Source organism: Schistocerca cancellata, unplaced genomic scaffold (assembly GCF_023864275.1).
Source record: "Schistocerca cancellata isolate TAMUIC-IGC-003103 unplaced genomic scaffold, iqSchCanc2.1 HiC_scaffold_1147, whole genome shotgun sequence".
NCBI classification, from domain to species: Eukaryota; Metazoa; Arthropoda; class Insecta; order Orthoptera; family Acrididae; genus Schistocerca; species Schistocerca cancellata.
Window position 1 is genome coordinate 6,401,650 of NW_026047146.1, and position 72,089 is coordinate 6,473,738.

The following is a 72,089-nucleotide window of genomic DNA, read 5'->3' on the forward strand; positions in this document are numbered from 1 at the left end:
TTTGGGATACGGATATCTCCTTTCCGATGCACTATTCCTTCTTTGCTGCATCTCTCGCTGCCTCAAATTGACGAATTAACATAGAATTTGCGTCGCTATGAAATACTATGGGTTATAGGAATTCTCCTTCTAAATCGAGGAACGTTTCTATGGAAACGACAGGATTTTCTTTTGCGATACGAGTATCTCCTTTCCGATGCACTACTCCTACTTTACTGCATCTCTCGCCCCCTCACATTGACGAATTAACACAGTAATTGTGTCGCTTTGAAATACTATGGGTTATAGGAATTCTCCTTCTAAATCGAGGAACGTTTCTATGGAAACGACAGGATTTTCTTTTGGGATACGAGTATCTCCTTACCGATTTATTATTCCTTCTTTATATCATCTCTCACTCTCTCACATTGACGAATTAACACAGAAATGGTGTCGCTATGAAATACTATGGGTTATAGGAATTCTCCTTCTAAATCGAGTTATGTTTCTATGGAAACGACAGGATTTTCTTTTGCGATACGAGTATCTCCTTTCCGATGCACTATTCCTACTTTACTGCATGTTTCGCTGCCTCACATTGACGAATTAACACAGAAATTGCGTCGCTATGAAATACTATAGGTTATAGGAATTCTCCTTCTAAATCAAGGAACGTTTCTATGGAAACGACAGGATTTTCTTTTCCGATACGAGTATCTCCTTTCCGATGCACTATTCCTTCTTTACAGCATCTCTCGCTACCTCGTATTGACGAATTAACACAGAAATTCGTCGCTATGAAATACTAGGGGTTATAGGAATTCTCCTTCTAAACCAAGGAACGTTTCTATGGAAACGACAGCATATTCTTTTGGGATACGAGTATCTCCTTTCCGATGCACTATTCCTTCTTTACTGCATCTCTCGCTCCCCCTCATTCACGAATGAACACAGAAATTGCGTCGCTATGAAATACTATGGGTTATAGGAATTCTCCTTCTAAATCAAGAAACGTTTCTATGGAAACGACAGGATATTCTTTTGGGATACGAGTATCTCCTTTCCGATTCACTATTCCTTCTTTACTGCATCTCTCGCTCCCTCATATTGACGAATTAACACAGAAATTGCGTCGCTATGAAATACTAGGGGTTATAGGAATTCTCCTTCTAAACCAAGGAACGTTTCTATGGAAACGACAGGATTTTCTTTTCCGATACGAGTATCTCCTTTCCGATGCACTATTCCTTCTTTACAGCATCTCTCGCTACCTCATATTGACGAATTAACACAGAAATTCGTCGCTATGAAATACTAGGGGTTATAGGAATTCTCCTTCTAAACCAGGGAACGTTTCTATGGAAACGACAGGATATTCTTTTGGGATACGAGTATCTCCTTTCCGATGCACTATTCCTTCTTTACTGCATCTCTCGCTCCCCCTCATTCACGAATGAACACAGAAATTGCGTCGCTATGAAATACTATGGGTTATAGGAATTCTCCTTCTAAATCAAGAAACGTTTCTCCTTTCCGATTCACTATTCCTTCTTTACTGCATCTCTCGCTCCCTCATATTGACGAATTAACGCAGAAATTGCGTCGCTATGAAATACTATGTGTTATAGGAATTCTCCTTCTAAATCGAGGTACGTTTCTATGAAAACGACAGGATTTTCTTTTGCGATACGAGTATCTCCTTTCCGATACACTATTCCTTCTTTACTGCATCACAAGCTCCCTCACATTGACGAATTAACACAGATATTGCGTCGCTATGAAATACTATGGGTTATAGGAATTCTCCTTCTAAATCGAGGAACGTTTCTATGGAAACGACAGGATTTTTTTTTTGCGATGCGAGTATTTCCTTTCCGATGCCCTACTACTTCTTTACTGCATCTCTCGCTCCCTCGCATTGACGAATTAACACAGAAATTGTGTCGCTTTGAAATACTATGGGTTATAGGAATTCTCCTTCTAAATCGAGGTACGTTTCTATGGAAACGACAGGATTTTCTTTTCCGATACGAGTATCTCCTTTCCGATGCACAATTCCTTCTTTACTGTATCTCTCGCTCCGTCACATTGACGAATTAACACAGAAATTGCGTCGCTTTGAAATACTATGCGTTATAGGAATTCACCTTCTAAATCGAGGAACGTTTCTATGGAAACGACAGGATTTTCTTTTGGGATACGAGTATCTCATTTCTGATGCACTATTCCTTCTTTACTGCATCTCTCGCTCCCTCACATTGACGAATTAACACAGAAATTGCGTCGCTATGAAATACTATGGGTTATAGGAATTCTCCTTCTAAATCGAGGAACGTTTCTATGTAAACGACAGGATTTTCTTTTGCGATGCGAGTATCTCCTTACCGATTTATTATTCCTTCTTTATATCATCTCTCACTCTCTCACATTGACGAATGAACACAGAAATGGTGTCGCTATGAAATACTATGGGTTATAGGAATTCTCCTTCTAAATCGAGGAACGTTTCTATGGAAACGACAGGATTTTCTTTTGGAATACGGATATCTCCTTTCCGATGCACTATTCCTTCTTTGCTGCATCTCTCGCTGCCTCACATTGACGAATTAACATAGAAATTGCGTCGCTATGAAATACTATGGGTTATAGGAATTCTCCTTCTAAATCGAGGAACGTTTCTATGGAAACGACAGGATTTTCTTTTGCGATACGAGTATCTAATTTCCGATGCACTATTCCTTCTTTACTGCATCTCTCGTTCCCTCACATTGACGAATTAACACAGAAATTGCGTCGCTATGAAATACTATGGGTTATAGGAATGCTCCTTCTAAATCGAGGAACGTTTCTATGTAAACGACAGGATTTTCTTTTGCGATGCGAGTATCTCCTTTCCGATGCACTACTCCTACTTTACTGCATCTCTCGCTCCCTCACATTGACGAATTAACACAGTAATTGCGTCGCTATGAAATACTATGGGTTATAGGAATTCTCCTTCTAAATCGAGGAACGTTTCTATGTAAACGACAGGATTTTCTTTTGCGATGCGAGTATCTCCTTTCCGATGCACTACTCCTACTTTACTGCATCTCTCGCTCCCTCACATTGACGAATTAACACAGTAATTGTGTCGCTTTGAAATACTATGGGTTATAGGAATTCTCCTTCTAAATCGAGGAACGTTTCTATGGAAACGACAGGATTTTCTTTTGGGATACGAGTATCTCATTTCCGATGCACTATTGCTTCTTTATTGCATCTCTCGCTCCCTCACATTCACCAATTAACACAGAAATGGCGTCGCTATGAAATACTATGGGTTATAGGAATTCTCCTTCTAAATCGAGTTATGTTTCTATGGAAACGACACAATTTTCTTTTGGGGTATAAGTATCTCCTTTCCGATGCACTATTCCTTCTTTACTGCATCTCTCGGTCCCTCACATTGACAAAGTAACAGAGAAATTGTGTCGCTATGATTTACTATGGGTTCATTGACGTCTCCTTCTAAATCGAGTAACGTTTCTATGGAAACGAAAGGATTTTCTTTTGGGATACGAGTATCTCCTTTCCGATGCACTATTCCTACTTTACTGCATCTTTCGCTGCCTCACATTGACGAATTAACACAGAAATTGCGTCGCTATGAAATACTATAGGTTATAGAAATTCTCCTTCTAAATCGAGGAACGTTTCTATGGAAACGACAGGATTTTCTTTTCCGATACGAGTATCTCCTTTCCGATGCACTATTCCTTCTTTACAGCATCTCTCGCTCCCTCACATTGACGAATTAACGCAGAAATTGCGTCGCTGTGAAATACTATGTGTTCTATGTCTTCTCCTTCAAAATCGAGGAACGTTTCTATGGAGATGAAAGGATTTTCTTTTGGGATACGAGTATTTCCTTTCCGATGCACTACTCCCACTTTACTGCATCTTTCGCTGCCTCACATTGACGAATTAACACAGAAATTGCGTCGCTATGAAATACTATGGGTTATAGGAATTCTCCTTCTAAATCGAGGAACGTTTATATGGAAACGACAGGATTTTCTTATGGGATACGAGTATCTCCTTTCCGATGCACTATTCCTTCTTTACTGCATCTCTCGCTCCCCCTCATTCACGAATGAACACAGAAATTGCGTCGCTATGAAATACAATGGGCTATAGGAATTCTCCTTCTAAATCAAGAAACGTTTCTATGGAAACGACAGGATATTCTTTTGGGATACGAGTATCTCCTTTCCGATGCACCATTCCTTCTTTACTGCATCTCTCGCTCCCTCATATTGACGAATTAACACAGAAATTGTGTCGCTATGAAATACTATGTGTTATAGGAATACTCCTTCTAAATCGAGGAACGTTTCTATGGAAACGACAGGATTTTCTTTTGCGATACGAGTATCTCCTTTCCGATGCACTATTCCTTCTTTACTGCATCTCTCGCTCCCTCACATTGACGAATTAACACAGATATTGCGTCGCTTTAAAATACTATGGGTTATAGGACTTCTCCATCTAAATCGAGGAACGTTTCTATGGAAACGACAGGATTTTCTTTTGCGATGCGAGTATTTCCTTTCCGATGCCCTACTACTTCATTACTGCATCTCTCGCTCCCTCACATTGACGAATTAACACAGAAATTGTGTCGCTTTGAAATACTCTGGATTATAGGAATTCTCCTTCTAAATCGAGGAACGTTTCTATGGAAACGACAGGATTTTCTTTTCCGATACGAGTGTCTCCTTTCCGATGCACTATTCCTTCTTTACTGCATCTTTCGCTGCCTCACATTGACGAATTAACACAGAAATTGCGTCGCTATGAAATACTATGGTTTATAGGAATTCTCCTTCTAAATCGAGGAACGTTTCTATGGAAACGACAGGATTTTCATTTCCGATACGAGTATCTCCTTTCCGATGCACAATTCCTTCTTTACTGAAACTCTCGCTCCGTCACATTGACGAATTAACACAGAAATTGCGTCGCTTTGAAATACTATGCGTTATAGGAATTCACCTTCTAAATCGAGGAACGTTTCTATGTAAACGACAGGATTTTCTTATGCGATGCGAGTATCTCCTTTCCGATGCACTACTCCTACTTTACTGCATCTCTCGCTCCCTCGCATTGACGAATTAACACAGAAATTGTGTCGCTTTGAATTACTATGGGTTATAGGAATTCTCCTTCTAAATCGAGGAACTTTTCTATGGAAACGACAGGATTTTCTTTTGGAATACGGATATCTCCTTTCCGATGCACTATTCCCTCTTTGCTGCATCTCTCACTCCATCACATTGACGAATTAACACAGATATGGCGTCGCTATGAAATACTATGGGTTATAGGAAATCTCCTTCTAAATAGAGGAATGTTTCTCTGGAAACGACGGGATTTTCTTTTGGGATACGAGTATCTCCTTACCGATTTATTTTTCCTTCTTTATATCATCTCTCACTCTCTCACATTGACGAATTAACACAGAAATGGTGTCGCTATGAAATACTATGGGTTATAGGAATTCTCCTTCTAAATCGAGGAACGTTTCTATGGAAACGACAGGGTTTTCTTTTGGGATACGGATATCTCCTTTCCGATGCACTATTCCTTCTTTGCTGCATCTCTCGCTGCCTCAAATTGACGAATTAACATAGAATTTGCGTCGCTATGAAATACTATGGGTTATAGGAATTCTCCTTCTAAATCGAGGAACGTTTCTATGGAAACGACAGGATTTTCTTTTGCGATACGAGTATCTCCTTTCCGATGCACTACTCCTACTTTACTGCATCTCTCGCCCCCTCACATTGACGAATTAACACAGTAATTGTGTCGCTTTGAAATACTATGGGTTATAGGAATTCTCCTTCTAAATCGAGGAACGTTTCTATGGAAACGACAGGATTTTCTTTTGGGATACGAGTATCTCCTTACCGATTTATTATTCCTTCTTTATATCATCTCTCACTCTCTCACATTGACGAATTAACACAGAAATGGTGTCGCTATGAAATACTATGGGTTATAGGAATTCTCCTTCTAAATCGAGTTATGTTTCTATGGAAACGACAGGATTTTCTTTTGCGATACGAGTATCTCCTTTCCGATGCACTATTCCTACTTTACTGCATGTTTCGCTGCCTCACATTGACGAATTAACACAGAAATTGCGTCGCTATGAAATACTATAGGTTATAGGAATTCTCCTTCTAAATCAAGGAACGTTTCTATGGAAACGACAGGATTTTCTTTTCCGATACGAGTATCTCCTTTCCGATGCACTATTCCTTCTTTACAGCATCTCTCGCTACCTCGTATTGACGAATTAACACAGAAATTCGTCGCTATGAAATACTAGGGGTTATAGGAATTCTCCTTCTAAACCAAGGAACGTTTCTATGGAAACGACAGCATATTCTTTTGGGATACGAGTATCTCCTTTCCGATGCACTATTCCTTCTTTACTGCATCTCTCGCTCCCCCTCATTCACGAATGAACACAGAAATTGCGTCGCTATGAAATACTATGGGTTATAGGAATTCTCCTTCTAAATCAAGAAACGTTTCTATGGAAACGACAGGATATTCTTTTGGGATACGAGTATCTCCTTTCCGATTCACTATTCCTTCTTTACTGCATCTCTCGCTCCCTCATATTGACGAATTAACACAGAAATTGCGTCGCTATGAAATACTAGGGGTTATAGGAATTCTCCTTCTAAACCAAGGAACGTTTCTATGGAAACGACAGGATTTTCTTTTCCGATACGAGTATCTCCTTTCCGATGCACTATTCCTTCTTTACAGCATCTCTCGCTACCTCATATTGACGAATTAACACAGAAATTCGTCGCTATGAAATACTAGGGGTTATAGGAATTCTCCTTCTAAACCAGGGAACGTTTCTATGGAAACGACAGGATATTCTTTTGGGATACGAGTATCTCCTTTCCGATGCACTATTCCTTCTTTACTGCATCTCTCGCTCCCCCTCATTCACGAATGAACACAGAAATTGCGTCGCTATGAAATACTATGGGTTATAGGAATTCTCCTTCTAAATCAAGAAACGTTTCTCCTTTCCGATTCACTATTCCTTCTTTACTGCATCTCTCGCTCCCTCATATTGACGAATTAACGCAGAAATTGCGTCGCTATGAAATACTATGTGTTATAGGAATTCTCCTTCTAAATCGAGGTACGTTTCTATGAAAACGACAGGATTTTCTTTTGCGATACGAGTATCTCCTTTCCGATACACTATTCCTTCTTTACTGCATCACAAGCTCCCTCACATTGACGAATTAACACAGATATTGCGTCGCTATGAAATACTATGGGTTATAGGAATTCTCCTTCTAAATCGAGGAACGTTTCTATGGAAACGACAGGATTTTTTTTTGCGATGCGAGTATTTCCTTTCCGATGCCCTACTACTTCTTTACTGCATCTCTCGCTCCCTCACATTGACGAATTAACACAGAAATTGTGTCGCTTTGAAATACTCTGGGTTATAGGAATTCTCCTTCTAAATCGAGGAACGTTTCTATGGAAACGACAGGATTTTCTTTTCCGATACGAGTATCTCCTTTCCGATGCACTATTCCTTCTGTACTGCATCATTCGCTGCCTCACATTGACGAATTAACACAGAAATTGCGTCGCTATGAAATACTATGGGTTATAGGAATTCTCCTTCTAAATCGAGGTACGTTTCTATGGAAACGACAGGATTTTCTTTTCCGATACGAGTATCTCCTTTCCGATGCACAATTCCTTCTTTACTGTATCTCTCGCTCCGTCACATTGACGAATTAACACAGAAATTGCGTCGCTTTGAAATACTATGCGTTATAGGAATTCACCTTCTAAATCGAGGAACGTTTCTATGGAAACGACAGGATTTTCTTTTGGGATACGAGTATCTCATTTCTGATGCACTATTCCTTCTTTACTGCATCTCTCGCTCCCTCACATTGACGAATTAACACAGAAATTGCGTCGCTATGAAATACTATGGGTTATAGGAATTCTCCTTCTAAATCGAGGAACGTTTCTATGTAAACGACAGGATTTTCTTTTGCGATGCGAGTATCTCCTTACCGATTTATTATTCCTTCTTTATATCATCTCTCACTCTCTCACATTGACGAATGAACAAAGAAATGGTGTCGCTATGAAATACTATGGGTTATAGGAATTCTCCTTCTAAATCGAGTAACGTTTCTATGGAAACGACAGGATTTTCTTTTGGGATACGGATATCTCCTTTCCGATGCACTATTCCTTCTTCGCTGCATCTCTCACTGCCTCACATTGACAAATTAACATAGAAATTGCGTCGCTATGAAATACTATGGGTTATAGGAATTCTCCTTCTAAATCGAGGAACGTTTCTATGGAAACGACAGGATTTTCTTTTGCGATACGAGTATCTAATTTGCGATGCACTATTCCTTCTTTACTGCATCTCTCGCTCCCTCACATTGACGAATTAACACAGAAATTGCGCCGCTATGAAATACTATGGGTTATAGGAATTCTCCATCTAAATCGAGGAACGTTTCTATGGAAACGACAGGATTTTCTTTTGGGATACGAGTATCTCCTTTCCGATGCACTATTCCTTTTTTACTGCATCTTTCACTGCCTCATATTGACGAATTAACACAGAAATTCGTCGCTATGAAATACTAGGGGTTATAGGAATTCTCCTTCCAAACCAAGGAACGTTTCTATGGAAACGACAGGATTTTCTTTTCCGATACGAGTATCTCCTTTCCGATGCACTATTCCTTCTTTACAGCATCTCTCGCTACCTCATATTGACGAATTAACACAGAAATTCGTCGCTATGAAATACTAGGGGTTATAGGAATTCTCCTTCTAAACCAAGGAACGTTTCTATGGAAACGACAGGATATTCTTTTGGGATACGAGTATCTCCTTTCCGATGCACTATTCCTTCTTTACTGCATCTCTCGCTCCCCCTCATTCACGAATGAACACAGAAATTGCGTCGCTATGAAATACTATGGGTTATAGGAATTCTCCTTCTAAATCAAGAAACGTTTCTCCTTTCCGATTCACTATTCCTTCTTTACTGCATCTCTCGCTCCCTCATATTGACGAATTAACGCAGAAATTGCGTCGCTATGAAATACTATGTGTTATAGGAATTCTCCTTCTAAATCGAGGTACGTTTCTATGAAAACGACAGGATTTTCTTTTGCGATACGAGTATCTCCTTTCCGATACACTATTCCTTCTTTGCTGCATCACTCGCTCCCTCACATTGACGAATTAACACAGATATTGCGTCGCTATGAAATACTATGGGTTATAGGAATTCTCCTTCTAAATCGAGGAACGTTTCTATGGAAACGACAGGATTTTTTTTTGCGATGCGAGTATTTCCTTTCCGATGCCCTACTACTTCTTTACTGCATCTCTCGCTCCCTCACATTGACGAATTAACACAGAAATTGTGTCGCTTTGAAATACTCTGGGTTATAGGAATTCTCCTTCTAAATCGAGGAACGTTTCTATGGAAACGACAGGATTTTCTTTTGGGATACGGATATCTCCTTTCCGATGCACTATTCCTTCTTTGCTGCATCTCTCACTCCCTCACATTGACGAATTAACACAGAAATGGCGTCGCTATGAAATACCATGGGTTATAGGAAATCTCCTTCTAAATAGAGGAATGTTTCTCTGGAAATGACAGGATTTTCTTTTGGGATACGAGTATCTCCTTACCGATTTATTATTCCTTCTTTATATCATCTCTCACTCTCTCACATTGACGAATGAACACAGAAATGGTGTCGCTATGAAATACTATGGGTTATAGGAATTCTCCTTCTAAATCGAGGAACGTTTCTATGAAAACGACAGGATTTTCTTTTGGGATACGGATATCTCCTTTCCGATGCACTATTCCTTCTTTGCTGCATCTCTCACTGCCTCACATTGACAAATTAACATAGAAATTGCGTCGCTATGAAATACTATGGGTTATAGGAATTCTCCTTCTAAATCGAGGAACGTTTCTATGGAAACGACAGGATTTTCTTTTGCGATACGAGTATCTAATTTGCGATGCACTATTCCTTCTTTACTGCATCTCTCGCTCCCTCACATTGACGAATTAACACAGAAATTGCGCCGCTATGAAATACTATGGGTTATAGGAATTCTCCTTCTAAATCGAGGTACGTTTCTATGGAAACGACAGGATTTTCTTTTCCGATACGAGTATCTCCTTTCCGATGCACAATTCCTTCTTTACTGTATCTCTCGCTCCGTCACATTGACGAATTAACACAGAAATTGCGTCGCTTTGAAATACTATGCGTTATAGGAATTCACCTTCTAAATCGAGGAACGTTTCTATGGAAACGACAGGATTTTCTTTTGGGATACGAGTATCTCATTTCTGATGCACTATTCCTTCTTTACTGCATCTCTCGCTCCCTCACATTGACGAATTAACACAGAAATTGCGTCGCTATGAAATACTATGGGTTATAGGAATTCTCCTTCTAAATCGAGGAACGTTTCTATGTAAACGACAGGATTTTCTTTTGCGATGCGAGTATCTCCTTACCGATTTATTATTCCTTCTTTATATCATCTCTCACTCTCTCACATTGACGAATGAACACAGAAATGGTGTCGCTATGAAATACTATGGGTTATAGGAATTCTCCTTCTAAATCGAGGAACGTTTCTATGGAAACGACAGGATTTTCTTTTGGGATACGGATATCTCCTTTCCGATGCACTATTCCTTCTTTGCTGCATCTCTCACTGCCTCACATTGACAAATTAACATAGAAATTGCGTCGCTATGAAATACTATGGGTTATAGGAATTCTCCTTCTAAATCGAGGAACGTTTCTATGGAAACGACAGGATTTTCTTTTGCGATACGAGTATCTAATTTCCGATGCACTACTCCTACTCTACTGCATCACTCGCTCCTTCACATTGACGAATTAACACAGAAATTGTGTCGCTTTGAATTACTATGGGTTATAGGAATTCTCCTTCTAAATCGAGGAACGTTTCTATGGAAACGACAGGATTTTCTTTTGGGATACGGATATCTCCTTTCCGATGCACTATTCCTTCTTTGCTGCATCTCTCACTCCCTCACATTGACGAATTAACACAGAAATGGCGTCGCTATGAAATACCATGGGTTATAGGAAATCTCCTTCTAAATAGAGGAATGTTTCTCTGGAAATGACAGGATTTTCTTTTGGGATACGAGTATCTCCTTACCGATTTATTATTCCTTCTTTATATCATCTCTCACTCTCTCACATTGACGAATGAACACAGAAATGGTGTCGCTATGAAATACTATGGGTTATAGGAATTCTCCTTCTAAATCGAGGAACGTTTCTATGAAAACGACAGGATTTTCTTTTGGGATACGGATATCTCCTTTCCGATGCACTATTCCTTCTTTGCTGCATCTCTCACTGCCTCACATTGACAAATTAACATAGAAATTGCGTCGCTATGAAATACTATGGGTTATAGGAATTCTCCTTCTAAATCGAGGAACGTTTCTATGGAAACGACAGGATTTTCTTTTGCGATACGAGTATCTAATTTGCGATGCACTATTCCTTCTTTACTGCATCTCTCGCTCCCTCACATTGACGAATTAACACAGTAATTGTGTCGCTTTGAAATACTATGGGTTATAGGAATTCTCCTTCTAAATCGAGGAACGTTTCTATGGAAACGACAGGATTTTCTATTGGGATACGAGTATCTCCTTTCCGATGCACTATTGCTTCTTTATTGCATTTCTCGCTCCCTCACATTCACGAATTAACACAGAAAAATCGTCGCTATGAAATACTATGGGTTATAGGAATTCTACTTCTAAATCGAGTTATGTTTCTATGGAAACGACACAATTTTCTTTTGGGGTACGAGTATCTCCTTTCCGATGCACTATTCCTTCTTTACTGCATCTCTCGGTCCCTCACATTGACGAAGTAACAGAGAAATTGTGTCGCTATGATTTACTATGGGTTCATTGACGTCTCCTTCTAAATCGAGTAACGTTTCTATGGAAACGAAAGGATTTTCTTTTGGTATACGAGTATCTCCTTTCCGATGCACTATTCCTACTTTACTGCATCTTTCGCTGCCTCACATTGACGAATTAACACAGAAATTGCGTCGCTATGAAATACTATAGGTTATAGGAATTCTTCTAAATCGAGGAACGTTTCTATGGAAACGACAGGATTTTCTTTTCCGATACGAGTATCTCCTTTCCGATGCACTATTCCTTCTTTACATCATCTCTCGCTACCTCATATTGACGAATTAACACAGAAATTGCGTCGCTATGAAATACTAGGGGTTATAGGAATTCTCCTTATAAACCAAGGAACATTTCTATGGAAACGACAGGATTTTTTTTGCGATACGAGTATCTCCTTTCCGATGCACTATTCCTTCTTTACTGCATCTCTCGTTCCCTCACATTGACGAATTAACGCAGAAATTGCGTCGCTGTGAAATACTATGTGTTCTATGTCTTCTCCTTCAAAATCGAGGAACGTTTCTATGGAGACGAAAGGATTTTCTTTTGGGATAGGAGTATTTCCTTTCCTATGCGCTATTCCTTCATTACTGCATCCCTCCCTCCCTCAGATTAACGAATTAACAATTAATTGTGTCGCTATGAAATACTATGGGTTATAGGAATTCTCCTTCTAAAGCGAGGAACGTTTCTATGGAAACGACAGGATTTTCTTTTCCGATACGAGTATCTCCTTTCCGATGCACTATTTCTTCTTTACTGCATCTCTCGCTCCCTCACATTGACGCATTAACACAGTAATTGCGACGCTATGAAATACTATGTGTTATGGGAATTCTCCTTCTAAATCGAGGAACGTTTCTATGGAAACGACAGGATTTTCTTTTGCGATACGAGTATCTCCTTTCCGATGCACTATTCCTTCTTTACTGCATCTCTCGCTCCCTCACATTGACGAATTAACACAGATATTGCGTCGCTTTGAAATACTATGGGTTATAGGAATTCGCCTTCTAAATCGAGGAACGTTTCTGTGGTAACGACAGGATTTTCTTTTGGGATACGAGTATCTCCTTTCCGATGCACTATTCCTTTTTTACTGCATCTTTCGCTGCATCACATTGACGAATTAACACAGAAATTGTGTCGCTATGAAATACTATGGGTTATAGGAATTCTCCTTCTAAATCGAGGAACTTTTCTATGGAAACGACAGGATTTTCTTTTGCGATGCGAGTATTTCCTTTCCGATGCACTACTCCTTCTTTACTGCATCTCTCGCTCCGTAACATTGACGAATTAACACAGAATTTGTGTCGCTTTGAAATACTATGGGTTATAGGAATTCTCCTTCTAAATCGAGGAACGTTTCTATGGAAACGACAGGATTTTCTTTTCCGATACGAGTATCTCCTTTCCGATGCACAATTCCTTCTTTACTGTATCTCTCGCTCCGTCACATTGACGAATTAACACAGAAATTGCGTCGCTTTGATATACTATGGGTTATAGGAATTCTCCCTCTAAATCGAGGAACGTTTCTATGGAAACGACAGGATTTTTTTTCCGATACGAGTACCTCCTTTCCGATGCACTATTCCTTCTTTACTGCATCTTTCGCTGCCTCACATTGACGAATTAACACAGAAATTGCGTCGCTATGAAATACTATGGATTATAGGAATTCTCCTTCTAAATCGAGGAACTTTTCTATGGAAACGACAGGATTTTCTTTTGCGATGCGAGTATCTCCTTTCCGATGCACTACTCCTTCTTTACTGCATCTCTCGCTCCCTCACAATGACGAATTAACACAGAAATTGTGTCGCTTTGAAATACTATGGGTTATAGGAATTCTCCTTCTAAATCGAGGATCGTTTCTATGGAAACGACAGGATTTTCTTTTGGGATACGAGTATCTCCTTTCCGAAGCACTATTCCTTCTTTACTGCATCTTTCGCTGCCTCACATTGACGAATTAACACAGAAATTGCGTCGCTATGAAATACTATGGGTTATAGGAATTCTCCTTCTAAATCGAGGAACGTTTCTATGGAAACGACAATATTTTCTTTTCCGATACGAGTCTCTCCTTTCCGATGCACTATTTCTTCTTTACTGCATCTCTCGCTCCCTCACATTGACGCATTAACACAGAAATTGCGACGCTATGAAATACTATGGGTTATAGGAATTCTCCTCCTAAATCGAGGAACGTTTCTATGGAAATGACAGGATTTTCTTTTGCGATGCGAGTATTTCCTTTCCGATGCACTACTCCTTCTTTACTGCATCTCTCGCTCCGTAACATTGACGAATTAACACAGAATTTGTGTCGCTTTGAAATACTATGGGTTATAGGAATTCTCCTTCTAAATCGAGGAACGTTTCTATGGAAACGACAGGATTTTTTTTTCCGATACGAGTATCTCCTTTCCGATGCACAATTCCTTCTTTACTGTATCTCTCGCTCCGTCACATTGACGAATTAACACAGAAATTGCGTCGCTTTGATATACTATGGGTTATAGGAATTCTCCTTCTAAATCGAGGAACGTTTCTATGGAAACGACAGGATTTTCTTTTGGGATACGAGTATCTACTTTCCGATGCACTATTCCTTCTTTATTGCATCTATCACTCCCTCACATTGACGAATTAACACAGAAATGGCATCGCTATGAAATACTATGGGTTATAGGAATTCTCCTTCTAAATAGAGGAATGTTTCTCTGGAAACGACAGGATTTTCTTTTGGGATACGAGTATCTCCTTACCGATTTATTATTCCTTCTTTATATCATCTCTCACTCTCTCACATTGACGAACTAACACAGAAATGGCGTCGCTATGAAATACTATGGGTTATAGGAATTCTCCTTCTAAATCGGGAAACGTTTGTATGGAAACGACAGGATTTTCTTTTGGGATACGGATATCTCCTTTCCGATGCACTATTCCTCCTTTGCTGCATCTCTCGCTGCCTCACATTGACGAATTAACACAGAAATTGCGTCGCTATGAAATACTATGGGTGATAGGAGTTCTCCTTCTAAATCGAGGAACGTGTCTATGGAAACGACAGGATTTTCTTTTGCGATACGAGTATCTCCTTTCCGATGCACTATTCCTTCTTTACTGCATCTCTCGCTCCCTCACATTGACGAATTAACACAGAAATTGCGTCGCTATGAAATACTATGGGTTATAGGAATTCTCCTTCGAAAACGAGGAACGTTTCTATGTAAACGACAGGATTTTCTTTTGCGATGCGAGTATCTCCTTTCCGATGCACTACTCCTTCTTTACTGCATCTCTCGCTCCCTCACATTGACGAATTAACACAGAAATTGTGTCGCTTTGAAATACTATGGGTTATAGGAATTCTCCTTCTAAATCGAGGAACGTTTCTATGGAAACGACAGGATTTTTTTTGGGATACGAGTATCTCCTTTCCGATGCACTATTCCTTCTTTATTGCATCTCTCGCTCCCTCACATTCACGAATTAACACAGAAATGGCGTCGCTATGAAATACTATGGGTTATAGGAATTCTCCTTGTAAATCGAGGAACGTTTCTATGGAAACGACAGGATTTTCTTTTCCGTTACGAGTAACTCCTTTCCGATGCAAAATTCCTTCTTTACTGTATCTCTCGCTCCGTCACATTGACGAATTAACACAGAAATTGCGTCGCTTTGATATACTATGGGTTATAGGAATTCTCCTTCTTAATCGAGGAACGTTTCTATGGAAACGAAAGGATTTTCTTTTGCGATACGAGTATCTCCTTTCCGATGCACTATTCCTTCTTTACTGCATTTTTCGCTGCCTCACATTGACGAATTAACACAGAAATTGCGTCGCTATGAAATACTATGGGTTATAGGAATTCTCCTTCTAAATCGAGGAACGTTTCTATGGAAACGACAGGATTTTCTTTTGGGATACGAGTATCTCCTTTCCGATGCACTATTTCTTCTTTACTTCATCTCTCGCTCCCTCATATTGACGAATTAACACAGAAATTGCGTCGCTATGAAATACTAGGGGTTAAAGGAATTCTCCTTCTAAATCGAGGAACGTTTCTATGGAAACGACAGGATTTTCTTTTGCGATACGAGTATCTCCTTTCCGATGCACTATTCCTTCTTTACTGCATCTCACGCTCCCTCACATTGACGAATTAACACAGAAATTGCGTCGCTTTGAAATACAATGGGTTATAGGAATTCTACTTCTAAATCGAGGAACGTTGATATGGACACGACAGGATTTTCTTTTGGGATACGAGTATCTACTTTCCGATGCACTATTCCTTCTTTATTGCATCTCTCACTCCCTCACATTGACGAATTAACACAGAAATAGCGTCGCTATGAAATGCGATGGGTTCAATGACGTCTCCTTCTAAATCGAGTAACGTTTCTATAGAAACGACAGAATTTTGCTTTGGGATACGAGTATCTCCTTTCCGATGCACAATTCCTTCTTTACTGCATCTCTCGCTCCCTCACATTGACGAATTAACACAGAAATTGCGTCGCTATGAAATACTATGGGTTTTAGGGATTCTCCTTCTAAATCGAGGAACTTTTCTATGGAAAAGACAGGATTTTCTTTTGGGATACGAGTATCTCCTTTCCGATGCACTATTCCTTCTTTACTGCATCTCTCGCTCCCTGTCATTGACGAATGAACACAGAAATTGCGTCGCTATGCAATACTATGGGTTATTGGAATTTTCCTTCTAAATCAAGAAACGTTTATATGGAAATGACACGATTTTCTTTTGGGATACGAGTATCTCTTTTCCGATGCTCTATTCATTCTTTACTGCATCTCTCGGTCCCTCACATAGACGAAGTAACACAGAAATTGTGTCGCTATGAATTACTATGGGTTCAATGACGTCTCCTTCTAAATCGAGGAACGTTTCTATGGAAACGACAAGTTTTTCTTTTGGGATACGAGTATCTCCTTTCCGATGCACTATTCCTTCTTTACTGCATCTCTCGCTCCCTCACATTGACGAATTAACACAGAAATTGCGTCGCTATGAAATACTATGGGTTATAGGAGTTCTCCTTCTAAATCGAGTAACGTTTCTATGGAAACGACAGGATTTTCTTTTGGGATACGAGTATCTCCTTTCTGATGCACTGTTCCTTCTTTACTGCATCTCTCGCTCCCTAACATTGACGAATTAACAAAGAAATTGCGTCGCTATGAAAAACCAAGTGTTTTAGGAATTCTCCTTCTAAAACGAGGAACGTTTCAACGGAAACGACAGGATTTTCTTTTGCGATACGAGTATCTCCTTTCCGATGCACAATTCCTTCTTTACTGTATCTCTCGCTCCCTCACATTGACGAATTAACACAGAAATTGCGTCGCTTTGAAATACTATGTGTTATAGGAATTCTCCTTCTAAATCGAGGAACGTTTCTACGGACACGACAGGATTTTCTTTTGGGATACGAGTATCTACTTTCCGATGCACTATTCCTTCTTTATTGCATCTCTCACTCCCTCACATTGACGAATTAACACAGAAATGGCGTCGCTATGAAATACTATGGGTTATAGGAATTCTCCTTCTAAATAGAGGAACGTTTCTCTGGAAACGACAGGATTTTCTTTTGGGATACGAGTATCTCCTTACCGATGCATTATTCCTTCTTTATTGCATCTCTCACTCTCTCACATTGACGAATTAACACAGAAATGGCGTCGCTATGAAATGCTATGGGTTATAGGAATTATCCTTATAAATCAAGAAACGCTTATATGGAAATGACAGGATTTTCTTTTGGGTTACGAGTATCTCGTTTCCGATGCACTATTCATTCTTTATTGCGTCTCTCACTCCCTCACATCGACGAATTAACACAGAAATGGCGTCGGTATGTAATACTATGGGTTATAGGAATTCACCTTCTAAATTGAGGAACGTTTCTATGGACATGACAGGATTTTCTTTTGGGATACGAGTATCTCCTTTCCGATGCACTATTCCTTCTTTACTGCATCTCTCGCTCCCTCATATTGACGAATTAACACAGAAATTGCGTCGATATGTATTACTAGGGGTTATAGGAATTCTCCTTCTAAATCGAGGAACGTTTCTATGGAAACGACAGGATTTTCTTTTGCGATACGAGTATCTCCTTTCCGATGCACTATTCCTTCTTTACTGCATCTCTCGCTCCCTGTCATTGACGAATGAACACAGAAATTGCGTCGCTATGAAATACTATGGGTTATAGGAAATCTCCTTCTAAATCAAGAAACGTTTATATGGAAATGACACGATTTTCTTTTGGGATACGAGTATCTCTTTTCCGATGCACTATTCAATCCTTACTGCATCTCTCGGTCCCTCACATTGACGAAGTAACACAGAAATTGTGTCGCTATGAATTACAATGGGTTCAATGACGTCTCCTTCTAAATCGAGGAACGTTACTATGGAAACGACAAGATTTTTTTTGGGATACGAGTATCTCCTTTCCGATGCACTATTCCTTCATTACTGCATCTCTCGCTCCCTCACATTGACGAATTAACACAGAAATTGCATCGCTTTGAAATACTATGGGTTATAGGAATTATCCTTCTAAATCGAGGAACCTTTCTATAGACACGACTGGATTTTCTTTTGGGAAACGATTATCTACTTTCCGATGCACTATTCCTTCTTTATTGCGTCTCTCACTCCCTCACATAGACGAATTAACATAGAAATGGCGTCGCTATGAAATACTATGGGTTATAGGAATTCTCCTTCTAAATAGAGGAATGTTTCTCTGGAAACGACAGGATTTTCTTTTGGGATACGAGTATCTCCTTACCGATGCATTATTCCTTCTTTATTGCATCTCTCACTCTCTCACATTGACGAATTAACACAGAAATGGCGTCGCTATGAAATGCTATGGGTTAAAGGAATTCTCCTTCTAAATCGAGGAACGTTTCTATGGAAACGACAGGATTTTCTTTTGCGATACGAGTATCTCCTTTCCGATGCACTATTCCTTCTTTACTGCATCTCTCGCTCCCTCACATTGACGAATTGACACAGAAATTGCGTCGCTATGAAATTCTATGGGTTTTAGGAATTCTCCTTCTAAATCGAGGAACGTTTCTATGGAAACGACAGGATTTTCTTTTGGGATACGAGTATCTCCTTTCTGATGCACTATTCCTTGTTTACTGCATCTCTCGCTCCCTCACATTGACGAATTAACACAGAAATTGCGTCGCTATGAATAACTATGGGTTACAGGAATTCACCTTCTAAATCGAGGAACGTTTCTATGGAAACGACAGGATTTTCTTTTGGGATACGAGTATCTCATTTCTGATGCACTATTCCTTCTTTACTGCATCTCACACTCCCTCACATTGACGCATTAACACAGAAATTGCGTCGCTATGAAATACTATGGGTTATAGGAATTCTCCTTCTGAATCGAGAAACGTTTCTATGTAAACGACAGGATTTTCTTTTGCGATGCGAGTATCTCCTTTCCGATGCACTACTCCTTCTTTACTGCATCTCTCGCTCCCTCACATTGACGAATTAACACAGAAATTGCGTCGCTATGAAATACTATGGGTTATAGGAAATCTCCTTCTAAATCGAGGAACGTTTCTATGGAAACGACAGGATTTTCTTTTGGGATACGAGTATCTCCTTTCCGATGCACTATTCCCTCTCTATTGCATCTCTCGCTCCGTCACATTCACGAATTAACACAGAAATGGCGTCGCTATGAAATACTATGGCTTATAGCAATTCACCTGCTGAATCGAGAAACGTTTCTATGTAAACGACAGGATTTTCTTTTGCGACACGAGTATCTCCTTTCCGATGCACTATTCCTTCTTTACTGCATCTCTCGGTCCCTCACATTGACGAAGTAACACAGAAATTGTGTCGCTATGATTTACTATGGGTTCATAGACGTCTCGTTCTAAATCGAGTAACGTTTCAACCGAAACGAAAGGATTTTCTTTTGGGATACGAGTATCTCCATTCCGATGCACTATTCCTTCTTTACTGCATCTCTCGCTCCCTCACATTGACGAATTAACACAGAAATTGCGTCGCTATGAAATACTATGGGTTATAGGAATTCTCCTTCTAAATCGAGGAACGCTTCTATGGAAACGACAGGATTTTCTTTTGGGATACGAGTATCTCCTTTCTGATGCACTATTCATTCTTTACTGCATCTCTCGCTCCCTAACATTGACGAATTGACACAGAAATTGCGTCGCTATGAAATACTATGGGTTATAGGAATTCTCCTTCTAAATCGAAGAACGTTTCTATGGAGACGACAGGATTTTCTTTTGCGATGCGAGTATCTCCTTGCCGATGCACTACTCCTTCTTTACTGCATCTCTCGCTCCCTCACATTGACGAATTAGCACAGAAATTGTGTCGCTTTGAAATACTACGGGTTATAGGAATTCTCCTTCTAAATCGAGGAACGTTTGTATGGAAACGACAGGATTTTCTTTTGTGATACGAGTATCTCCTTTCCGATGCACTATTCCGCCTTTATTGCATCTCTCGCTCCCTCACATTGACGAATTAACACAGAAATGGCGTCGCTATGAAGTTCTATGGGTTATAGGAATTCTCCTTCTAAAACGAGTAACGTTTCTATGGCAACGAAACGATTTTCTTTTGGGGTACGAGTATCTCCTTTCCGATACACTATTCCTTCTTTACTGCATCTCTCGGACCCTAACATTGATGAAGTAACACAGAAATTGTGTCGGTATGAATTACTATGGGTTCAATGACGTCTCCTTCTAAATCGATTAACTTTTCTATGGAAACGATCGGATTTTCTTTTGGGATGCGATTATCACCATTCCGATGCACTATTCCTTCTTTACTGCATCTCTCGCTCCCTCCCAATGACGAATTAACACAGAAATGGCGTCGCTATGAAATACTATGGGTTATAGGAATTCTCTTTCTAAATCGAGGAATGTTTCTATGGAAACGACAGGATTTTCTTTGGGATACGAGAATATTCTTTCCGATGCACTATTCCTTCTTTACTGCATCTCTCGCTCACTCACATTGACGAATTAACACAGAAATTGCGTCGCTATGAAATACTATGGGTTATAGGGATTCTCCTTCTAAATCGAGGAACTTTCCTATGGAAAAGACAGGATTTTCTTTTGGGATACGAGTATCTCCTTTCCGATGCACTATTCCTTCTTTACTGCATCTCCCTCTCCCTGTCATTGACGAATGAACACAGAAATTGCGTCGCTATGAAATACTATGGGTTATAGGAATTCTCCTTCTAAAACGAGGAACGTTTCTATTTAAACGACAGGATTTTCTTTTGCGATACGAGTGTCTCCTTTCCGATGCACTATTCCTTCTTTACTGCATCTCTCGCTCCCTCACATTGACGAATTAACACAGAAATTGCGTCGCTATGAAATTCTATGGGTTTTAGGAATTCTCCTTCTAAATCGAGGAACGTTTCTATGGAAACGACAGGATTTTCTTTTGGGATACGAGTATCTCCTTTCTGATGCACTATTCCTTGTTTACTGCATCTCTCGCTCCCTGTCATTGACGAATTAACACAGGAATTGCGTCGCTATGAAATACTATGGGTTATAGGGATTCTCCTTCTAAATCGAGGAACTTTTCTATGGAAAAGACAGGATTTTCTTTTGGGATACGAGTATCTCCTTTCCGATGCACTATTCCTTCTTTACTGCATCTCTCGCTCCCTGTCATTGACGAATTAACACAGGAATTGCGTCGCTATGAAATACTATGGGTTATAGGGATTCTCCTTCTAAATCGAGGAACTTTTCTATGGAAAAGACAGGATTTTCTTTTGGGATACGAGTATCTCCTTTCCGATGCACTATTCCTTCTTTACTGCATCTCCCTCTCCCTGTCATTGACGAATGAACACAGAAATTGCGTCGCTATGAAATACTATGGGTTATAGGAATTCTCCTTCTAAAACGAGGAACGTTTCTATGTAAACGACAGGATTTTCTTTTGCGATACGAGTGTCTCCTTTCCGATGCACTATTCCTCCTTTGCTGCATCTCTCGCTGCCTCACATTGACGAATTAACACAGAAATTGCGTCGCTATGAAATACTATGGGTGATAGGAATTCTCCTTCTAAATCGAGGAACGTGTCTATGGAAACGACAGGATTTTCTTTTGCGATACGAGTATCTCCTTTCCGATGCACTATTCCTTCTTTACTGCATCTCTCGCTCCCTCACATTGACGAATTAACACAGAAATTGCGTCGCTATGAAATACTATGGGTTATAGGAATTCTCCTTCTAAATCGAGGAACGCTTCTATGGAAACGACAGGATTTTTTTTTGGGATACGAGTATCTCCTTTCTGATGCACTATTCATTCTTTACTGCATCTCTCGCTCCCTAACATTGACGAATTGACACAGAAATTGCGTCGCTATGAAATACTATGGGTTATAGGAATTCTCCTTCTAAATCGAAGAACGTTTCTATGGAGACGACAGGATTTTCTTTTGCGATGCGAGTATCTCCTTTCCGATGCACTACTCCTTCTTTACTGCATCTCTCGCTCCCTCACATTGACGAATTAACACAGAAATTGTGTCGCTTTGAAATACTACGGGTTATAGGAATTCTCCTTCTAAATCGAAGAACGTTTGTATGGAAACGACAGGATTTTCTTTTGTGATACGAGTATCTCCTTTCCGATGCACTATTCCGCCTTTATTGCATCTCTCGCTCCCTCACATTGACGAATTAACACAGAAATGGCGTCGCTATGAAGTTCTATGGGTTATAGGAATTCTCCTTCTAAAACGAGTAACGTTTCTATGGAAACGAAACGATTTTCTTTTGGGGTACGAGTATCTCCTTTCCGATACACTATTCCTTCTTTACTGCATCTCTCGGACCCTAACATTGATGAAGTAACACAGAAATTGTGTCGGTATGAATTACTATGGGTTCAATGACGTCTCCTTCTAAATCGATTAACTTTTCTATGGAAACGATCGGATTTTCTTTTGGGATGCGATTATCACCATTCCGATGCACTATTCCTTCTTTACTGCATCTCTCGCTCCCTCCCAATGACGAATTAACACAGAAATGGCGTCGCTATGAAATACTATGGGTTATAGGAATTCTCCTTCTAAAACGAGGAACGTTTCTATGTAAACGACAGGATTTTCTTTTGCGATACGAGTGTCTCCTTTCCGATGCACTATTCCTTCTTTACTGCGTCTCTCGCTCCCTCACATTGACGAATTAACACAGAAATTGCGTCGCTATGAAATTCTATGGGTTTTAGGAATTCTCCTTCAAAATCGAGGAACGTTTCTATGGAAACGACAGGATTTTCTTTTGGGATACGAGTATCTCCTTTCTGATGCACTATTCCTTGTTTACTGCATCTCTCGCTCCCTGTCATTGACGAATTAACACAGGAATTGCGTCGCTATGAAATACTATGGGTTATAGGGATTCTCCTTCTAAATCGAGGAACTTTTCTATGGAAAAGACAGGATTTTCTTTTGGGATACGAGTATCTCCTTTCCGATGCACTATTCCTTCTTTACTGCATCTCTCGCTCCCTGTCATTGACGAATTAACACAGGAATTGCGTCGCTATGAAATACTATGGGTTATAGGGATTCTCCTTCTAAATCGAGGAACTTTTCTATGGAAAAGACAGGATTTTCTTTTGGGATACGAGTATCTCCTTTCCGATGCACTATTCCTTCTTTACTGCATCTCCCTCTCCCTGTCATTGACGAATGAACACAGAAATTGCGTCGCTATGAAATACTATGGGTTATAGGAATTCTCCTTCTAAAACGAGGAACGTTTCTATGTAAACGACAGGATTTTCTTTTGCGATACGAGTGTCTCCTTTCCGATGCACTATTCCTCCTTTGCTGCATCTCTCGCTGCCTCACATTGACGAATTAACACAGAAATTGCGTCGCTATGAAATACTATGGGTGATAGGAATTCTCCTTCTAAATCGAGGAACGTGTCTATGGAAACGACAGGATTTTCTTTTGCGATACGAGTATCTCCTTTCCGATGCACTATTCCTTCTTTACTGCATCTCTCGCTCCCTCACATTGACGAATTAACACAGAAATTGCGTCGCTATGAAATACTATGGGTTATAGGAATTCTCCTTCTAAATCGAGGAACGCTTCTATGGAAACGACAGGATTTTTTTTTGGGATACGAGTATCTCCTTTCTGATGCACTATTCATTCTTTACTGCATCTCTCGCTCCCTAACATTGACGAATTGACACAGTAATTGCGTCGCTATGAAATACTATGGGTTATAGGAATTCTCCTTCTAAATCGAAGAACGTTTCTATGGAGACGACAGGATTTTCTTTTGCGATGCGAGTATCTCCTTTCCGATGCACTACTCCTTCTTTACTGCATCTCTCGCTCCCTCACATTGACGAATTAACACAGAAATTGTGTCGCTTTGAAATACTACGGGTTATAGGAATTCTCCTTCTAAATCGAAGAACGTTTGTATGGAAACGACAGGATTTTCTTTTGTGATACGAGTATCTCCTTTCCGATGCACTATTCCGCCTTTATTGCATCTCTCGCTCCCTCACATTGACGAATTAACACAGAAATGGCGTCGCTATGAAGTTCTATGGGTTATAGGAATTCTCCTTCTAAAACGAGTAACGTTTCTATGGAAACGAAACGATTTTCTTTTGGGGTACGAGTATCTCCTTTCCGATACACTATTCCTTCTTTACTGCATCTCTCGGACCCTAACATTGATGAAGTAACACAGAAATTGTGTCGGTATGAATTACTATGGGTTCAATGACGTCTCCTTCTAAATCGATTAACTTTTCTATGGAAACGATCGGATTTTCTTTTGGGATGCGATTATCACCATTCCGATGCACTATTCCTTCTTTACTGCATCTCTCGCTACCTCCCAATGACGAATTAACACAGAAATGGCGTCGCTATGAAATACTATGGGTTATAGGAATTCTCCTTCTAAATCGAGGAATGTTTCTATGGAAACGACAGGATTTTCTTTGGGATACGAGAATATTCTTTCCGATGCACTATTCCTTCTTTACTGCATCTCTCGCTCACTCACATTGACGAATTAACACAGAAATTGCGTCGCTATGAAATACTATGGGTTATAGGGATTCTCCTTCTAAATCGAGGAACGTTTCTATGGAAACGACAGGATTTTCTTTTGGGATACGAGTATCTCCTTTCCGATGCACTATTCCTTCTTTACTGCATCTCTCGCTCCCTGTCATTGACGAATTAACACAGGAATTGCGTCGCTATGAAATACTATGGGTTATAGGGATTCTCCTTCTAAATCGAGGAACTTTTCTATGGAAAAGACAGGATTTTCTTTTGGGATACGAGTATCTCCTTTCCGATGCACTATTCCTTCTTTACTGCATCTCCCTCTCCCTGTCATTGACGAATGAACACAGAAATTTCGTCGCTATGAAATACTATGGGTTATAGGAATTCTCCTTCTAAAACGAGGAACGTTTCTATGTAAACGACAGGATTTTCTTTTGCGATACGAGTGTCTCCTTTCCGATGCACTATTCCTCCTTTGCTGCATCTCTCGCTGCCTCACATTGACGAATTAACACAGAAATTGCGTCGCTATGAAATACTATGGGTGATAGGAATTCTCCTTCTAAATCGAGGAACGTGTCTATGGAAACGACAGGATTTTCTTTTGCGATACGAGTATCTCCTTTCCGATGCACTATTCCTTCCTTACTGCATCTCTCGCTCCCTCACATTGACGAATTAACACAGAAATTGCGTCGCTATGAAATACTATGGGTTATAGGAATTCTCCTTCTAAATCGAGGAACGCTTCTATGGAAACGACAGGATTTTTTTTTGGGATACGAGTATCTCCTTTCTGATGCACTATTCATTCTTTACTGCATCTCTCGCTCCCTAACATTGACGAATTGACACAGAAATTGCGTCGCTATGAAATACTATGGGTTATAGGAATTCTCCTTCTAAATCGAAGAACGTTTCTATGGAGACGACAGGATTTTCTTTTGCGATGCGAGTATCTCCTTTCCGATGCACTACTCCTTCTTTACTGCATCTCTCGCTCCCTCACATTGACGAATTAACACAGAAATTGTGTCGCTTTGAAATACTACGGGTTATAGGAATTCTCCTTCTAAATCGAAGAACGTTTGTATGGAAACGACAGGATTTTCTTTTGTGATACGAGTATCTCCTTTCCGATGCACTATTCCGCCTTTATTGCATCTCTCGCTCCCTCACATTGACGAATTAACACAGAAATGGCGTCGCTATGAAGTTCTATGGGTTATAGGAATTCTCCTTCTAAAACGAGTAACGTTTCTATGGAAACGAAACGATTTTCTTTTGGGGTACGAGTATCTCCTTTCCGATACACTATTCCTTCTTTACTGCATCTCTCGGACCCTAACATTGATGAAGTAACACAGAAATTGTGTCGGTATGAATTACTATGGGTTCAATGACGTCTCCTTCTAAATCGATTAACTTTTCTATGGAAACGATCGGATTTTCTTTTGGGATGCGATTATCACCATTCCGATGCACTATTCCTTCTTTACTGCATCTCTCGCTCCCTCCCAATGACGAATTAACACAGAAATGGCGTCGCTATGAAATACTATGGGTTATAGGAATTCTCCTTCTAAATCGAGGAATGTTTCTATGGAAACGACAGGATTTTCTTTGGGATACGAGAATATTCTTTCCGATGCACTATTCCTTCTTTACTGCATCTCTCGCTCACTCACATTGACGAATTAACACAGAAATTGCGTCGCTATGAAATACTATGGGTTATAGGGATTCTCCTTCTAAATCGAGGAACGTTTCTATGGAAACGACAGGATTTTCTTTTGGGATACGAGTATCTCCTTTCCGATGCACTATTCCTTCTTTACTGCATCTCTCGCTCCCTGTCATTGACGAATTAACACAGGAATTGCGTCGCTATGAAATACTATGGGTTATAGGGATTCTCCTTCTAAATCGAGGAACTTTTCTATGGAAAAGACAGGATTTTCTTTTGGGATACGAGTATCTCCTTTCCGATGCACTATTCCTTCTTTACTGCATCTCCCTCTCCCTGTCATTGACGAATGAACACAGAAATTGCGTCGCTATGAAATACTATGGGTTATAGGAATTCTCCTTCTAAAACGAGGAACGTTTCTATGTGAACGACAGGATTTTCTTTTGCGATACGAGTGTCTCCTTTCCGATGCACTATTCCTCCTTTGCTGCATCTCTCGCTGCCTCACATTGACGAATTAACACAGAAATTGCGTCGCTATGAAATACTATGGGTGATAGGAATTCTCCTTCTAAATCGAGGAACGTGTCTATGGAAACGACAGGATTTTCTTTTGCGATACGAGTATCTCCTTTCCGATGCACTATTCCTTCTTTACTGCATCTCTCGCTCCCTCACATTGACGAATTAACACAGAAATTGCGTCGCTATGAAATACTATGGGTTATAGGAATTCTCCTTCTAAAACGAGGAACGTTTCTATGTAAACGACAGGATTTTCTTTTGCGATGCGAGTATCTCCTTTCCGATGCACTACTCCTTCTTTACTGCATCTCTCGATCCCTCACATTGACGAATTAACACAGAAATTGTGTCGCTTTGAAATACTATGGGTTATAGGAATTCTCCTTCTAAATCGAGGAACGTTTCTGTGGAAACGACAGGATTTTTTTTTGGGATACGAGTATCTCCTTTCCGATGCACTATTCCTTCTTTATTGCATCTCTCGCTCCCTCACATTCACGAATTAACACAGAAGTGGCGTCGCTATGAAATACTATGGGTTATAGGAATTCTCCTTCTAAATCGAGGAACGTTTCTATGGAAACGACAGGATTTTCTTTTCCGTTACGAGTAACTCCTTTCCGATGCAAAATTCCTTCTTTACTGTATCTCTCGCTCCGTCACATTGACGAATTAACACAGAAATTGCGTCGCTTTGATATACTATGGGTTATAGGAATTCTCCTTCTTAATCGAGGAACGTTTCTATGGAAACGAAAGGATTTTCTTTTGGGATACGAGTATCTCCTTTCCGATGCACTATTCCTTCTTTACTGCATTTTTCGCTGCCTCACATTGACGAATTAACACAGAAATTGCGTCGCTATGAAATACTATAGGTTATAGGAATTCTCCTTCTAAATCGAGGAACGTTTCTATGGAAACGACAGAATTTTCTTTTCCGATACGAGTATCTCCTTTCCGATGCACTATTCCTTCTTTACTGCATCTCTCGCTCCCTCATATTGACGAATTAACACAGAAATTGCGTCGCTATGAAATACTAGGGGTTAAAGGAATTCTCTTTCTAAATCGAGGAACGTTTCTATGGAAACGACAGGATTTTCTTTTGTGATACGAGTATCTCCTTTCCGATGCACTATTCCTTCTTTACTGCATCTCACGCTCCCTCACATTGACGAATTAACACAGAAATTGCGTCGCTTTGAAATACAATGGGTTATAGGAATTCTCCTTCTAAATCGAGGAACGTTGATATGGACACGACAGGATTTTCTTTTGGGATACGAGTATCTACTTTCCGATGCACTATTCCTTCTTTATTGCATCTCTCACTCCCTCACATTGACGAATTAACACAGAATTAGCGTCGCTATGAAATGCTATGTGTTCAATGACGTCTCCTTCTAAATCGAGTAACGTTTCTATGGAAACGACAGAATTTTCCTTTGGGATACGAGTATCTCCTTTCCGATGCACAATTCCTTCTTTACTGCATCTCTCGCTCCCTCACATTGACGAATTAACACAGAAATTGCGTCGCTATGAAATACTATGGGTTTTAGGGATTCTCCTTCTAAATCGAGGAACTTTTCTATGGAAAAGACAGGATTTTCTTTTGGGATACGAGTATTTCCTTTCCGATGCACTATTCCTTCTTTACTGCATCTCTCGCTCCCTGTCATTGACGAATGAACACAGAAATTGCGTCGCTATGAAATACTATGGGTTATTGGAATTTTCCTTCTAAATCAAGAAACGTTTATATGGAAATGAGACGATTTTCTTTTGGGATACGAGTATCTCTTTTCCGATGCTCTATTCATTCTTTACTGCATCTCTCGGTCCCTCACATAGACGAAGTAACACAGAAATTGTGTCGCTATGAATTACTATGGGTTCAATGACGTCTCCTTCTGAATCGAGGAACGTTTCTATGGAAACGACAAGTTTTTCTTTTGGGATACGAGTATCTCCTTTCCGATGCACTATTCCTTCTTTACTGCATCTCTCGCTCCCTCACATTGACGAATTAACACAGAAATTGCGTCGCTATGAAATACTATGGGTTATAGGAATTCTCCTTCTAAATCGAGTAACGTTTCTATGGAAACGACAGGATTTTCTTTTGGGATACGAGTATCTCCTTTCTGATGCACTATTCCTTCTTTACTGCATCTCTCGCTCCCTAACATTGACGAATTAACAAAGAAATTGCGTCGCTATGAAAAACCAAGTGTTTTAGGAATTCTCCTTCTAAATCGAGGAACGTTTCAACGGAAACGACAGGATTTTCTTTTGCGATACGAGTATCTCCTTTCCGATGCACAATTCCTTCTTTACTGTATCTCTCGCTCCCTCACATTGACGAATTAACACAGAAATTGCGTCGCTTTGAAATACTATGTGTTATAGGAATTCTCCTTCTAAATCGAGGAACGTTTCTACGGACACGACAGGATTTTCTTTTGGGATACGAGTATCTACTTTCCGATGCACTATTCCTTCTTTATTGCATCTCTCACTCCCTCACATTGACGAATTAACACAGAAATGGCGTCGCTATGAAATACTATGGGTTATAGGAATTCTCCTTCTAAATAGAGGAACGTTTCTCTGGAAACGACAGGATTTTCTTTTGGGATACGAGTATCTCCTTACCGATGCATTATTCCTTCTTTATTGCATCTCTCACTCTCTCACATTGACGAATTAACACAGAAATGGCGTCGCTATGAAATTCTATGGGTTATAGGAATTATCCTTATAAATCAAGAAACGCTTATATGGAAATGACAGGATTTTCTTTTGGGTTACGAGTATCTCGTTTCCGATGCACTATTCATTCTTTATTGCGTCTCTCACTCCCTCACATTGACGAATTAACACAGAAATGGCGTCGGTATGTAATACTATGGGTTATAGGAATTCACCTTCTAAATTGAGGAACGTTTCTATGGACATGACAGGATTTTCTTTTGGGATACGAGTATCTCCTTTCCGATGCACTATTCCTTCTTTACTGCATCTCTCGCTCCCTCATATTGACGAATTAACACAGAAATTGCGTCGATATGTAATACTAGGGGTTATAGGAATTCTCCTTCTAAATCGAGGAACGTTTCTATGGAAACGACAGGATTTTCTTTTGTGATACGAGTATCTCCTTTCCGATGCACTATTCGTTCTTTACTGCATCTCTCGCTCCCTGTCATTGACGAATGAACACAGAAATTGCGTCGCTATGAAATACTATGGGTTATAGGAAATCTCCTTCTAAATCAAGAAACGTTTATATGGAAATGACACGATTTTCTTTTGGGGTTACGAGTATCTCTTTTCCGATGCACTATTCAATCCTTACTGCATCTCTCGGTCCCTCACATTGACGAAGTAACACAGAAATTGTGTCGCTATGAATTACTATGGGTTCAATGACGTCTCCTTCTAAATCGAGGAACGTTTCTATGGAAACGACAAGATTATTTTTGGGATACGAGTATCTCCTTTCCGATGCACTATTCCTTCTTTACTGCATCTCTCGCTCCCTCACATTGACGAATTAACACAGAAATTGCGTCGCTTTGAAATACTATGGGTTATAGGAATTATCCTTCTAAATCGAGGAACCGTTCTATAGACACGACTGGAATTTCTTTTGGGAAACGATTATCTACTTTCCGATGCACTATTCCTTCTTTATTGCGTCTCTCACTCCCTCACATAGACGAATTAACATAGAAATGGCGTCGCTATGAAATACTATGGGTTATAGGAATTCTCCTTCTAAATAGAGGAATGTTTCTCTGGAAACGACAGGATTTTATTTTGGGATACGAGTATCTCCTTACCGATGCATTATTCCATCTTTATTGCATCTCTCACTCTCTCACATTGACGAATTAACACAGAAATGGCGTCGCTATGAAATGCTATGGGTTAAAGGAATTCTCCTTCTAAATCGAGGAACGTTTCTATGGAAACGACAGGATTTTCTTTTGCGATACGAGTATCTCCTTTCCGATGCACTATTCCTTCTTTACTGCATCTCTCGCTCCCTCACATTGACGAATTAACACAGAAATTGCGTCGCTATGAAATTCTATGGGTTTTAGGAATTCTCCTTCTAAATCGGGGAACGTTTCTATGGAAACGACAGGATTTTCTTTTGGGATACGAGTATCTCCTTTCTGATGCACTATTCCTTGTTTACTGCATCTCTCGCTCCCTCACATTGACGAATTAACACAGAAATTGCGTCGCTATGAATAACTATGGGTTACAGGAATTCACCTTCTAAATCGAGGAACGTTTCTATGGAAACGACAGGATTTTCTTTTGGGATACGAGTATCTCATTTCTGATGCACTATTCCTTCTTTACTGCATCTCACACTCCCTCACATTGATGCATTAACACAGAAATTGCGTCGCTATGAAATACTATGGGTTATAGCAATTCACCTTCTGAATCGAGAAACGTTTCTATGTAAACGACAGGATTTTCTTTTGCGACACGAGTATCTCCTTTCCGATGCACTATTCCTTCTTTACTGCATCTCTCGGTCCCTCACATTGATGAAGTAACACAGAAATTGTGTCGCTATGATTTACTATGGGTTCATAGACGTCTCGTTCTAAATCGAGTAACGTTTCTATCGAAACGAAAGGATTTTCTTTTGGGATACGAGTATCTCCATTCCGATGCACTATTCCTTCTTTACTGCATCTCTCGCTCCCTCACATTGACGAATTAACACAGAAATTGCGTCGCTATGAAATACTATGGGTTATAGGAATTCTCCTTCTAAATCGAGGAACGCTTCTATTGAAACGACAGGATTTTCTTTTGGGATACGAGTATCTCCTTTCTGATGCACTATTCATTCTTTACTGCATCTCTCGCTCCCTAACATTGAAGAATTGACACAGAAATTGCGTCGCTATGAAATACTACGGGTTATAGGAATTCTAATTCTAAATCGAAGATCGTTTCTATGGAGACGACAGGATTTTCTTTTGCGATGCGAGTATCTCCTTTCCGATGCACTACTCCTTCTTTACTGCATCTCTCGCTCCCTCACATAGACGAATTAACACAGAAATAGTGTCGCTTTGAAATACTATGGGTTATAGGAATTCTCCTTCTAAATCGAGGAACGTTTGTATGGAAACGACAGGATTTTCTTTTGGGATACGAGTATCTCCTTTCTGATGCACTATTCCTTGTTTACTGCATCTCTCGCTCCCTCACATTGACGAATTAACACAGAAATTGCGTCGCTATGAATAACTATGGGTTACAGGAATTCACCTTCTAAATCGAGGAACGTTTCTATGGAAACGACAGGATTTTCTTTCGGGATACGAGTATCTCATTTCTGATGCACTATTCCTTCTTTACTGCATCTCACACTCCCTCACATTGACGCATTAACACAGAAATTGCGTCGCTATGAAATACTATGGGTTATAGGAATTCTCCTTCTGAATCGAGAAACGTTTCTATGTAAACGACAGGATTTTCTTTTGCGATGCGAGTATCTCCTTTCCGATGCACTACTCCTTCTTTACTGCATCTCTCGCTCCCTAATATTGACGAATTGACACAGAAATTGCGTCGCTATGAAATACTATGGGTTATAGGAATTCTCCTTCTAAATCGAAGAACGTTTCTATGGAGACGACAGGATTTTCTTTTGCGATGCGAGTATCTCCTTTCCGATGCACTACTCCTTCTTTACTGCATCTCTCGCTCCCTCACATTGACGAATTAACACAGAAATTGTGTCGCTTTGAAATACTACGGGTTATAGGGATTCTCCTTCTAAATCGAGGAACTTTTCTATGGAAAAGACAGGATTTTCTTTTGGGATACGAGTATCTCCTTTCCGATGCACTATTCCTTCTTTACTGCATCTCCCTCTCCCTGTCATTGACGAATGAACACAGAAATTGCGTCGCTATGAAATACTATGGGTTATAGGAATTCTCCTTCTAAAACGAGGAACGTTTCTATGTAAACGACAGGATTTTCTTTTGCGATACGAGTGTCTCCTTTCCGATGCACTATTCCTCCTTTGCTGCATCTCTCGCTGCCTCACATTGACGAAATAACACAGAAATTGCGTCGCTATGAAATACTATGGGTGATAGGAATTCTCCTTCTAAATCGAGGAACGTGTCTATGGAAACGACAGGATTTTCTTTTGCGATACGAGTATCTCCTTTCCGATGCACTATTTATTCTTTACTGCATCTCTCGCTCCCTCACATTGACGAATTAACACAGAAATTGCGTCGCTATGAAATACTATGGGTTATAGGAATTCTCCTTCTAAATCGAGGAACGTTTCTATGGAAACGACAGTATTTTTTTTGGGATACGAGTATCTCCTTTCCGATGCACTATTCCTTCTTTACTGCATTTTTCGCTGCCTCACATTGACGAATTAACACAGAAATTGCGTCGCTATGAAATACTATAGGTTATAGGAATTCTCCTTCTAAATCGAGGAACGTTTCTATGGAAACGACAGAATTTTCTTTTCCGATACGAGTATCTCCTTTCCGATGCACTATTCCTTCTTTACTGCATCTCTCGCTCCCTCATATTGACGAATTAACACAGAAATTGCGTCGCTATGAAATACTAGGGGTTAAAGGAATTCTCCTTCTAAATCGAGGAACGTTTCTATGGAAACGACAGGATTTTCTTTTGCGATACGAGTATCTCCTTTCCGATGCACTATTCCTTCTTTACTGCATCTCACGCTCCCTCACATTGACGAATTAACACAGAAATTGCGTCGCTGTGAAATACAATGGGTTATAGGAATTCTCCTTCTAAATCGAGGAACGTTGATATGGACACGACAGAATTTTCTTTTGGGATACGAGTATCTACTTTCCGATGCACTATTCCTTCTTTATTGCATCTCTCACTCCCTCACATTGACGAATTAACACAGAAATAGCGTCGCTATGAAATGCTATGGGTTCAATGACGTCTCCTTCTAAATCGAGTAACGTTTCTATGGAAACGACAGAATTTTCCTTTGGGATACGAGTATCTCCTTTCCGATGCACAATTCCTTCTTTACTGCATCTCTCGGTCCCTCACATAGACGAAGTAACACAGAAATTGTGTCGCTATGAATTACTATGGGTTCAATGACGTCTCCTTCTAAATCGAGGAACGTTTCTATGGAAACGACAAGTTTTTCTTTTGGGATACGAGTATCTCCTTTCCGATGCACTATTCCTTCTTTACTGCATCTCTCGCTCCCTCACATTGACGAATTAACACAGAAATTGCGTCGCTATGAAATACTATGGGTTATAGGAATTCTCCTTCTAAATCGAGTAACGTTTCTATGGAAACGACAGGATTTTGTTTTGGGATACGAGTATCTCCTTTCTGATGCACAATTCCTTCTTTACTGCATCTCTCGCTCCCTAACATTGACGAATTAACAAAGAAATTGCGTCGCTATGAAAAACCCAGTGTTTTAGGAATTCTCCTTCTAAATCGAGGAACGTTTCAACGGAAACGACAGGATTTTCTTTTGCGATACGAGTATCTCCTTTCCGATGCACAATTCCTTCTTTACTGTATCTCTCGCTCCCTCACATTGACGAATTAACACAGAAATTGCGTCGCTTTGAAATACTATGTGTTATAGGAATTCTCCTTCTAAATCGAGGAACGTTTCTACGGACACGACAGGATTTTCTTTTGGGATACGAGTATCTACTTTCCGATGCACTATTCCTTCTTTATTGCATCTCTCACTCCCTCACATTGACGAATTAACACAGAAATGGCGTCGCTATGAAATACTATGGGTTATAGGAATTCTCCTTCTAAATAGAGGAACGTTTCTCTGGAAACGACAGGATTTTCTTTTGGGATACGAGTATCTCCTTACCGATGCATTATTCCTTCTTTATTGCATCTCTCACTCTCTCACATTGACGAATTAACACAGAAATGGCGTCGCTATGAAATGCTATGGGTTATAGGAATTATCCTTATAAATCAAGAAACGCTTATATGGAAATGACAGGATTTTCTTTTGGGTTACGAGTATCTCGTTTCCGATGCACTATTCATTCTTTATTGCGTCTCTCACTCCCTCACATTGACGAATTAACACAGAAATGGCGTCGGTATGTAATACTATGGGTTATAGGAATTCACCTTCTAAATTGAGGAACGTTTCTATGGACATGACAGGATTTTCTTTTGGGATACGAGTATCTCCTTTCCGATGCACTATTCCTTCTTTACTGCATCTCTCGCTCCCTCATATTGACGAATTAACACAGAAATTGCGTCGATATGTAATACTAGGGGTTATAGGAATTCTCCTTCTAAATCGAGGAACGTTTCTATGGAAACGACAGGATTTTCTTTTGCGATACGAGTATCTCCATTCCGATGCACTATTCCTTCTTTACTGCATCTCTCGCTCCCTGTCATTGACGAATGAACACAGAAATTGCGTCGCTATGAAATACTATGGGTTATAGGAAATCTCCTTCTAAATCAAGAAACGTTTATATGGAAATGACACGATTTTCTTTTGGGATACGAGTATCTCTTTTCCGATGCACTATTCAATCCTTACTGCATCTCTCGGTCCCTCACATTGACGAAGTAACACAGAAATTGTGTCGCTATGAATTACTATGGGTTCAATGACGTCTCCTTCTAAATCGAGGAACGTTTCTATGGAAACGACAAGATTTTTTTTGGGATACGAGTATCTCCTTTCCGATGCACTATTCCTTCTTTACTGCATCTCTCGCTCCCTCACATTGACGAATTAACACAGAAATTGCGTCGCTATGAAATTCTATGGGTTTTAGGAATTCTCCTTCTAAATCGGGGAACGTTTCTATGGAAACGACAGGATTTTCTTTTGGGATACGAGTATCTCCTTTCTGATGCACTATTCCTTGTTTACTGCATCTCTCGCTCCCTCACATTGACGAATTAACACAGAAATTGCGTCGCTATGAATAACTATGGGTTACAGGAATTCACCTTCTAAATCGAGGAACGTTTCTATGGAAACGACAGGATTTTCTTTTGGGATACGAGTATCTCATTTCTGATGCACTATTCCTTCTTTACTGCATCTCACACTCCCTCACATTGACGCATTAACACAGAAATTGCGTCGCTATGAAATACTATGGGTTATAGGATTTCTCCTTCTGAATCGAGAAACGTTTCTATGTAAACGACAGGATTTTCTTTTGCGATGCGAGTATCTCCTTTCCGATGCACTACTCCTTCTTTACTGCATCTCTCGCTCCCTCACATTGACGAATTAACACAGAAATTGCGTCGCTATGAAATACTATGGGTTATAGGAAATCTCCTTCTAAATCGAGGAACGTTTCTATGGAAACGACAGGATTTTCTTTTGGGATACGAGTATCTCCTTTCCGATGCACTATTCCCTCTTTATTGCATCTCTCGCTCCGTCACATTCTCGAATTAACACAGAAATGGCGTCGCTATGAAATACTATGGGTTATAGCAATTCACCTTCTGAATCGAGAAACGTTTCTATGTAAACGACAGGATTTTCTTTTGCGACACGAGTATCTCCTTTCCGATGCACTATTCCTTCTTTACTGCATCTCTCGGTCCCTCACATTGACGAAGTAACACAGAAATTGTGTCGCTATGATTTACTATGGGTTCATAGACGTCTCGTTCTAAATCGAGTAACGTTTCTATCGAAACGAAAGGATTTTCTTTTGGGATACGAGTATCTCCATTCCGATGCACTATTCCTTCTATACTGCATCTCTCGCTCCCTCACATTGACGAATTAACACAGAAATTGCGTCGCTATGAAATACTATGGGTTATAGGAATTCTCCTTCTAAATCGAGGAACGCTTCTATTGAAACGACAGGATTTTCTTTTGGGATACGAGTATCTCCTTTCTGATGCACTATTCATTCTTTACTGCATCTCTCGCTCCCTAACATTGAAGAATTGACACAGAAATTGCGTCGCTATGAAATACTATGGGTTATAGGAATTCTCCTTCTAAATCAAAGATCGTTTCTATGGAGACGACAGGATTTTCTTTTGCGATGCGAGTATCTCCTTTCCGATGCACTACTCCTTCTTTACTGCATCTCTCGCTCCCTCACATTGACGAATTAACACAGAAATTGTGTCGCTTTGAAATACTATGGGTTATAGGAATTCTCCTTCTAAATCGAGGAACGTTTGTATGGAAACGACAGGATTTTCTTTTGTGATACGAGTATCTCCTTTCCGATGCACTATTCCTTCTTTATTGCATCTCTCGCTCCCTCACATTGACGAATTAACACAGAAATGGCGTCGCTATGAAGTTCTATGGGTTATAGGAATTCTCCTTCTAAAACGAGTAACGTTTCTATGGAAACGAAACGATTTTCTTTTGGGGTACGAGTATCTCCTTTCCGATACACTATTCCTTCTTTACTGCATCTCTCGGACCCTAACATTGATGAAGTAACACAGAAATTGTGTCGGTATGAATTACTATGGGTTCAACGACGTCTCCTTTTAAATCGATTAACTTTTCTATGGAAACGATCGGATTTTCTTTTGGGATACGATTATCACCATTCCGATGCACTATTCCTTCTTTACTGCATCTCTCGCTCCCTCCCAATGACGAATTAACACAGAAATGGCGTCGCTATGAAATACTATGGGTTATAGGAATTCTCCTTCTAAATCGAGGAATGTTTCTATGGAAACGACAGGATTTTCTTTGGGATACGAGTATCTTCTTTCCGATGCACTATTCCTTCTTTACTGCATCTCTCGCTCACTCACATTGACGAATTAACACAGAAATTGCGTCGCTATGAAATACTATGGGTTATAGGGATTCTCCTTCTAAATCGAGGAACGTTTCTATGGAAACGACAGGATTTTCTTTTGGGATACGAGTATCTCCTTTCCGATGCACTATTCCTTCTTTACTTCATCTCTCGCTCCCTCAGATTAACGAATTAACAATTAATTTTGTCGCTATGAAATACTATGGGTTATGGGAATTCTCCTTCTAAATCGAGGAACGTTCCTATGGAAACGACAGGAGTTTCTTTTGCGATACGAGTATCTCCTTTCCGATGCACTATTCCTTCTTTACTGCATCTCTCGCTCCCTCCCAATGACGAATTAACACAGAAATGGCGTCGCTATGAAATACTATGGGTTATAGGAATTCTCCTTCTAAATCGAGGAATGTTTCTATGGAAACGACATGATTTTCTTTGGGATACGAGTATCTTCTTTCCGATGCACTATTCCTTCTTTACTGCATCTCTCGCTCACTCACATTGACGAATTAACACAGAAATTGCGTCGCTATGAAATACTATGGGTTATAGGGATTCTCCTTCTAAATCGAGGAACGTTTCTATGGAAACGACAGGATTTTCTTTTGGGATACGAGTATCTCCTTTCCGATGCACTATTCCTTCTTTACTTCATCTCTCGCTCCCTGTCATTGACGAATTAACACAGGAATTGCGTCGCTATGAAATACTATGGGTTATATGGATTCTCCTTCTAAATCGAGGAACTTTTCTATGGAAAAGACAGGATTTTCTTTTGGGATACGAGTATCTCCTTTCCGATGCACTATTCCTTCTTTACTGCATCTCCCTCTCCCTGTCATTGACGAATGAACACAGAAATTGCGTCGCTATGAAATACTATGGGTTATAGGAATTCTCCTTTTAAATCAAGAAACGTTAATATGGAAATGACAGGATTTTCTTTTGGGATACGAGTATCTCTTTTCCGATGCACTTTTCTTTCTTTACTGTATCTCTCGGTCTCTCACATTGACGAAGTAACACAGAAATTGCGTCGCTATGAATTACTATGGGATCAATGACGTCTCCTTCTAAATCGATGAACGTTTCTATGGAAACGACAGGATCTTCTTTTGGGATACGAGTATCTCCTTTCCGATGCACTTTTCCTTCTTTACTGCATCTCTCGCTCCCTCACATTGACGAATTAACACAGAAATTGCGTCGCTATGAAATACTATGGGTTATAGGAATTCTCCTTCTAAATCGAGGAACGTTTCTATAGAAACGACAGGATTTTCTTTTGGGATACGAGTATCTCCTTTCTGATGCACTATTCCTTCTTCACTGCATCTCTCGCTCCCTAACATTGACGAATTAACACAGAAATTGCGTCGCTACGAAATACTATGGGTTATAGGAATTCTCCTTCTAAATCGAAGAACGTTTCTATGGAAACAACAGGATTTTCTTTTGCGATGCGAGTATCTCCTTTCCGATGCACTACTCCTTCTTTACTGCATCTCTCGCTCCCTCACATTGACGAATTAACACAGAAATTGTGTCGCTTTGAAATACTATGCGTTATAGGAAATCTCCTTCTAAATCGAGGAACGTTTCTATGGAAACGACAAGATTTTCTTTTGGGATACGAGTATCTCCTTTCCGATGCACTATTCCTTCTTTACTGCATCTCTCGCTCCCTTACATTGACGAATTAACACAGAAATTGTGTCGCTTTGAAATACTATGGCTTATAGGAATTTTCCTTCTAAATCGAGAAACGTTTCTATAGAAACGACAGGATTTTCTTTTGGGATACGAGTATCTCCTTTCTGATGCACTATTCCTTCTTCACTGCATCTCTCGCTCCCTAACATTGACGAATTAACACAGAAATTGCGTCGCTATGAAATACTATGGGTTATAGGAATTCTCCTTCTAAATCGAAGAACGTTTCTATGGAAACAACAGGATTTTCTTTTGCGATGCGAGTATCTCCTTTCCGATGCACTATTTGTTCTTTACTGCATCTCTCGCTCCCTTACATTGACGAATTAACACAGAAATTGCTTCGCTATGAAATACTATGGGTTACAGGAATTCTCCTTCTGAATCGAGAAACGTTTCTATGTAAACGACAGGATTTTCTTTTGCCATGCGAGTATCTCCTTTCCGATGCACTACTCCTTCTTTACTGCATCTCTCGCTCCCTCACATTGACGAATTAACACAGAAATTGCGTCGCTATGAAATACTATGGGTTATAGGAAATCTCCTTCTAAATCGAGGAACGTTTCTATGGGAACGACAGGATTTTCTTTTGGGATACGAGTATCTCCTTTCCGATGCACTATTCCCTCTTTATTGCATCTCTCGCTCCGTCACATTCACGAATTAACACAGAAATGGCGTCGGTATGAAATACTATGGGTTATAGCAATTCACCTTCTGAATCGAGAAACGTTTCTATGTAAACGACAGGATTTTCTTTTGCGACACGAGTATCTCCTTTCCGATGCACTATTCCTTCTTTACTGCATCTCTCGGTCCCTCACATTGACGAAGTAACACAGAAATTGTGTCGCTATGATTTACTATGGGTTCATAGACGTCTCGTTCTAAATCGAGTAACGTTTCTATCGAAACGAAAGGATTTTCTTTTGGGATACGAGTATCTCCATTCCGATGCACTATTCCTTCTTTACTGCATCTCTCGCTCCCTCACATTGACGAATTAACACAGAAATTGCGTCTCTATAAAATACTATGGGTTATAGGAATTCTCCTTCTAAATCGAGGAACGCTTCTATGGAAACGACAGGATTTTCTTTTGGGATACGAGTATCTCCTTTCTGATGCACTATTCATTCTTTACTGCATCTCTCGCTCCCTAACATTGACGAATTGACACAGAAATTGCGTCGCTATGAAATACTATGGGTTATAGGAATTCTCCTTCTAAATCGAAGAACGTTTCTATGGAGACGACAGGATTTTCTTTTGCGATGCGAGTATCTCCTTTCCGATGCACTACTCCTTCTTTACTGCATCTCTCGCTCCCTCACATTGACGAATTAACACAGAAATTGTGTCGCTTTGAAATACTATGGGTTATAGGAATTCTCCTTCTAAATCGAGGAACGTTTGTATGGAAACGACAGGATTTTCTTTTGTGATACGAGTATCTCCTTTCCGATGCACTATTCCTTCTTTATTGCATCTCTCGCTCCCTCACATTGACGAATTAACACAGAAATGGCGTCGCTATGAAGTTCTATGGGTTATAGGAATTCTCCTTCTAAAACGAGTAACGTTTCTATGGAAACGAAACGATTTTCTTTTGGGGTACGAGTATCTCCTTTCCGATACACTATTCCTTCTTTACTGCATCTCTCGGACCCTATCATTGATGAAGTAACACAGAAATTGTGTCGCTATGAAATACTATGGAAACAATGACGTCTCCTTCTAAATCGATTAACTTTTCTATGGTAACGATCGGATTTTCTTTTGGGATACGATTATCACCATTCCGATGCACTATTCCTACTTTACTGCATCTCTCGCTCCCTCCCAATGACGAATTAACACAGAAATGGCGTCGCTATGAAATACTATGGGTTATAGGAATTCTCCTTCTAAATCGAGGAATGTTTCTATGGAAACGACAGGATTTTCTTTGGGATACGAGTATCTTCTTTCCGATGCACTATTCCTTCTTTACTGCATCTCTCGCTCACTCACATTGACGAATTAACACAGAAATTGCGTCGCTATGAAATACTATGGGTTATAGGGATTCTGCTTCTAAATCGAGGAACGTTTCTATGGAAACGACAGGATTTTCTTTTGGGATACGAGTATCTCCTTTCCGATGCACTATTCCTTCTTTACTGCATCTCTCGCTCCCTGTCATTGACGAATTAACACAGGAATTGCGTCGCTATGAAATACTATGGGTTATAGGGATTCTCCTTCTAAATCGAGGAACTTTTCTATGGAAAAGACAGGATTTTCTTTTGGGATACGAGTATCTCCTTTCCGATGCACTATTCCTTCTTTACTGCATCTCCCTCTCCCTGTCATTGACGAATGAACACAGAAATTGCGTCGCTATGAAATACTATGGGTTATAGGAATTCTCCTTGTAAATCAAGAAACGTTTATATGGAAGTGACAGGATTTTCTTTTGGGATACGAGTATCTCTTTTCCGATGCACTTTTCTTTCTTTACTGTATCTCTCGGTTCCTCACATTGACGAAGTAACACAGAAATTGCGTCGCTATGAATTACTATGGGATCAATGACGTCTCCTTCTAAATCGATGAACGTTTCTATGGAAACGACAGGATCTTCTTTTGGGATACGAGTATCTCCTTTCCGATGCACTTTTCCTTCTTTACTGCATCTCTCGCTCCCTCACATTGACGAATTAACACAGAAATTGCGTCGCTATGAAATACTATGGGTTATAGGAATTCTCCTTCTAAATCGAGGAACGTTTCTATAGAAACGACAGGATTTTCTTTTGGGATACGAGTATCTCCTTTCTGATGCACTATTCCTTCTTCACTGCATCTCTCGCTCCCTAACATTGACGAATTAACACAGAAATTGCGTCGCTATGAAATACTATGGGTTATAGGAATTCTCCTTCTAAAACGAAGAACGTTTCTATGGAAACAACAGGATTTTCTTTTGCGATGCGAGTATCTCCTTTCCGATGCACTACTCCTTCTTTACTGCATCTCTCGCTCCCTCACATTGACGAATTAACACAGAAATTGTGTCGCTTTGAAATACTATGGGTTATAGGAATTCTCCTTCTAAATCGAGGAACGTTTCTATAGAAACGACAGGATTTTCTTTTGGGATACGAGTATCTCCTTTCCGATGCACTATTCCTTCTTTACTGCATCTCTCGCTCCCTTACATTGACGAATTAACACAGAAATGGTGTCGCTTTGAAATACTATGGGTTATAGGAATTTTCCTTCTAAATCGAGAAACGTTTCTATGGAAACGAAAGGATTTTCTTTTGGGATACAAGTATCTCCTTTCAGATGCACTATTTGTTCTTTACTGCATCTCTCGCTCCCTTACATTGACGAATTAACACAGAAATTGCTTCGCTATGAAATACTATGGGTTATAGGAATTCTCCTTCTAAATTGAGGAACGTTTCTATGGAAACGACAGGATTTTCTTTTGTGACACGAGTATCTCCTTACCGATGCATTATTCGTTCTTTATTGCATCTCTCACTCCCTCACATTGAAGAATTAACACAGAAATGGCGTCGCTTTGAAATACTATGGGTTATAGGAATTCTCCTTCTTAATCGAGGAACGTTTCTACGGAAACAACAGGATTTTCTTTTGGGATACGGATATCTCCTTTCCGATGCACTATTCCTTCTTTACTGCATCTCTCGCTGCCTCACATTGACGAATTAACACAGAAATTGCGTCGCTATGAAATACTATGGGTTATAGGAATTCTCCTTCTAAATCGAGGAACGTTTCTATGGAAACGAAAGGATTTTCTTTTGGGATACGAGTATCTCCTTACCGATGCATTATTCCTTCTTTATTGCATCTCTCACTCCCTCACACTGACGAATTAACACAGAACTAGCGTCGCTATGAAATGCTATGGGTTCAATGACGTCTCCTTCTCAATCGAGTAACGTTTCTATGGAAACGACAGGATTTTCTTTTGCGATGCGAGTATCTCCTTTCCGATGCACTACTCCTTCTTTACTGCATCTCTCGCTCCCTGTCATTGATGAATGAACACAGAAATTGCGTCGCTATGAAATACTATGGGTTATAGGAAGTCTCCTTCTAAATCAAGAAACGTTTATATGGAAATGACAGGATTTTCTTTTGGGATACGAGTATCTCTTTTCCGATGCACTATTCATTCTTTACTGCATCTCTCGGTCCCTCACATTAACGAAGTAACACAGAAATTGTGTCGCTATGAATTACTATGGGTTCAATGACGTCTCCTTCTAAATAGAGGAACGTTTCTATGGAAACGACAGGATTTTCTTTTGCGATACGAGTATCTCCTTTCTGATGCACTATTCCTTCTTTACTGCATCTCTCGCTCCCTAACATTGACGAATTAACACAGAAATTGCGTCGCTATGAAATACTATGGGTTATAGGAATTATAGGAATTCTCCTTCTAAATCGAAGAACGTTTCTATGGAAACGACAGGATTTCCTTTTGCGATGCGAGTATCTCCTTTCCGATGCACTATTCCTTCTTTACTGCATCTCTCGCTCCCTCACATTGACGAATTAACACAGAAATTGTGTCGCTTTGAAATACTATGGGTTATAGGAATTCTCCTTCTAAATTGGGGAACGTTTCTATGGAAACGACAGGATTTTCTTTTGGGATACGAGTATCTCCTTTCCGATGCACTATTCCTTCTTTATTGCATCTCTCGCTCCCTCACATTGACGAATTAACACAGAAATGGCGTCGCTATGAAGTACTATGGGTTATAGGAATTCTCCTTCTAGAACGAGTAACGTTTCTATGGAAACGACACGATTTTCTTTTGGGGTACGAGTATCTCCTTTCCGATGCACTATTCCTTCTTTACTGCATCTCTCGGTCCCTCACATTGATGAAGTAACACAGAAATTGTGTCGCTATGAATTACTATGGGTTCAATGACGTCTCCTTCTAAATCGATGAACGTTTCTATGGAAACGACAGGATCTTCTTTTGGGATACGAGTATCTCCTTTCCGATGAACTATTCCTTCTTTACTGCATCTCTCGCTCCCTCATATTGACGAATTAACACAGAAATTGCGTCGCTATGAAATACTAGGGGTTATAGGAATTCTCCTTCTAATTCGAGGAACGTTTCTATGGAACAGACAGGATTTTCTTTTGCGATACGAGTACCTCCTTTCCGATGCACTATCCCCTCTTTACTGCATCTCTCGCTCCATCACATTGACGAATTAACACAGAAATTGCGTCGCTTTGAAATACTATGGGTTATTGGAATTCTCCTTCTAAATCGAGGAACGTTGATATGGACACGAAAGGATTTTCTTTTCTGATATGAGTATCTACTTTCCGATGCACTATTCCTTCTTTATTGCATCTCTCACTCCCTCACATTGACGAATTAACACAGATATAGCGTCGCTATGAAATGCTTTGGGTTCAATGACGTCTCCTTCTAAATCGAGTAACGTTTCTATGGAAATGACAGAATTTTCCTTTGGGATATGAGTATCTCCTTTCCGATGCACTATTCCTTCTTTACTGCATCTCTCGCTCCCTCACATTGACGAATTAACACAGAAATTGCGTCGCTATGAAATACTATGGGTTATAGGGATTCTCCTTCTAAATCGAGGAACTTTTCTATGGAAAAGACAGGATTTTCTTTTGGTATACGAGTATCTCCTTTCCGATGCACTATTCCTTCTTTACCGCATCTCTCGCTCCCTCCCAATGACGAATTAACACAGAAATGTCGTCGCTATGAAATACTATGGGTTATAGGAATTCTCCTTCTAATTCGAGGGAAGTTTCTATGGAAACGACAGGATTTTCTTTTGGGATACGAGTATCTTCTTTCCGTTGCACTATTCCTTCTTTACTGCATCTCTCGCTCCCTCACATTGACGACTTATCACAGGAATTGCGTCGCTATGAAATACTATGGGTTATAGGGATTCTCCTTCTAAATCGAGGAACGTTTCTATGGAAACGACAGGATTTTCTTTTGGGATACGAGTATCTTCTTTCCGATGCACTATTCCTTGTTTACTGCATCTCTCGCTCCCTCACATTGACGAAATAACACAGGAATTGCGTCGCTATGAAATACTATGGGTTATAGGGATTCTCCTTCTAAATCGAGGAACTTTTCTATGGAAAAGACAGGATTTTCTTTTGGGATACGAGTATCTCCTTTCCGATGCTCTATTCCTTCTTTACTGCATCTCTCGCTCCCTCACATTGACGAATTAACACAGAAATTGCGTCGCTATGAAATACTATGGGTTATAGGAATTCTCCTTCTAAATCGAAGAACGTTTCTATGGAAACCACAGGATTTTCTTTTGCGATGCGTGTATCTCCTTTCCGATGCACTACTCCTTCTTTACTGCATCTGTCGCTCCCTCACATTGACGAATTAACACAGAAAATGTGTCGCTTTGAAATACTATGGGTTATAGGAATTCTCCTTCTAAATCGAGGAACGTTCCTATGGAAACGACAGGATTTTGTTTTGGGATACGAGTATCTCCTTTCCGATGCACTATTCGTTCTTTACTGCATCTCTCGTTCCCTAACATTGACGAATTAACACAGAAATTGTGTCGCTTTGAAATACTATGGGTTATAGGAATTCTCCTTCTAAATCGAGGAACGTTTCTATGGAAACGACAGGATTTTCTTTTGGGATACGAGTATCTCCTTTCCGATGCACTATTCCTTCTTTACTGCATCTCTCGCTCCCTCACATTGACGAATTAATACAGAAATTGCGTCGCTGTGAAATACTATGTGTTCTATGTCTTCTCCTTCAAAATCGAGGAACGTTTCTATGGAGACGAAAGGATTTTCTTTTGGGATACGAGTATTTCCTTTCCTATGCGCTATTCCTTCATTACTGTATCCCTCCCTCCCTCAGATTAACGAATTAACAATTAATTTTGTCGCTATGAAATACTATGGGTTAAAGGAATTCTCCTTCTAAATCGAGGAACGTTTCTATGGAAACGCCAGGAGTTTCTTTTGGGATACGAGTATCTCCTTTCCGATGCACTATTCCTTCTTTACTGCATCTCTCGCTCCCTCACATTGACGAATTAACACAGAAATTGCGTCGCTGTGAAATACTATGTGTTCTATGTCTTCTCCTTCAAAATCGAGGAACGTTTCTATGGAGACGAAAGGATTTTCTTATGGGATACTAGTATTTCCTTTCCTATGCGCTATTCCTTCATTACTGCATCCCTCCCTCCCTCAGATTAACGAATTAACAATTAATTTTGTCGCTATGAAATACTATGGGTTATGGGAATTCTCCTTCTAAATCGAGGAACGTTCTTATGGAAACGACAGGAGTTTCTTTTGCGATACGAGTATCTCCTTTCCGATGCACTATTCCTTCTTTACTGCATCTCTCGCTCCCTTACATTGACGAATTAACACAAAATTGCGTCGCTATGAAATACTATGGGTTATAGGAATTCTCCTTCTAAATCGAGGAACGTTTCTATGGAAACAACAGGATTTTCTTTTGGGATACGAGTATCTCCTTTCTGATGCACTATTCCTTCTTTACTGCATCTCTCGCTCCCTAACATTGACGAATTAACACAGAAATTGCGTCGCTATGAAATACTATGGGTTATAGGAATTCTCCTTCTAAATCGAGGAACGTTTCTATGGAAAGGACAGGATTTTATTTTCCGATACGAGTATCTCCTTTCCGATGCACTATTCCTTCTTTACTGCATCTCTCGCTCCCTCACATTGACGAATTAACACAGAAATTGCGTCGCTATGAAATACTATGGGTTATAGGAATCCTCCTTCTAAATCGAGGAACGTTTCTATGGAGACGAAAGGATTTTCTTTTGGGATACGAGTATTTCCTTTCCTATGCGCTATTCCTTCATTACTGCATCCCTCCCTCCCTCAGATTAACGAATTAACAATTAATTTTGTCGCTATGAAATACTATGGGTTATAGGAATTCTCCTTCTAAATCGAGGAACGTTTCTATGGAAACGACAGGAGTTTCTTTTGCGATACGAGTATCTCCTTTCCGATGCACTATTCCTTCTCTACTGCATCTCTCGCTCCCTTACATTGACGAATTAACACAAAATTGCGTCGCTATGAGATACTATGGGTTATAGGAATTCTCCTTCTAAATCGAGGAACGTTTCTATGGAAACGACAGGATTTTCTTTTGGGATACGAGTATCTCCTTTCCGATGCACTATTCCTTCTTTACTGCATCTCTCGCTCCCTCACATTGACGAATTAACACAGAAATTGCGTCGCTATGAAATACTATGGGTTATAGGAATTCTCCTTCTAAATCGAGGAACGTTTCTATGGAAACGACAGGATTTTCTTTTGCGATACGAGTATCTCCTTTCCGATGCACTACTCCTTCTTTACTCCATTTCTCGCTCCCTCACATTGACGAATTAACACAGAAATTTTGTCGCTTTGAAATACTATGGGTTATAGGAATTCTCCTTCTAAATCGAGGAACTTTTCTACGAAAACGACAGGATTTTCTTTTGGGATACGAGTATCTCCTTTTCGATGCACTATTCCTTCTTTATTGCATCTCTCGCTCCCTCACATTGACGAATTAACACAGAAATGGCGTCGCTATGAAATACTATGGGTTATAGGAATTCTCCTTCTAAATCGAGGAACGTTTCTATGGAAACGACAGGAGTTTCTTTAGCGATACGAGTATCTCCTTTCCGATGCACTATTCCTTCTTTACTGCATCTCTCGCTCCCTTACATTGACGAATTAACACAAAATTGCGTCGCTATGAGATACTATGGGTTATAGGAATTCTCCTTCTAAATCGAGGAACGTTTCTATGGAAACGACAGGATTTTCTTTTGGGATACGGGTATCTCCTTTCCGATGCACTAATCCTTCTTTACTGCATCGCTCGCTCCCCCTCATTCACGAATGAACACAGAAATTGCGTCGGTATGAAATACTATGGGTTATTGGAATTCTCCTTCTAAATCAAGAAACGTTTCTATTGAAACGACATGATTTTCTATTGGGATACGAGTATCTCCTTTCCGACGCACTATTTCTTATTTACTGCATCTCTCGCTCCCTCACATTGACGAATTAATACAGAAATTGCGACGCTGTGAAATACAATGTGTTCTATGACTTCTCCTTCAAAATCGAGGAACGTTTCTATGGAGACGAAAGGATTTTCTTTTGGGATACGAGTATTTCCTTTCCTATGCGCTATTCCTTCTTTACTGCATCCCTCCCTGCCTCAGATTAACGAATTAACAATTAATTGTGTCACAATGAAATACTATGGGTTATAAGAATTCTCCTTCTAAATCGAGGAACGTTTCTATGGAAACGACAGGATTTTCTTTTGCGATACGAGTATCTCCTTTCCGATACACTATTCCTTCTTTACTGCATCTCTCGCTCCCTTACATTGACGAATTAACACAGAAATTGCGTCGCTATGAAATACTATGGGTTTTAGGAATTCTCCTTCTAAATCGAGGAACGTTTCTATGGAAACGACAGGATTTTCTTTTGGGATACGAGTATCTCCTTTCTGATGCCCTATTCCTTGTTTACTGCATCTCTCGCTCCCTCACATTGACGAATTAACACAGAAATTGCGTCGCTATGAAGTACTATGGGTTATAGGAATTCTCCTTCTAAATCTACATCTACATCTACATCTACATTTATACTCCACAAGCCACCCAACGGTGTGTGGCGGAGGGCACTTTTCGTGCCACTGTCATTATCTCCCTTTCCTGTTCCAGTCGCGTATGGTTCGCGGGAAGAACGACTGTCTGAAATCCTCTGTGCGCGCTCTAATCTCTCTAATTTTACATTCGTGATCTCCTCGGGAGGTATAAGTAGGGGGAAGCAATATATTCGATACCTCATCCAGAAACGCACCCTCTCGAAACCTGGCGAGCAAGCTACACCGCGATGCAGAGCGCCTCTCTTGCAGAGTCTGCCACTTGAGTTTGTTAAACATCTCCGTAACGCTATCACGGTTACCAAATAACCCTGTGACGAAACGCGCCGCTCTTCTTTGGATCTTCTCTACCTCCTCCGTCAACCCGATCTGGTACGGATCCCACACTGATGAGCAATACTCAAGTATAGGTCGAACGAGTGTTTTGTAAGCCACCTCCTTTGTTGATGGACTACATTTTCTGAGGACTCTCCCAATGAATCTCAACCTGGTACCCGCCTTACCAACAATGAATTTTATATTATCATTCCACTTCAAATCGTTCCGCACGCATACTCCCAGATATTTTACAGAAGTAACTGCTACCAGTGTTTGTTCCGCTATCATATAATCATACAATAAAGGATCCTTCTTTCTATGTATTCTCAATACATTACATTTGTCTATGTTAAGGGTCAGTTGCCACTCCCTGCACCAAGTGCCTATCCGCTGCAGATCTTCCTGCATTTCGCTACAATTTTCTAATGCTGCAACTTCTCTGTATACTACAGCATCATCCGCGAAAAGCCGCATGGAACTTCCGACACTATCTACTAGGTCATTTATATATATTGTGAAAAGCAATGGTCCCATAACACTCCCCTGTGGCACGCCAGAGGTTACTTTAACGTCTGTAGATGTCTCTCCATTGAGAACAACATGCTGTGTTCTGTTTGCTAAAAACTCTTCAATCCAGCCACACAGCTGGTCTGATATTCCGTAGGCTCTTACTTTGTTTATCAGGCGACAGTGCGGAACTGTAACGAACGCCTTCCGGAAGTCAAGGAAAATGGCATCTACCTGGGAGCCTGTATCTAATATTTTCTGGGTCTCATGAACAAATAAAGCGAGTTGGGTTTCACACGATCGCTGTTTCCGGAATCCATGTTGATTCCTACATAGTAGATTCTGAGTTTCCAAAAACGACATGATACTCGAGCAAAAGACATGTTCTAAAATTCTACAACAGATCGACGTCAGAGAGATAGGTCTATAGTTTTGCGCATCTGCTCGACGACCCTTCTTGAAGACTGGGACTACCTGTGCTCTTTTACAATCATTTGGAACCATCTGTTCCTCTAGAGACTTGCGGTACACGGCTGTTAGAAGGGGGGCAAGTTCTTTCGCGTACTCTGTGTAGAATCGAATTGGTATCCCGTCAGGTCCAGTGGACTTTCCTCTGTTGAGTGATTCCAGTTGCTTTTCTATTCCTTGGACACTTATTTCAATGTCAGCCATTTTTTCGTTGGTGCGAGGATTTAGAGAAGGAACTGCAGTGCGGTCTTCCTCTGTGAAACAGCTTTGGAAAAAGGTGTTTAGTATTTCAGCTTTACGCTTGTCATCCTCTGTTTCAATGCCATCATCATCCTGGAGTGTCTGGACATGATGTTTCGAGCCACTTACTGATTTAACGTAAGACCAGAACTTCCTAGGAGGAACGTTTCTATGGAAACGACAGGATTTTCTTTTTTGATACGATTATCTCCTTTCCGATGCACTATTCCTTCTTTACTGCATCTCTCGCTCCCTCCCAATGACGATTTAACACAGAAATGTCGTCGCTATGAAATACTAGGGGTTATAGGAATTCTCCTTCTAAATCGAGGAACTTTTCTATGGAAAAGACAGGATTTTCTTTTGGGATACGAGTATCTCCTTTCCGATGCACTATTCCTTCTTTACTGCATCTCTCGCTCCCTGTCATTGACGAATGAACACAGAAATTGCGTCCCTATGAAGTACTATGGGTTATAGAAATTCTCCTTCTAAATCAAGAAACGTTTATATGGAAATGACAGGATTTTCGTTTGGGATACGAGTATCTCTTTTCCGATGCACTATTCCTTCTTTACTGCATCTCTCGCTCCCTCACATTGACGAATTAACACAGAAATTGCGTCGCTATGAAATACTATGGGTTATAGGGATTCTCCTTCTAAATCGAGGAACTTTTCTATGGAAAAGACAGGATTTTCTTTTGGGATACGACTATCTCCTTTCCGATGCACTATTCCTTCTTTACTGCATCTCTCGCTCCCTCCCAATGACGATTTAACACAGAAATGTCGTCGCTATGAAATACTAGGGGTTATAGGAATTCTCCTTCTAAATCGAGTAACGTTTCTATGGAAACGACAGGATTTTCTTTTGCGATACGAGTATCTCCTTTCCGTTGCACTATTCCTTCCTTACTGCATCTCTCGCTGCCTTACATTGACGAATTAACACAAAATTGCGTCGCTATGAAATACTATGGGTTATAGGAATTCTCCTTCTAAATCGAGGAACGTTTCTATGGAAACAACAGGATTTTCTTTTGGGATACGAGTATCTCCTTTCTGATGCACTATTCCTTCTTTACTGCATCTCTCGCTCCCTAACATTGACGAATTAACACAGAAATTGCGTCGCTATGAAATACTATGGGTTATAGGAATTCTCCTTCTAAATCGAGGAACGTTTCTATGGAAAGGACAGGATTTTATTTTCCGATACGAGTATCTCCTTTCCGATGCACTATTCCTTCTTTACTGCTTCTCTCGCTCCCTCACATTGACGAATTAACACAGAAATTGCGTCGCTATGAAATACTATGGGTTATAGGAATCCTCCTTCTAAATCGAGGAACGTTTCTATGGAGACGAAAGGATTTTCTTTTGGGATACGAGTATTTCCTTTCCTATGCGCTATTCCTTCATTACTGCATCCCTCCCTCCCTCAGATTAACGAATTAACAATTAATTTTGTCGCTATGAAATACTATGGGTTATAGGAATTCTCCTTCTAAATCGAGGAACGTTTCTATGGAAACGACAGGAGTTTCTTTTGCGATACGAGTATCTCCTTTCAGATGCACTATTCCTTCTCTACTGCATCTCTCGCTCCCTTACATTGACGAATTAACACAAAATTGCGTCGCTATGAGATACTATGGGTTATAGGAATTCTCCTTCTAAATCGAGGAACGTTTCTATGGAAACGACAGGATTTTCTTTTGGGATACGAGTATCTCCTTTCCGATGCACTATTCCTTCTTTACTGCATCTCTCGCTCCCTCACATTGACGAATTAACACAGAAATTGCGTCGCTATGAAATACTATGGGTTATAGGAATTCTCCTTCTAAATCGAGGAACGTTTCTATGGAAACGACAGGATTTTCTTTTGCGATACGAGTATCTCCTTTCCGATGCACTACTCCTTCTTTACTCCATTTCTCGCTCCCTCACATTGACGAATTAACACAGAAATTTTGTCGCTTTGAAATACTATGGGTTATAGGAATTCTCCTTCTAAATCGAGGAACTTTTCTACGAAAACGACAGGATTTTCTTTTGGGATACGAGTATCTCCTTTTCGATGCACTATTCCTTCTTTATTGCATCTCTCGCTCCCTCACATTGACGAATTAACACAGAAATGGCGTCGCTATGAAATACTATGGGTTATAGGAATTCTCCTTCTAAATCGAGGAACGTTTCTATGGAAACGACAGGAGTTTCTTTAGCGATACGAGTATCTCCTTTCCGATGCACTATTCCTTCTTTACTGCATCTCTCGCTCCCTTACATTGACGAATTAACACAAAATTGCGTCGCTATGAGATACTATGGGTTATAGGAATTCTCCTTCTAAATCGAGGAACGTTTCTATGGAAACGACAGGATTTTCTTTTGGGATACGGGTATCTCCTTTCCGATGCACTAATCCTTCTTTACTGCATCGCTCGCTCCCCCTCATTCACGAATGAACACAGAAATTGCGTCGGTATGAAATACTATGGGTTATTGGAATTCTCCTTCTAAATCAAGAAACGTTTCTATTGAAACGACATGATTTTCTATTGGGATACGAGTATCTCCTTTCCGATGCACTATTCCTTCTTTACTGCATCTCTCGCTCCCTCACATTGACGAATGAACACAGAAATTGCGTCGCTATGACATACTATGGGTTATAGGAATTCTCCTTCTAAATCGAGGAACGTTTCTATGGAAACGACAGGATTTTCTTTTGCGATACGAGTATCTCCTTTCCGATGCACTATTCCTTCTATACTGCATCTCTCACTCCCTCACATTGACGAATTAACACAGAAATGGCGTCTCTTTGAAATACTATGGGTTATAGGAATTCTCGTTCTAAATCGAGGAACGTTTCTATGGAAACGACAGGATTTTCTTTTGGGATACGAGTATCTCCTTTCCGATGCACTATTCCTTCTTTACTGCATCTTTCGCTGCCTCACATTGACGAATTAAAACAGAAATTGCGTCGCTATGAAATACTATGGGTTATAGGAATTCTCCTTTTAAATCGAGGAACGTTTCTATGGAAATGACAGGATTTTCTTTTCCGATACGAGTATCTGCTTTCCGACGCACTATTTCTTATTTACTGCATCTCTCGCTCCCTCACATTGACGAATTAATACAGAAATTGCGACGCTGTGAAATACAATGTGTTCTATGACTTCTCCTTCAAAATCGAGGAACGTTTCTATGGAGACGAAAGGATTTTCTTTTGGGATACGAGTATTTCCTTTCCTATGCGCTATTCCTTCTTTACTGCATCCCTCCCTGCCTCAGATTAACGAATTAACAATTAATTGTGTCACAATGAAATACTATGGGTTATAAGAATTCTCCTTCTAAATCGAGGAACGTTTCTATGGAAACGACAGGATTTTCTTTTGCGATACGAGTATCTCCTTTCCGATACACTATTCCTTCTTTACTGCATCTCTCGCTCCCTTACATTGACGAATTAACACAGAAATTGCGTCGCTATGAAATACTATGGGTTTTAGGAATTCTCCTTCTAAATCGAGGAACGTTTCTATGGAAACGACAGGATTTTCTTTTGGGATACGAGTATCTCCTTTCTGATGCCCTATTCCTTGTTTACTGCATCTCTCGCTCCCTCACATTGACGAATTAACACAGAAATTGCGTCGCTATGAAGTACTATGGGTTATAGGAATTCTCCTTCTAAATCTACATCTACATCTACATCTACATTTATACTCCACAAGCCACCCAACGGTGTGTGGCGGAGGGCACTTTTCGTGCCACTGTCATTATCTCCCTTTCCTGTTCCAGTCGCGTATGGTTCGCGGGAAGAACGACTGTCTGAAATCCTCTGTGCGCGCTCTAATCTCTCTAATTTTACATTCGTGATCTCCTCGGGAGGTATAAGTAGGGGGAAGCAATATATTCGATACCTCATCCAGAAACGCACCCTCTCGAAACCTGGCGAGCAAGCTACACCGCGATGCAGAGCGCCTCTCTTGCAGAGTCTGCCACTTGAGTTTGTTAAACATCTCCGTAACGCTATCACGGTTACCAAATAACCCTGTGACGAAACGCGCCGCTCTTCTTTGGATCTTCTCTACCTCCTCCGTCAACCCGATCTGGTACGGATCCCACACTGATGAGCAATACTCAAGTATAGGTCGAACGAGTGTTTTGTAAGCCACCTCCTTTGTTGATGGACTACATTTTCTGAGGACTCTCCCAATGAATCTCAACCTGGTACCCGCCTTACCAACAATGAATTTTATATTATCATTCCACTTCAAATCGTTCCGCACGCATACTCCCAGATATTTTACAGAAGTAACTGCTACCAGTGTTTGTTCCGCTATCATATAATCATACAATAAAGGATCCTTCTTTCTATGTATTCTCAATACATTACATTTGTCTATGTTAAGGGTCAGTTGCCACTCCCTGCACCAAGTGCCTATCCGCTGCAGATCTTCCTGCATTTCGCTACAATTTTCTAATGCTGCAACTTCTCTGTATACTACAGCATCATCCGCGAAAAGCCGCATGGAACTTCCGACACTATCTACTAGGTCATTTATATATATTGTGAAAAGCAATGGTCCCATAACACTCCCCTGTGGCACGCCAGAGGTTACTTTAACGTCTGTAGATGTCTCTCCATTGAGAACAACATGCTGTGTTCTGTTTGCTAAAAACTCTTCAATCCAGCCACACAGCTGGTCTGATATTCCGTAGGCTCTTACTTTGTTTATCAGGCGACAGTGCGGAACTGTAACGAACGCCTTCCGGAAGTCAAGGAAAATGGCATCTACCTGGGAGCCTGTATCTAATATTTTCTGGGTCTCATGAACAAATAAAGCGAGTTGGGTTTCACACGATCGCTGTTTCCGGAATCCATGTTGATTCCTACATAGTAGATTCTGAGTTTCCAAAAACGACATGATACTCGAGCAAAAGACATGTTCTAAAATTCTACAACAGATCGACGTCAGAGAGATAGGTCTATAGTTTTGCGCATCTGCTCGACGACCCTTCTTGAAGACTGGGACTACCTGTGCTCTTTTACAATCATTTGGAACCATCTGTTCCTCTAGAGACTTGCGGTACACGGCTGTTAGAAGGGGGGCAAGTTCTTTCGCGTACTCTGTGTAGAATCGAATTGGTATCCCGTCAGGTCCAGTGGACTTTCCTCTGTTGAGTGATTCCAGTTGCTTTTCTATTCCTTGGACACTTATTTCAATGTCAGCCATTTTTTCGTTGGTGCGAGGATTTAGAGAAGGAACTGCAGTGCGGTCTTCCTCTGTGAAACAGCTTTGGAAAAAGGTGTTTAGTATTTCAGCTTTACGCTTGTCATCCTCTGTTTCAATGCCATCATCATCCTGGAGTGTCTGGACATGATGTTTCGAGCCACTTACTGATTTAACGTAAGACCAGAACTTCCTAGGAGGAACGTTTCTATGGAAACGACAGGATTTTCTTTTTTGATACGATTATCTCCTTTCCGATGCACTATTCCTTCTTTACTGCATCTCTCGCTCCCTCCCAATGACGATTTAACACAGAAATGTCGTCGCTATGAAATACTAGGGGTTATAGGAATTCTCCTTCTAAATCGAGGAACTTTTCTATGGAAAAGACAGGATTTTCTTTTGGGATACGAGTATCTCCTTTCCGATGCACTATTCCTTCTTTACTGCATCTCTCGCTCCCTGTCATTGACGAATGAACACAGAAATTGCGTCCCTATGAAGTACTATGGGTTATAGAAATTCTCCTTCTAAATCAAGAAACGTTTATATGGAAATGACAGGATTTTCGTTTGGGATACGAGTATCTCTTTTCCGATGCACTATTCCTTCTTTACTGCATCTCTCGCTCCCTCACATTGACGAATTAACACAGAAATTGCGTCGCTATGAAATACTATGGGTTATAGGGATTCTCCTTCTAAATCGAGGAACTTTTCTATGGAAAAGACAGGATTTTCTTTTGGGATACGACTATCTCCTTTCCGATGCACTATTCCTTCTTTACTGCATCTCTCGCTCCCTCCCAATGACGATTTAACACAGAAATGTCGTCGCTATGAAATACTAGGGGTTATAGGAATTCTCCTTCTAAATCGAGTAACGTTTCTATGGAAACGACAGGATTTTCTTTTGCGATACGAGTATCTCCTTTCCGTTGCACTATTCCTTCCTTACTGCATCTCTCGCTGCCTCACATTGACGAATTAACACAGAAATAGCGTCGCTATGAAATGCTATGCGTTCAATGACGTCTCCTTTTAAATCGAGTTACGTTTCTATGGAAACGACAGAATTTTCCTTTGGGATACGAGTATCTCCTTTCCGATGCACTATTCCTTCTTTACTGCATCTCTCGCTCCCTCACATTGACGAATTAACACAGAAATGTCGTCGCTATGAAATACTACGGGTTATAGGAATTCTCCTTCTAAATCGAGGAACGTTTCTATGGAAACGACAGGATTTTCTTTTGCGATACGAGTATCTCCTTTCCGTTGCACTATTCCTTCCTTACTGCATCTCTCGCTGCCTCACATTGACGAATTAACACAGAAATTGCGTCGCTTTGAAGTACTATTTGTTATAGGAATTCTCCTTCTAAATCGAGGAACGTTGATATGGACACGACAGGATTTTCTTTTGGGATACGAATATCTACTTTCCGATGCACTATTCCTTCTTTATTGCATCTCTCACTCCCTCACATTGACGAATTAACACAGAAATTGCGTCGCTATGAAATACTATGGGTTATAGGGATTCTCCTTCTAAATCGAGGAACTTTTCTATGGAAAAGACAGGATTTTCTTTTGGGATACGACTATCTCCTTTCCGATGCACTATTCCTTCTTTACTGCATCTCTCGCTCCCTCCCAATGACGATTTAACACAGAAATGTCGTCGCTATGAAATACTAGGGGTTATAGGAATTCTCCTTCTAAATCGAGGAACGTTTCTATGGAAACGACAGGATTTTCTTTTGCGATACGAGTATCTCCTTTCCGATGCACTATTCCTTCCTTACTGCATCTCTCGCTGCCTCACATTGACGAATTAACACAAAAAATTGCGTCGCTTTGAAATACTATGGGTTATAGGAATTCTCCTTCTAAATCGAGGAACGTTGATATGGACACGACAGGATTTTCTTTTGGGATACGAGTATCTCTTTTCCGATGCACTATTCCTTCTTTACTGCATCTCTCGCTCCCTCCCAATGACGAATTAACACAGAAATGTCGTCGCTATGAAATACTAGGGGTTATAGGAATTCTCCTTCTAAATCGAGGAACGTTTCTATGGAAACGACAGGATTTTCTTTTGCGATACGAGTATCTCCTTTCCGTTGCACTATTCCTTCCTTACTGCATCTCTCGCTGCCTCACATTGACGAATTAACACAAAATTGCGTCGCTATGAGATACTATGGGTTATAGGAATTCTCCTTCTAAATCGAGGAACGTTTCTATGGAAACGACAGGATTTTCTTTTGGGATACGGGTATCTCCTTTCCGATGCACTAATCCTTCTTTACTGCATCGCTCGCTCCCCCTCATTCACGAATGAACACAGAAATTGCGTCGGTATGAAATACTATGGGTTATTGGAATTCTCCTTCTAAATCAAGAAACGTTTCTATTGAAACGACATGATTTTCTATTGGGATACGAGTATCTCCTTTCCGATGCACTATTCCTTCTTTACTGCATCTCTCGCTCCCTCACATTGACGAATGAACACAGAAATTGCGTCGCTATGACATACTATGGGTTATAGGAATTCTCCTTCTAAATCGAGGAACGTTTCTATGGAAACGACAGGATTTTCTTTTGCGATACGAGTATCTCCTTTCCGATGCACTACTCCTTCTATACTGCATCTCTCACTCCCTCACATTGACGAATTAACACAGAAATGGCGTCTCTTTGAAATACTATGGGTTATAGGAATTCTCGTTCTAAATCGAGGAACGTTTCTATGGAAACGACAGGATTTTCTTTTGGGATACGAGTATCTCCTTTCCGATGCACTATTCCTTCTTTACTGCATCTTTCGCTGCCTCACATTGACGAATTAAAACAGAAATTGCGTCGCTATGAAATACTATGGGTTATAGGAATTCTCCTTTTAAATCGAGGAACGTTTCTATGGAAATGACAGGATTTTCTTTTCCGATACGAGTATCTGCTTTCCGACGCACTATTTCTTATTTACTGCATCTCTCGCTCCCTCACATTGACGAATTAATACAGAAATTGCGACGCTGTGAAATACAATGTGTTCTATGACTTCTCCTTCAAAATCGAGGAACGTTTCTATGGAGACGAAAGGATTTTCTTTTGGGATACGAGTATTTCCTTTCCTATGCGCTATTCCTTCTTTACTGCATCCCTCCCTGCCTCAGATTAACGAATTAACAATTAATTGTGTCACAATGAAATACTATGGGTTATAAGAATTCTCCTTCTAAATCGAGGAACGTTTCTATGGAAACGACAGGATTTTCTTTTGCGATACGAGTATCTCCTTTCCGATACACTATTCCTTCTTTACTGCATCTCTCGCTCCCTTACATTGACGAATTAACACAGAAATTGCGTCGCTATGAAATACTATGGGTTTTAGGAATTCTCCTTCTAAATCGAGGAACGTTTCTATGGAAACGACAGGATTTTCTTTTGGGATACGAGTATCTCCTTTCTGATGCCCTATTCCTTGTTTACTGCATCTCTCGCTCCCTCACATTGACGAATTAACACAGAAATTGCGTCGCTATGAAGTACTATGGGTTATAGGAATTCTCCTTCTAAATCTACATCTACATCTACATCTACATTTATACTCCACAAGCCACCCAACGGTGTGTGGCGGAGGGCACTTTTCGTGCCACTGTCATTATCTCCCTTTCCTGTTCCAGTCGCGTATGGTTCGCGGGAAGAACGACTGTCTGAAATCCTCTGTGCGCGCTCTAATCTCTCTAATTTTACATTCGTGATCTCCTCGGGAGGTATAAGTAGGGGGAAGCAATATATTCGATACCTCATCCAGAAACGCACCCTCTCGAAACCTGGCGAGCAAGCTACACCGCGATGCAGAGCGCCTCTCTTGCAGAGTCTGCCACTTGAGTTTGTTAAACATCTCCGTAACGCTATCACGGTTACCAAATAACCCTGTGACGAAACGCGCCGCTCTTCTTTGGATCTTCTCTACCTCCTCCGTCAACCCGATCTGGTACGGATCCCACACTGATGAGCAATACTCAAGTATAGGTCGAACGAGTGTTTTGTAAGCCACCTCCTTTGTTGATGGACTACATTTTCTGAGGACTCTCCCAATGAATCTCAACCTGGTACCCGCCTTACCAACAATGAATTTTATATTATCATTCCACTTCAAATCGTTCCGCACGCATACTCCCAGATATTTTACAGAAGTAACTGCTACCAGTGTTTGTTCCGCTATCATATAATCATACAATAAAGGATCCTTCTTTCTATGTATTCTCAATACATTACATTTGTCTATGTTAAGGGTCAGTTGCCACTCCCTGCACCAAGTGCCTATCCGCTGCAGATCTTCCTGCATTTCGCTACAATTTTCTAATGCTGCAACTTCTCTGTATACTACAGCATCATCCGCGAAAAGCCGCATGGAACTTCCGACACTATCTACTAGGTCATTTATATATATTGTGAAAAGCAATGGTCCCATAACACTCCCCTGTGGCACGCCAGAGGTTACTTTAACGTCTGTAGATGTCTCTCCATTGAGAACAACATGCTGTGTTCTGTTTGCTAAAAACTCTTCAATCCAGCCACACAGCTGGTCTGATATTCCGTAGGCTCTTACTTTGTTTATCAGGCGACAGTGCGGAACTGTAACGAACGCCTTCCGGAAGTCAAGGAAAATGGCATCTACCTGGGAGCCTGTATCTAATATTTTCTGGGTCTCATGAACAAATAAAGCGAGTTGGGTTTCACACGATCGCTGTTTCCGGAATCCATGTTGATTCCTACATAGTAGATTCTGAGTTTCCAAAAACGACATGATACTCGAGCAAAAGACATGTTCTAAAATTCTACAACAGATCGACGTCAGAGAGATAGGTCTATAGTTTTGCGCATCTGCTCGACGACCCTTCTTGAAGACTGGGACTACCTGTGCTCTTTTACAATCATTTGGAACCATCTGTTCCTCTAGAGACTTGCGGTACACGGCTGTTAGAAGGGGGGCAAGTTCTTTCGCGTACTCTGTGTAGAATCGAATTGGTATCCCGTCAGGTCCAGTGGACTTTCCTCTGTTGAGTGATTCCAGTTGCTTTTCTATTCCTTGGACACTTATTTCAATGTCAGCCATTTTTTCGTTGGTGCGAGGATTTAGAGAAGGAACTGCAGTGCGGTCTTCCTCTGTGAAACAGCTTTGGAAAAAGGTGTTTAGTATTTCAGCTTTACGCTTGTCATCCTCTGTTTCAATGCCATCATCATCCTGGAGTGTCTGGACATGATGTTTCGAGCCACTTACTGATTTAACGTAAGACCAGAACTTCCTAGGAGGAACGTTTCTATGGAAACGACAGGATTTTCTTTTTTGATACGATTATCTCCTTTCCGATGCACTATTCCTTCTTTACTGCATCTCTCGCTCCCTCCCAATGACGATTTAACACAGAAATGTCGTCGCTATGAAATACTAGGGGTTATAGGAATTCTCCTTCTAAATCGAGGAACTTTTCTATGGAAAAGACAGGATTTTCTTTTGGGATACGAGTATCTCCTTTCCGATGCACTATTCCTTCTTTACTGCATCTCTCGCTCCCTGTCATTGACGAATGAACACAGAAATTGCGTCCCTATGAAGTACTATGGGTTATAGAAATTCTCCTTCTAAATCAAGAAACGTTTATATGGAAATGACAGGATTTTCGTTTGGGATACGAGTATCTCTTTTCCGATGCACTATTCCTTCTTTACTGCATCTCTCGCTCCCTCACATTGACGAATTAACACAGAAATTGCGTCGCTATGAAATACTATGGGTTATAGGGATTCTCCTTCTAAATCGAGGAACTTTTCTATGGAAAAGACAGGATTTTCTTTTGGGATACGACTATCTCCTTTCCGATGCACTATTCCTTCTTTACTGCATCTCTCGCTCCCTCCCAATGACGATTTAACACAGAAATGTCGTCGCTATGAAATACTAGGGGTTATAGGAATTCTCCTTCTAAATCGAGTAACGTTTCTATGGAAACGACAGGATTTTCTTTTGCGATACGAGTATCTCCTTTCCGTTGCACTATTCCTTCCTTACTGCATCTCTCGCTGCCTCACATTGACGAATTAACACAGAAATAGCGTCGCTATGAAATGCTATGCGTTCAATGACGTCTCCTTTTAAATCGAGTTACGTTTCTATGGAAACGACAGAATTTTCCTTTGGGATACGAGTATCTCCTTTCCGATGCACTATTCCTTCTTTACTGCATCTCTCGCTCCCTCACATTGACGAATTAACACAGAAATGTCGTCGCTATGAAATACTACGGGTTATAGGAATTCTCCTTCTAAATCGAGGAACGTTTCTATGGAAACGACAGGATTTTCTTTTGCGATACGAGTATCTCCTTTCCGTTGCACTATTCCTTCCTTACTGCATCTCTCGCTGCCTCACATTGACGAATTAACACAGAAATTGCGTCGCTTTGAAGTACTATTTGTTATAGGAATTCTCCTTCTAAATCGAGGAACGTTGATATGGACACGACAGGATTTTCTTTTGGGATACGAATATCTACTTTCCGATGCACTATTCCTTCTTTATTGCATCTCTCACTCCCTCACATTGACGAATTAACACAGAAATTGCGTCGCTATGAAATACTATGGGTTATAGGGATTCTCCTTCTAAATCGAGGAACTTTTCTATGGAAAAGACAGGATTTTCTTTTGGGATACGACTATCTCCTTTCCGATGCACTATTCCTTCTTTACTGCATCTCTCGCTCCCTCCCAATGACGATTTAACACAGAAATGTCGTCGCTATGAAATACTAGGGGTTATAGGAATTCTCCTTCTAAATCGAGGAACGTTTCTATGGAAACGACAGGATTTTCTTTTGCGATACGAGTATCTCCTTTCCGATGCACTATTCCTTCCTTACTGCATCTCTCGCTGCCTCACATTGACGAATTAACACAAAAAATTGCGTCGCTTTGAAATACTATGGGTTATAGGAATTCTCCTTCTAAATCGAGGAACGTTGATATGGACACGACAGGATTTTCTTTTGGGATACGAGTATCTCTTTTCCGATGCACTATTCCTTCTTTACTGCATCTCTCGCTCCCTCCCAATGACGAATTAACACAGAAATGTCGTCGCTATGAAATACTAGGGGTTATAGGAATTCTCCTTCTAAATCGAGGAACGTTTCTATGGAAACGACAGGATTTTCTTTTGCGATACGAGTATCTCCTTTCCGTTGCACTATTCCTTCCTTACTGCATCTCTCGCTGCCTCACATTGACGAATTAACACAGAAATAGCGTCGCTATGAAATACTATGGGTTATAGGGATTCTCCTTCTAAATCGAGGAACTTTTCTATGGAAAAGACAGGATTTTCTTTTGGGATACGAGTATCTCCTTTCCGATGCACTATTCCTTCTTTACTGCATCTCTCGCTCCCTGTCATTGACGAATGAACACAGAAATTGCGTCCCTATGAAATACTATGGGTTATAGAAATTCTCCTTCTAAATCAAGAAACGTTTATATGGAAATGACAGGATTTTCTTTTGAAATACGAGTATCTCTTTTCCGATGCACTATTCCTTCTTTACTGCATCTCTCGCTCCCTCCCAATGACGAATTAACACAGAAATGTCGTCGCTATGAAATACTACGGGTTATAGGAATTCTCCTTCTAAATCGAGGAACGTTTCTATGGAAACGACAGGATTTTCTTTTGCGATACGAGTATCTCCTTTCCGTTGCACTATTCCTTCCTTACTGCATCTCTCGCTGCCTCACATTGACGAATTAACACAGAAATTGCGTCGCTTTGAAGTACTATTTGTTATAGGAATTCTCCTTCTAAATCGAGGAACGTTGATATGGACACGACAGGATTTTCTTTTGGGATACGAATATCTACTTTCCGATGCACTATTCCTTCTTTATTGCATCTCTCACTCCCTCACATTGACGAATTAACACAGAAATAGCGTCGCTATGAAATACTATGGGTTATAGGGATTCTCCTTCTAAATCGAGGAACTTTTCTATGGAAAAGACAGGATTTTCTTTTGGGATACGTGTATCTCCTTTCTGATGCACTATTCCTTCATTACTGCATCTCTCGCTCCCTGTCATTGACGAATGAACACAGAAATTGCGTCCCTATGAAATACTATGGGTTTTAGAAATTCCCCTTCTAAATCAAGAAACGTTTATATGGATATGACAGGATTTTCTTTTGGGATCCGAGTATCTCTTTTCCGATGCACTATTCCTTCTTTACTGCATCTCTCGCTCCCTCCCAATGACGACTTAACACAGAAATGTCGTCGCTATGAAATACTAGGGGTTATAGGAATTCTCCTTCTAAATCGAGGAACGTTTCTATGGAAACGACAGGACTTTCTTTTGCGATACGAGTATCTCCTTTCCGATGCACTATTCCTTCCTTACTGCATCTCTCGCTGCCTCACATTGACGAATTAACACAGAAATTGCGTCGCTATGAAATACTATGGGTTATAGGAATTCTCCTTCTAAATCGAGGAACGTTTCTATGTAAACGACAGGATTTTCTTTTGCGATGCGAATATCTCCTTTTTGATGCACTACTCCTTCTTTACTGCATCTCTCGCTCCCTCACATTGACGAATTACCACAGAAATTGTGTCGCTTTGAAATACTATGGGTTATAGGAATTCTCCTTCTAAATCGAGGAACGTTTCTATGGAAACGACAGGATTTTCTTTTGGGATACGAGTATCTCCTTTCCGATGCACTACTCCTTCTTTATTGCATCTCTCGCTCCCTCACATTGACGAATTAACACAGAAATGGCGTCGCTATGAAATACTATGGGTTATAGGAATTCTCCATCTAAATCGAGTAACGTTTCTATGGAAACAACACGATTTTCTTTTGGGGTACGAGTATCTCCTTTCCGATGCACTATTCCTTCTTTACTGCATCTCTCGGTCCCTCACATTGATGAAGTAACACAGAAATTGTGCCGCTATGAATTACTATGGGTTCAATGACGTCTCCTTCTAAATCGAGTAACGTTTCTATGGAAACGAAAGGATTTTCTTTTGGGATACGATTATCTCCTTTCCGATGCACTATTCCTTCTTTACTGCATCTCTCGCTCCCTCCCAATGACGATTTAACACAGAAATGTCGTCGCTATGATATACTAGGGGTTATAGGAATTCTCCTTCTAAATCGAGGAACGTTTCTATGGAAACGACAGGATTTTCTTTTGCGATACGAGTATCTCCTTTCCGTTGCACTATTCCTTCCTTACTGCATCTCTCGCTGCCTCACATTGACGAATTAACACAGAAATTGCGTCGCTTTGAAATACTATGGGTTATAGGAATTCCCCTTCTAAATCGAGGAACGTTGATATGGACACGACAGGATTTTCTTTTGGGATACGAGTATCTCCTTTCCGATGCACTATTCCTTCTTTATTGCATCTCTCACTCCCTCACATTGACGAATTAACACAGAAATAGCGTCGCTATGAAATGCTATGGATTCAATGACGTCTCCTTCTAAATCGAGTTACGTTTCTATGGAAACGCCAGAATTTTCCTTTGGGATACGAGTACCTCCTTTCCGATGCACTATTCCCTCTTTACTGCATCTCTCGCTCCCTCACATTGACGAATTAACACAGAAATTGCGTCGCTATGAAATACTATGGGTTATAGGGATTCTCCTTCTACATCGAGGAACTTTACTATGGAAAAGACAGGATTTTCTTTTGGTATACGAGTATCTCCTTTCCGATGCACTATTCCTTCTTTACTGCATCTCTCGCTCCCTGTCATTGACGAATGAACACAGAAATTGTGTCGCTATGAAATACTATGGGTTATAGTAATTCTCCTTCTAAATCAAGAAACGTTTATATGGAAATGACAGGATTTTCTTTTGGGATACGAGTATCTCTTTTCCGATGCACTATTCCTTCTTTACTGCATCTCTCGCTCCCTCACATTGACGAATTAACACAGAAATAGCGTCGCTTTGAAATACTATGGGTTATAGGGATTCTCCTTCTAAATCGAGGAACTTTTCTATGGAAAAGACAGGATTTTCTTTCGGGATACGAGTATCTCCTTTCCGATGCACTATTCCTTCTTTACTGCATCTCTCGCTCCCTGTCATTGACAAATGAACACAGAAATTGCGTCGCTATGATATACTATGGGTTATAGAAATTCTCCTTCTAAATCGAGTAATGTTTCTATGGAAACGAAAGGATTTTCTTTTGGGATACGATTATCTTCTTTCCGATGCACTATTCCTTCTTTACTGCATCTCTCGCTCCCTCACAATGACGATTTAACACAGAAATGTCGTCGCTATGAAATACTAGGGGTTATAGGAATTCTCCTTCTAAATCGAGGAACGTTTCTATGGAAACGACAGGATTTTCTGTTGCGATACGAGTATCTCCTTTCCGTTGCACTTTTCCTTCCTTACTGCATCTCTCGCTGCCTCACATTGACGAAGTAACACAGAAATTGCGTCGCTTTGAAATACTACGGGTTATAGGAATTCTCCTTCTAAATCGAGGAACGTTGATATGGACACGACAGGATTTTCTTTTGGGATACGAGTATCTACTTTCCGATGCACTATTCCTTCTTTATTGCATCTCTCACTCCCTCACATTGACGAATTAACACAGAAATAGCGTCGCTATGAAATGCTATGGGTTCAATGACGTCTCCTTCTAAATCGAGTTACGTTTCTATGGAAACGACAGAATTTTCCTTTGGGGTACGAGTATCTCCTTTCCGATGCACTATTCCTTCTTTACAGCATCTCTCGCTCCCTCACATTGACGAATTAACACAGAAATTGCGTCGCTATGAAATATTATGGGTTATAGGGATTCTCCTTCTAAATCGAGGAACTTTTCTATGGAAAAGACAGGATTTTCTTTTGGGATACGAGTATCTCCATTCCGATGCACTATTCCTTCTTCACTGCATCTCTCGCTCCCTGTCATTGACGAATGAACACAGAAATTGCGTCGCTATGAAATACTATGTGTTATAGATATTCTCCTTCTAAATCAAGAAACGTTTATATGGAAATGACAGGATTTTCTTTTGGGATACGAATATCTCTTTTCCGATGCACTATTCCTTCTTTACTGCATCTCTCGCTCCCTCACATTGACGAATTAACACAGAAATTGCGTCGCTATGAAATACTATGGGTTATAGGGATTCTCCTTCTAAATCGAGGAACTTTTCTATGGAAAAGACAGGATTTTCTTTTGGGATACGAGTATCTCCATTCCGATGCACTATTCCTTCTTTACTGCATCTCTCGGTCCCTCCCAATGACGATTTAACACAGAAATGTCGTCGCTATGAAATAGTAGGGGTTATAGGAATGCTCCTTCTAAATCGAGGATTGTTTCTATGGAAACGACAGGATTTTCTTTTGCAATACGAGTATCTCCTTTCCGATGCACTATTCCTTCCTTACTGCATCTCTCGCTGCCTCACATTGACGAATTAACACAAAAAATTGCGTCGCTTTGAAATACTATGGGTTATAGGAATTCTCCTTCTAAATCGAGGAACGTTGATATGGACACGACAGGATTTTCTTTTGGGATACGAGTATCTACTTTCCGATGCACTATTCCTTTTTTATTGCATCTCTCACTCCCTCACATTGACGAATTAACACAGAAATAGCGTCGCTATGAAATACTATGGGTTATAGGGATTCTCCTTCTAAATCGAGGAACTTTTCTATGGAAAAGACAGGATTTTCTTTTGGGATACGACTATCTCCTTTCCGATGCACTATTCCTTCTTTACTGCATCTCTCGCTCCCTGTCATTGACGAATGAACACAGAAATTGCGTCCCTATGAAATACTATGGGTTTTAGAAATTCTCCTTCTAAATCAAGAAACGTTTATATGGAAATGACAGGATTTTCTTTCTGGATACGAGTATCTCTTTTCCGATGCATTATTCCTTCTTTACTGCATCTCTCGCTCCCTCACATTGACGAATTAACACAGAAATTGCGTCGCTATGAAATACTATGGGTTATAGGGATTCTCCTTCTAAATCGAGGAAATTTTCTATGGAAAAGACAGGATTATCTTTTGGGATACGAGTATCTCCTTTCCGATGCACTATTCCTTCTTTACTGCATCTCTCGCTGCCTCACATTGACGAATTAACAAAGAAATTGCGTCGCTATGAAATACTATGGGTTATAGGAATTCACATTCTAAATCGCGGAACGTTTCTATGTGAACGACAGGATTTTTACTTGCGATGCGAGTATCTCCTTTCCGATGCACGACTCCTTCTTTACTGCATCTCTCGCTCCCTCACATTGACGAATTAACACAGAAATTGTGTCGCTTTGAAATACTATGGGTTATAGGAATTCTCCTTCTAAATCGAGGAACGTTTCTATGGAAACGACAAGATTTTCTTTTGGGATACGAGTATCTCCTTTCCGATGCACTATTCCCTCTTTATTGCATCTCTCGCTCCCTCACATTGACGAATTAACACAGAAATGGCGTCGCTATGAAATACTATGGGTTATAGGAATTCTCCATCTAAATCGAGTAACGTTTCTATGGAAACAACACGATTTTCTTTTGGGGTACGAGTATCTCCTTTCCGATGCACTATTCCTTCTTTACTGCATCTCTCGGTCCCTCACATTGATGAAGTAACACAGAAATTGTGCCGCTATGAATTACTATGGGTTCAATGACGTCTCCTTCTAAATCGAGTAACGTTTCTATGGAAACGAAAGGATTTTCTTTTGGGATACGATTATCTCCTTTCCGATGCACTATTCCTTCTTTACTGCATCTCTCGCTCCCTCCCAATGACGATTTAACACAGAAATGTCGTCGCTATGATATACTAGGGGTTATAGGAATTCTCCTTCTAAATCGAGGAACGTTTCTATGGAAACGACAGGATTTTCTTTTGCGATACGAGTATCTCCTTTCCGTTGCACTATTCCTTCCTTACTGCATCTCTCGCTGCCTCACATTGACGAATTAACACAGAAATTGCGTCGCTTTGAAATACTATGGGTTATAGGAATTCCCCTTCTAAATCGAGGAACGTTGATATGGACACGACAGGATTTTCTTTTGGGATACGAGTATCTCCTTTCCGATGCACTATTCCTTCTTTATTGCATCTCTCACTCCCTCACATTGACGAATTAACACAGAAATAGCTTCGCTATGAAATGCTATGGATTCAATGACGTCTCCTTCTAAATCGAGTTACGTTTCTATGGAAACGCCAGAATTTTCCTTTGGGATACGAGTACCTCCTTTCCGATGCACTATTCCCTCTTTACTGCATCTCTCGCTCCCTCACATTGACGAATTAACACAGAAATTGCGTCGCTATGAAATACTATGGGTTATAGGGATTCTCCTTCTACATCGAGGAACTTTACTATGGAAAAGACAGGATTTTCTTTTGGTATACGAGTATCTCCTTTCCGATGCACTATTCCTTCTTTACTGCATCTCTCGCTCCCTGTCATTGACGAATGAACACAGAAATTGTGTCGCTATGAAATACTATGGGTTATAGTAATTCTCCTTCTAAATCAAGAAACGTTTATATGGAAATGACAGGATTTTCTTTTGGGATACGAGTATCTCTTTTCCGATGCACTATTCCTTCTTTACTGCATCTCTCGCTCCCTCACATTGACGAATTAACACAGAAATAGCGTCGCTTTGAAATACTATGGGTTATAGGGATTCTCCTTCTAAATCGAGGAACTTTTCTATGGAAAAGACAGGATTTTCTTTTGGGATACGAGTATCTCCTTTCCGATGCACTATTCCTGCTTTACTGCATCTCTCGCTCCCTGTCATTGACAAATGAACACAGAAATTGCGTCGCTATGATATACTATGGGTTATAGAAATTCTCCTTCTAAATCGAGTAATGTTTCTATGGAAACGAAAGGATTTTCTTTTGGGATACGATTATCTTCTTTCCGATGCACTATTCCTTCTTTACTGCATCTCTCGCTCCCTCACAATGACGATTTAACACAGAAATGTCGTCGCTATGAAATACTAGGGGTTATAGGAATTCTCCTTCTAAATCGAGGAACGTTTCTATGGAAACGACAGGATTTTCTTTTGCGATACGAGTATCTCCTTTCCGTTGCACTTTTCCTTCCTTACTGCATCTCTCGCTGCCTCACATTGACGAAGTAACACAGAAATTGCGTCGCTTTGAAATACTATGGGTTATAGGAATTCTCCTTCTAAATCGAGGAACGTTGATATGGACACGACAGGATTTTCTTTTGGGATACGAGTATCTACTTTCCGATGCACTATTCCTTCTTTATTGCATCTCTCACTCCCTCACATTGACGAATTAACACAGAAATAGCGTCGCTATGAAATGCTATGGGTTCAATGACGTCTCCTTCTAAATCGAGTTACGTTTCTATGGAAACGACAGAATTTTCCTTTGGGGTACGAGTATCTCCTTTCCGATGCACTATTCCTTCTTTACAGCATCTCTCGCTCCCTCACATTGACGAATTAACACAGAAATTGCGTCGCTATGAAATACTATGGGTTATAGGGATTCTCCTTCTAAATCGAGGAACTTTTCTATGGAAAAGACAGGATTTTCTTTTGGGATACGAGTATCTCCATTCCGATGCACTATTCCTTCTTCACTGCATCTCTCGCTCCCTGTCATTGACGAATGAACACAGAAATTGCGTCGCTATGAAATACTATGTGTTATAGAAATTCTCCTTCTAAATCAAGAAACGTTTATATGGAAATGACAGGATTTTCTTTTGGGATACGAATATCTCTTTTCCGATGCACTATTCCTTCATTACTGCATCTCTCGCTCCCTCACATTGACGAATTAACACAGAAATTGCGTCGCTATGAAATACTATGGGTTATAGGGATTCTCCTTCTAAATCGAGGAACTTTTCTATGGAAAAGACAGGATTTTCTTTTGGGATACGAGTATCTCCATTCCGATGCACTATTCCTTCTTTACTGCATCTCTCGGTCCCTCCCAATGACGATTTAACACAGAAATGTCGTCGCTATGAAATACTAGGGGTTATAGGAATGCTCCTTCTAAATCGAGGATTGTTTCTATGGAAACGACAGGATTTTCTTTTGCAATACGAGTATCTCCTTTCCGATGCACTATTCCTTCCTTACTGCATCTCTCGCTGCCTCACATTGACGAATTAACACAAAAAATTGCGTCGCTTTGAAATACTATGGGTTATAGGAATTCTCCTTCTAAATCGAGGAACGTTGATATGGACACGACAGGATTTTCTTTTGGGATACGAGTATCTACTTTCCGATGCACTATTCC